At 45.2% G+C, this 60,948-nt stretch overlaps 1 protein-coding gene across 1 annotated transcript; it reads right to left on the reverse strand.

The window, feature by feature from the left end:
• Nucleotides 1–14,431: 14,431 nt before the first annotated feature.
• Rap2a (RAP2A, member of RAS oncogene family) lies at nt 14,432–45,515 on the reverse strand. The gene is made up of 2 exons (XM_052190632.1): nt 44,876–45,515; nt 14,432–18,055 (listed from the first exon to the last, which is right to left on the reverse strand). Exons 1-2 carry the CDS (start codon nt 45,187–45,189, stop codon nt 17,818–17,820), a joined length of 552 nt encoding a protein of 183 aa, XP_052046592.1. The 5' UTR covers nt 45,190–45,515; the 3' UTR covers nt 14,432–17,817.
• Nucleotides 45,516–60,948: the final 15,433 nt, after the last annotated feature.

Raw genomic sequence — 60,948 nt, forward strand, 5'->3', positions numbered from 1 at the left:
CCTAATTTCTTTTTCAGCCCTTTAATCATTTGTATAAAGGAAGGCTACTGATTTGTTTGAGTTAATTTTATATGCAGCCACTTTGCTGAAGTTGTTTATCAGCTGTAGGAGATCTGGTAGAATTTTGGGGTCACTTACGTATACTATCACATCATCTGCAAACAGTGATACCTTGACTTCTTTGTCAATTTGAATCCCCTTGATCTCCCTAAGTTGTCTTATTGATCTGGCTAAAACTTTAAGAAGTATATTGAAGAGATAAAGAGAATAAACAGTTTTGTCCCTGGTTTTAGTTGAATTGCTTTATGTTTCTCTCCATTTAATTTGATTTTGGCTAGTGGCTTGCTGCATACTGCCTCTATTGTGTTTTGGTATGTGCCTTGAATCTCTGATCTCTTCAAGACTTTTAACATGAAGAAGATTTTTTCAAAGGATTGTAGGGCATCTAAGGAGATGATCATGCGGTTGCTGTTTCAGTTTGTTTACATAGTGGATTATGTTGATGGATTTTCATATATTCAACCACCCTCCCCCATCCCTGGGATGAAGCTGACTTTATCATGGTAGATGAGGTCTTTGATGTGTACTGGATCCAGTTAGTGAGTTGTGGTTTGTTTTGTTTGTTTTGTTTTTTGAGTATAATTGCATCAGTGTTCACAAGGGAAAATGGTCTGAAATTCTTTCTTTGTTGAGTCTTTGTGTGGTTTTATGTATCAGGGTGACTGTGGCCTTATAGAATGGATTTGGCAATGTTCCTTCTGTTTCTATTTTGTGGAATAGTTTGAGATGTATTGGCAATAGCTCTTTGAAAGTCTGGCAGAATTCTGTGTTAAGACCACCTGGCCCTGGGCATTTTCATTTTCGAGACATTTAATGGCTGTTTCTATTTCCTTAGGGGTTAGATTGTTTATCTGATCTTGATTTAATTTTGGTAAGTGGGATCTATCACAGTATGTGCATGTGAGTAGTAGCAATGATGATGTCTTTAGGATCAGCCTGAATACAGAAGGAAAGGGTAGCATGTAGGGAAACTTAGTGTCAAAGTCTAAAGCATGGATGAGGAAGAAAGCCTCAGCTTCATGTGGAAACAATAGTGAAGAGAACCTGGGCCTTACAGCTGTTAAAGCGAAGGAGGCACAACTTCTAAGTTGAAAGATCATAAGATAAAATAGTCAAAAATAATAATCACTTTTAATAAAAAGTAGTCTCTCTGTCTCTGTCTGTCTGTCTGTCTGTCTGTCTCTGCCTCTCCTTTCATAGAGAAAAAAAAAAGAATAACTTGAAAGAGAATACTAACATGGTAGGAAATATGTCTCAATTATTAGGAGTCACATCAAGGAAAGGAAAAATGAACCCCAGACTTTGCTTCCAGCAAAGATGGAATAACAAAAAATAAGCTTATGCTCTCACCTTAAGCCATCAAAAAATGGGGGAAAGATGTGAAACAATTTGTTAAGATGCTGGAAACCAGTCAACAAAAAAACAGCGAGTGGTCTTTGAAAGACTGTATGATGACAAACGAGCTACAACACTCTATCAAAAAAACGTGTCACGGGGACACGACTTTCAGGCATGGGCAGGGAAGTCAGCTCTTCCCTGAGGACAGGAGATGCACATGAGGGTATAAACAGACTAGGTGGATAAGAACTTCCGGTATAGAGGGCTAGAGAGAAAAGATGTGCAAGAGAAAGGACCCTGGGGATCTCCAGAGTCAACTTGGTTGGATCTCTGTGAGTTTGAGGTCAGCCTAGTCTATGTAGTGAGTTCCAGGCCATCTGGAGCGTCATAGTGAGACTCTAGCTAAATTAATAACATGAACTGCTCTTGCAAAGGACCTGGGCTCAGCAGATCCAAGAGAGCATAGAGTGGGTCTCACAACTACCTGTAACTCATGATCCAGGGATCTGATACCATCTTCTGGTCTCTGAGGGCACCAGGTACCCACAAAATGCACATACATGCATGCACACACTCACATGTAAACATAAAACAAAACTAAGCAAATCTTTAAAACAAAACAAACAAACAAAAAAACCTGCGGGACTGCCAAGCTCAGCCGGATGGCAATGGGCTTCGGGTTTTCATGTGTTTGCTTTTCCATACCTTCCTCTATTCTTCAAAGCGACATGTAACATTTCAACAGAAGTGAGTTCAACTTGGCTTATCTTTTGGCAAATAATTCTTGGCATATTTGCCTAGCATGTTGCAAAATCAAGGCTGGAAGCTTTTCACTTTTAATCCTTGTGACCGCAATGTTTTTAAAAAGTCCTCTTAGCTGCTCTTCTGTCAAGATGACCCCAGTGCCCAGGACTAACAGGTCAGAAATCTCAGTGCCAACCTGCACTTTGCACATGGATTTCCTTTTCTATATCCATCTCTCTGCACATTTCTGAACATTTTATGTATATGACTTGTTTTGCTTCATTTACTCTCCCTGAAGAGCCCAAGGACCACAGATGTGCACACGAAGATGCTCTGCTGTGGCCCCAGATACTCCCAGGCCCTACGGAGTTCTGATTTTTCAAACAATCTGCTCTGTGTGCATCTTCGCACAAAGACCCTCAGGTCAACATGCTTATATACTTGATACTTATTTTTAATATCAAGTATAATGTTGCAAACAAAATATTTTATATATTTAACTTTTTATTCAAGAATCCCAAAATAAACAATTATATTTTATTTATGACATATATGGGTATCTATAGCATTTAATTTACAAAAGTTGGGTTATTGAGTAGAAACATTCATTTTACTGGGTCAATCATAATTCTTTTTTAATAAGATTCATTTATTTTGTGTGTACATGAGTGTTGGAGGTATGTGTGCCTATACATGTGCTAAAGTGCACACGTGGAGGTTCTCAGACAATGTCGTGAGAGAGAGTTCTTTCCTTCAGTCTTGTGAGTTCCAGGGATTGAACTCAGGTGGTCAGGCTTGGTGGCAGGTGTCTTTAAATGTTGATCCATTTGTCATCCTCTCTTTGCATAAGCATCTATAGCCTGATGTATTCTCCAGTTCCTACACGGAGTTTTGCTTAATAGTTTTCCTGCCCAACACCTGAGCTGTTATAGATGATACAGCAACTAATGGACTTATTCCTATCTACACTCTTTTCTTGAGTTACATCCGTAGACATAAGATTACCCCATTAAAGGTGGGAACACATCGAGGCTCTTGACAGAAGATGCTGTACCCTTCAATACTTCTCATCTTCGGGACCATTAAGATATACCACACTCAGAAGTAGGCGTCTGCAGAATACATAAATCAATAGGACTTCACTGTAAGTTATTTGCTTCATTGGCTCTGAAATATGATCCTTTTTGGGTTCTCGTTTTTTCCCCCTAAGGTTTTACTTCTAATAGAACAATAAATAAAAAAAAAAACCCATAGCAGCCATTATGCAGAGATGAAACGATCTCCTCAGTCCTCACTGTGTGCCACTGTCACTTGCCAGCTGAAGAGACTGTGTTTAGGAAGCTTGAGCACTTGCCTGTGACTCGGGCAGAGCTAGTGCAGCATCGACAGGCTTGATTCTCTGCAATAGTATATTCAGTTTTCACTTCAATTATTTTTGGTTTCATAGCAACCATTTTGAAACCAAGACCCAACACCTTTTTGTATGTTGTTAAATTTTTCTGATACTCCCTTTTAACTTATGTTCAAAACTATACCATCGTTTTATCAATACCCCCAAAATGACATTTTGTTTCATGTTGGGGATAGGAGTGGAATGAGTTTTCACAGTTATCAATTAACTGAGCACATGCGGTACCAATTTCAGTAGTCTTACTTTGTTACTTTTAGTTAAATTGCTCTTCTAACAATTAACAAATTTCCCAAATAGATTTGCACCTATAATATTTTTCTTTAATTTCTACTATTTCTTATTTGTATCATATCTTTTTCTTGTTTTATTGAATTTGGTAAGATTTCTTGAATAATGTTAAATAGAAATGACAGAGGAACCACAGGGCAGAGAAATCATGGGGCAGAGGAATCATGGGGCAGAGGCATCATGGGGCAGAGGAATCATGGGGCAGAGGAATCATGGGGCAGAGGCATCATGGGGCAGAGGAATCATGGGGCAGAGGAATCATGGGGCAGAGAAATCATGGGGCAGAAGAATCATGGGGCAGAGGAATCATGGGGCAGAGAAATCATGGGGCAGAGGAATCAGTGGGGCAGAGGGATCATGGGGCAGAGGCATCATGGGGCAGAGGCATCACTGGGCAGAAGAATCACGAGGCACATTCCTTCACCATGTTAGGATTGTCTCTAGTATTTTTCCTTTAAAAGTGTGTGTGTGTGTGTGTGTGTGTGTGTGTGTGTGTGTGACTCATGTACATGTATGTGATCACGCCATCGTTGCCGGGAGCATCTGAGTGTGGCTCCCACTTTGATTCTACATTCTTTCAGGCTTTACTTTCCAGCGATGTCGCGTGCAGTTTAACCAGGCATTAGAAGCAAGCTTCTGCTCCCCGAAAGGTGCAGCGAGCTATTGTAGCTTTGCAATCAGACATACAAATCTGAATAAATGCTGCAATAACCCACTGCCTAATTCAACTTTAAAATACATTTCCCTAAGCATGCTGGTCTTCTGAGGTAAGATTACAACTGGTTTTTTCCTCATTAGATTTATCCCTCACTCCATTATTTTCCATCGCACAAGCTAGTTCTACCTCTTATTGCAACCATAATATCCTAGAGCAGGACTCAGTAAAGTCACTCCTGGAGTTGGTAAGCAGCAGCCTCCCAAGCTGAGAACATGAACACACCACCAACTCCACTCTTGGCTGGGGCCTGAGAGAACTGAGAGGCCACTAAACTCTGAAGCCCGCACTTGAGCCCCTCACAGGCCCTTACCACACTGCTATTATCACTGGGCCGGTATCAGAAGAAACCAACCACATCTGTCTTCTTCCTGGAATACCCTAAGTCAAATTTTTCAAAGTTTGACCCTTACCGAAGAATAAGAAGCCATCTTCTGAACAGTAATATCAACGAGAATAGTTGTATGCACAAGCAGATGGCAAGGATCGGACCATTAACCAGGGACAGCCATCCTGTAGGATGATAGGGTCTTAGCCTGCGTTATACAGAGTGCCTTTCAGAGGACCCAAGGAAGCACCTGCCACAAACATCCACAGTCGGCTATTTTTATCACACTTCAATGTTATAGTCTTGCTTTCCTCTTCTCCTTGGCTGCCAGGGAACTCAGTGAGTAGGAGGACTTTGTTTTAAAAAAAATCGAGACTATTTGGTATGCATTGTGACTAATAAGTTACTTTCCTTTGTCTCTAGTCAATAGGTGATGTGTGCAGTTTGCAAATTCTCCTTCATCACACGACACTGAAACTTGAGAATATGTTTTATAGGACAGCATGAGCATCTCTGGCTCTCCAATTTAAGATTAATTGATTATCATTATTGTTGTTATTTGTGTCTCTGTGTGTGCATGTCTCTGTGTGTTCTCTCTCTCTCTCTCTCTCTCTCTCTCTCTCTCTCTCTCTCTCTCTCTGTGTGTGTGTGTGTGTGTTGTGCAAGTGTAGGCAAATGCCATGGCGCAGGTGGAGGTTAGTGGTCAGCTTTTAGAGCTGGCTTTCTCCTTCCACTGCGAGTTCAGGGGACCTCAGGTGCTCAGTCATTATGCACAGCATTGCTTACTTTCTGTTGCGTGATAAACACCTTGACCAAACCCACCTTATAAAACCTAAAGTTTAGCTCTTACTCTCCTACTCCTGTTTGCCACTTGCTTCTCTCTCCCTCCCCCCACATGGTCATGGCGGCCTCTACTTTTCTACTCTCTCCTTCTCTCTGCCTTTCTCTGTCTCTACCACCCTCTTAACTCCCCTCCCCATACCCTAAAGAAACTCTACGCTATGCTAATGAAACAAAAAACAAAACAAACAAATGAACAAAAAAACCCCTAAAGTTTTGGCTTACAGTTCCAGAAAGAGCTCATGATGCCAGGGAGGCAGGGCAGCAGATGGTGACAACAGGAAGCGCAGAGCGTGCATCCTCAACCGCAAACACAAAGCATAACGGGGCCTGGGAATAGGAGAGTCTATGAACCTTCGAAGTCTGTCCCTAGTGCCGTGTTTCCCCAGCCAGGGCGACGCACATACCCAAGGATTGCTGTCAACTGAGGACCAGGGGTTCAGATCCCTGAACCTTGGGGGACTCAGCCAAGAGGCCAGAAGCTTCCAGCATTTCCTTCTTTGCTGGTCCTGCCTTTGTAATTTGTATTGATACACTGTGGGCCTTCTGCCATTGGATACAGACCTAGGTCACGCAGAATCAGGGAATACAACATCAATGTAAATGTTAGTTCAACTCAAACATAACTAAAAGTGACCCATCATGCAATTAAATCCCAAGGTACCTGAAAATGACCTCGATATTCACCATATTGTTGTTTCTAACGCTACTACTGCATTAGAAACAACATTTTTCTGTGAACTTGAAATTAGTATGGTTTGGAAAAAATATGGGAGGACCATTTGGTCTGGAAGACCTTTCTCTTCTCAGGACAGTGGATGAATCTCAGCAGACTGAGACTGGAGTGGTTGCTATTTTGCTTTGTGATGGTGGATATCATGGCGAGTAACCAGTGAAGTTCCTCATAACACCCTGGCTGCTTTTGGTTTTAATGTGTCTGTTGTTAGTGCTGGGTTAGCCTTAGCTAGCTAACTTTTACCAGATGGCAAAAGCTGGTGTATGTGCCACCATGTTTTAGTCAGGGTCTTTTAACAACGTTTAATTACCAAATAAAATGCCTCATGCTTATGGTGTGTGGACACAAGAGGAAAGGAACAAATAGGTGAAGAAGAAAAAGGTTTAAAGGTGGAGCTGTAGAGATGGCTCAGCGGTTAAGAGCACCAAGTGCTCTTCCAGAGGTCCGGAGTTCAATTCCCAGCAACCACATGGTGGCTCACAACCATCTGTAATAGGATCTGATGATCTCTTCTTGTGTGTCTGAAGAGAGCAATAGTGTACTCATATAAATAAAAAATAAATACATCTTTTAAACAAAAAGATTAAAGGTGGAAGCAAGGCACTGGCACCCCTGCCTGAGGGGAAGGAAGCGCGCCCGGGTAGAGCAGCAGCCATGTCATCGAACACCAGCCAGAGAGCCTGCAGTCCTCCCCGGGCTGGAGGTTCCAGAAATGGTTCGAAGCATTTCCTATTGCCGAGAGTAAGTGTTAAAAGCTGAATTCCCCCTCAAAGGGTCTCTGTTGATCTGGCCCAAAGGATTCTGGGAACTTGGATATTTTCTAGAGTGTCAACTGTCTGTCCTGACTATCTCAATAGAGAGGAGGCTGCAAGTTCACCCTTCTCTGTGCAGGACTGCCTACATCATTTGCAAAGTCCAGTGTGCATGCTCAAGACCCCCACATTAAGAATCAAGGTGGCGGACTGGGCTACATCAGGAGCACAGGGACCTGAGTTTGAGCCCCAGAGGCCACCTAAGAAGTGCTGGTATGGTGGGTGCTATAGTGGCTGGTGCTGGGCAGGCAGAGAGAGGGAGCTCTCTGGGGTTCACTCAACAGTCACTTTGTAGTTCAGGACAAGAAGACCTCTGTAAAGGTTAGAAGGTTAATGGCTTCGTAAGGATGACCTGGGTAGAGGTACAAGCATTTTTACAAAAACAACAACAACAACAACAACACACACACACACACACACCACAGATTTTTAAAAAGAGTCTCAAGATTACAACAGTATTAAATAGAGCATCAGCCTTTCTATGAGTTTGTGAACATTTATCACCACGCAGGAGCACACTCACACTGAATGCTGTAGATGTGTGCATTTATGACCATGCAGGAGCACACTCACACTGAATCTGTAGATGTGAGCATTTATGAGCACGCAGGAGCACACTCACACTGAGTGCTGTAGATGTGAGCATTTATGAGCATGCAGGAGCACACTCACACTGAATGCTGTAGATGTGAGCATTTATGAGCACGCAGGAGCACACTCACACTGAATGCTGTAGATGTGTGCATTTATGACCATGCAGGAGCACACTCACACTGAATCTGTAGATGTGAGCATTTATGAGCACGCAGGAGCACACTCACACTGAATCTGTAGATGTGAGCATTTATGAGCACGCAGGAGCACACTCACACTGAATCTGTAGATGTGAGCATTTATGAGCACGCAGGAGCACACTCACACTGAATCTGTAGATGTGAGCATTTATGAGCACGCAGGAGCACACTCACACTGAATCTGTAGATGTGTGGATTTATGAGCACGCAGGAGCACACTCACACTGAATGCTGTAGATGTGAGCATTTATGAGCACGCAGGAGCACACTCACACTGAATGCTGTAGATGTGAGCATTTATGAGCACGCAGGAGCACACTCACACTGAATGCTGTAGATGTGAGCATTTATGAGCACGCAGGAGCACACTCACACTGAATCTGTAGATGTGAGCATTTATGACCACGCAGGAGCACACTCACACTGAATTCTGTAGATGTGTGCATTTATGAGCACGCAGGAGCACACTCACACTGAATGCTGTAGATGTGAGCATTTATGAGCACGTAGGAGCACACTCACACTGAATGCTGTAGATGTGAGCATTTATGAGCACGCAGGAGCACACTCACACTGAATCTGTAGATGTGAGCATTTATGACCACGCAGGAGCACACTCACACTGAATGCTGTAGATGTGAGCATTTATGAGCACGCAGGAGCACACACACTGAATCTGTAGATGCGAGCATTTATGAGCACGCAGGAGCACACTCACACTGAATCTGTAGATGTGTGCATTTATGAGCACGCAGGAGCACACTCACACTGAATGCTGTAGATGTGTGCATTTATGAGCACGCAGGAGCACACTCACACTGAATGCTGTAGATGTGAGCATTTATGAGCACGCAGGAGCACACTCACACTGAGTGCTGTAGATGTGAGCATTTATGAGCATGCAGGAGCACACTCACACTGAATCTGTAGATGTGTGCATTTATGAGCACGCAGGAGTACACTCACACTGAATGCTGTAGATGTGTGCATTTATGAGCACGCAGGAGCACACTCACACTGAATGCTGTAGATGTGAGCATTTATGAGCACGCAGGAGCACACTCACACTGAGTGCTGTAGATGTGAGCATTTATGAGCATGCAGGAGCACACTCACACTGAATCTGTAGATGTGAGCATTTATGAGCACGCAGGAGCACACTCACACTGAATGCTGTAGATGTGAGCATTTATGAGCACGCAGGAGCACACTCACACTGAATCTGTAGATGTGTGCATTTATGAGCACGCAGGAGCACACTCACACTGAATGCTGTAGATGTGAGCATTTATGAGCACGCAGGAGCACACTCACACTGAATGCTGTAGATGTGAGCATTTATGAGCACGCAGGAGCACACTCACACTGAATGCTGTAGATGTGAGCATTTATGAGCACACTCACACTGAATGCTGTAGATGTGAGCATTTAGGAGCACGCAGGAGCACACTCACACTGAATCTGTAGATGTGAGCATTTATGAGCACGCAGGAGCACACTCACACTGAATGCTGTAGATGTGAGCATTTATGAGCACGCAGGAGCACACTCACACTGAATCTGTAGATGTGAGCATTTATGAGCACACAGGAGCACACTCACACTGAATCTGTAGATGTGTGCATTTATGAGCACGCAGGAGCACACTCACACTGAATGCTGTAGATGTGAGCATTTATGAGCATGCAGGAGCACACTCACACTGAATCTGTAGATGTGTGCATTTATGAGCACACAGGATCACACTCACACTGAATTCTGTAGATGTGTGCATTTATGAGCACGCAGGAGCACACTCACACTGAATGCTGTAGATGTGAGCATTTATGAGCACGCAGGAGCACACTCACACTGAATGCTGTAGATGTGTGCATTTATGAGCACGCAGGAGCACACTCACACTGAATCTGTAGATGTGAGCATTTATGAGCACGCAGGAGCACACTCACACTGAATCTGTAGATGTGAGCATTTATGAGCACGCAGGAGCACACTCACACTGAATCTGTAGATGTGTGCATTTATGAGCACGCAGGAGCACACTCACACTGAATCTGTAGATGTGAGCATTTATGACCACGCAGGAGCACACTCACACTGAATGCTGTAGATGTGTGCATTTATGAGCACGCAGGAGCACACTCACACTGAATCTGTAGATGTGAGCATTTATGAGCACGCAGGAGCACACTCACACTGAATCTGTAGATGTGAGCATTTATGAGCACGCAGGAGCACACTCACACTGAATCTGTAGATGTGAGCATTTATGAGCATGCAGGAGCACACTCACACTGAATCTGTAGATGTGAGCATTTATGACCATGCAGGAGCACACTCACACTGAATCTGTAGATGTGTGCTTAGTCTGTCTCTGGACATACAAAACTTGATGGCTTGTATTAGAATCTACTTATTGGAATTCCTGTGGTGATGGACACACACAGCATTCATGTAGCTTGTGTGAATTGTGGTTTGGCTAGTGCTAAGAACAAATCGTTTCTTCAATTCAATAGCTATACATTTAAATCAATTCCATGTGAGGTGGTGTAGTCATTGCTGTCATATTGGACATCGACTGTGTCAGGTAAACTAATGCCAATAAAGAAGACGGTTCCATCTAAAAAGAATTCATGGAGTGAACACTTCACCTTCCCCGGAGCAGAGAGGGCAGCTGGGCCTGCAGGCCGGCCACATTCTAAGTGCAGTGGAGCGTCTGAACTCACCAATGGAACACCAAGGTTCTCTAAGGTTCAGAACTGTGAATCTTGGAGGAGAACCCTATCTTCAAAACCTCCCAAGGCAGTTTCCATGGCAACAGAGAAAGCATCCAATCGTCATTAGCAAAGAGGGACTAGGGTGGCTATGTTGTTCGATTCCCGCATAGGCCAAGGGTGTGCTACCATGTAAGACAGTATTTGTTCAGGAGGGAGACCTGCAGTCACTGTGAGACGTGATTGCTTACAGGAGCATTAGGGGTTGGAGGGATGATGGCTCAACGGCTAACGGCTCCTGTTGTCAACCCCGGCAATGTGAGTTAGATCCTCTGAACCCATGGGGTAGAAGAAGAGAGTTTACTTCCAGAAGCTGTCCTCTGACTGGCACACACACACACACACACACACACACGCCACATATACATGCACACACACAAATAAATGTAATATATATATATTATTTTTACAATTAGACGGACATTAGGAACTTCACATTTAAAATGAGATGTATTCTTTGCTGCTATTCGAAATTCCTCTGAAAACATGAACCATTCCATTAGTTTCCCTTTAGGATCACATTTCCTCAGTGAAGGTTACTGCCAGGCCCGGTTTAAAGATATCTGCCTAGGGCTTTCCCAAGAAGTCTCTGTCCTGGCTCCCCGGCGTGGTTTCAGCGGCCCAGCCATTTCTGTTTGCTCTTTCCCCTCTGACCACACACTCAAGGCTGCAGCAACGCAGCTCTGAGAGGTGGACACTAAGGGTAACCACCTTACTGTTTCAAGTTCATGATGAGACTGTTTAGTTGCCTGCAGTGTTTATGAAGAAACAAAACAGTCATCTGTAACAATTACACAATGCATCCCGCTGTGTGAGTGAATAGGCTTTGTTTTATATTTTCTTATTTCATTTCCTTTTAGTCACAAGTCATGATCTGAGGCCTCACATACATGTGCATGGAAGGCACATGCCATTTCTTCCCAGGAGGCTCATCTGTATCTTGCCTTTTAACAAAATGGCGGGCAGATGGGACTCGGACATTTACAGTATTTGGGATGCTACGTATGTGCCTGTCTCCGTGTCCTGCACAGGGCTGAGTGACAGAGTAACCCTTGAAATGTAGGGCTTATGCGGCAGCAGGGAGCATGAGAAGTACCAGAGGGGGAAGGGTCGTTTAAAAGCTCTGATCAGTCAGAAGCAATGGGTCACACCTGCACCCCTGGCATGGAGAAGGCTGGGGTGGAGGAAGCGGTAAATCTGAGGCCAACCTGGGCTGCAGTGTGAGACCCCAAGGAACAGAAAAGCTTGGCTCTGCACCTCAGTTCTGTGTGAAGGGCACATGCTGTGTGCCGTTCAGACTGAACAGAAACACTTTTCCTCTAAGAAGCCACAGGCTGTGTCCCGTGTGCTACAGCCGCCTGACACCTGACAGGACAGTGCACAGCAGAGGCGGTCGTTTCCGGGCTTGGGCTGACTCCCTCTTCCTGCTTTCACTAGAACCTGGGCTCCTGCAAGTTAGAGCAAGTCGGACACAAAGCATAGTCACCGTTCAGTTGTAGATACAAGTACAAAGGGATCTTGGATACCTTCTGCATCTCTGAATTCGTAAGATCTAGTACTAGAATGAAGTCAAGCAAATCAGGTGTGACCTGAAGTTTCCAGAAAAAAAGCCTCACTGCTGTGAAGGATTCTCTGCTTGTGCAGGGCTAGAATGGGACAGATACAGAACCAACTTATTCTGGGCTATCCTTAGCCCCCATCTCTCTGTGTGAGCTAACATCTGCCCCTGTGACATCAGGCAAACACCATGTACCAAGAGACCAATAGCATCCACTCGCCCGAAGGCTGAGGATTGCCATCCGCCTCTGAGACCCACGGCAGTGAATTCCCAACTGCCGTAACCCACCACGCGTTTGTGGAACAAGCCTTGATCTAGTCATGAATTTGTGCCACTTTGAAAAACTGTATTCGGGGTAACCTGAATCTGTGTTCCCAGGCCATAGGCACCCATAGTTGGCTCCAGAAGGGTGAGGGGTGCTTTTGTACCCCGTGTTTCTTTCTCTTAATGCACAACTGCTGAACAAGTGCTTTTGTATTTAATCTCCTGAGCTGTCTGCCCTCTACCTTTTTGTGGGTTAACAAGTCTTTGAAGGCATTCTGAGGCGGTAACATGAAGATCATGTTTTAGGGAAATATGTGAAGAATATAATAATCTATCCAAGCACCTAAGAGACATGCAATTCTCTTAAAACCTAATATTTATTGAGCTGGAGGAGGTGTACCACCAATAGCTGTTCATATATCACAAAATCTAAGCAAAATAATAATAACAACAAACAAAGGGCCAGTGTGCGTACACAGCCATATAGCTGCTTTAAAACATCCGTCGCCTCTCCTGGGACTCTCTGACACCTTCGGGCCCACAGGTCCTGCAGGCCGGCAGGGACTGTCCCTGGTTGGCTTATAACTCCTTCAGCCATGTATGTATCGTTAAGACACAGTGAATGTAAACCTGATGGAGTTTCAGAGTATTTCTTCTTGGTCCCAGCTAGTCCAGCAGCTAAAGTAAGAACTTGCTAAGTACACCTTCTAAACACGTCAAATGGACTGGGACGCCAGTCAGCAGATACTGATTATTAAAATATAGGCATTTTTCCTTGAAATATCTGACATTCTGCGTACAGTGCCTCTGTTATGCTCATTCAAATCGTTCCTATACTCTAAGACAATGGCGCTCCTCAGCTGCTGGAAGGCTGCCAGGAGACTGAAGAGCACACGGCCAAAGGCAGCCTTTAACCGGGCAGAGGATGAATAGGCGCCTTATCAGAACAGCGGAGGCCACATCCAAAAGCAGCATCTGTCAGTGTTCACGGAGCCCCATATAGACGTCAGTCCCACAGCACAGCAGGACCCCACGGAGGCCACACAAGCCCCACAGCACAGCAGGACCCCACAGAGGCCATACCAGCCCCACAGCACAGCAGGACCCCACAGAGGCCATACCAGCCCCACAGCACAGTGGGACCCCACAGAGGCCACACAAGCCCCACAGCACAGCAGGACCCCACAGAGGCCACACAAGCCCCACAGCACAGCTGGACCCCACAGAGGCCACACCAGCCCCACAGAGGCCACACCAGCCCCACAGCACAGCGGGACCCCACAGAGGCCACACCAGCCCCACAGAGGCCACACCAGCCCCACAGCACAGCGGGACCCCATATAGACCACGCCGGCCCCACAGCCCAGCAGCCTTTAGCTTCTGGTACCTTCACATGATCTGAAGACAAAAAGTCCACCTCAATCCAGTGCTGGGCAGACACTGAGAATTCCAGCGCTGCTGGCTGGACCATAAGGCCAATGCTAACGAATGTGAACTACCTAGAATCCCCAAATGAACCAACTGGGATTAAGATAAGGAAAAGAAAATACTTACCAAGATGGTGTTTATGCTGATTTACAAACCTTCCTCGTGCTATTTTAAAGACCAAGAAAACGACCAATCACCCTCCCTTGCTATGGAATGAGCCTGTGGTTAGTTTGGTTTCAGGGGTTCTTTATGAAGAGTGCCTGGTGCATTATCTGGCAATGCCCTGTTTCTGTGTGTTGTGAATACACTGCACAGGTTTAAGCAACAAACACAAGCCAGACTTTCATTAAATAAATTTATTTGTTAAAATAATTTAACTCCAAATACAACTGTTGAATTTGCATTGAGTTATAATGACAATCCATGTTTCAATTGAAAGGTCAGGGCTTGCCCGACACTGTTACAAAACAATAAGCTGTTGTTCACTTCTAAATGGTCAGTTGTATTAGAGTTCAACAATTAACTGTGAACTGAATCTCTGGGAAACCCCAAATCGATAATGGTAAGTCTGTTTTCAAAATCTACTGCAGCCATTCTAGAAACCCTGATCGAGGTTTAACAGACACACGAGGACAAGTTAAACAAGAGGACCCCCACGGTCTTTAATATCTGATTGGCTGAGGAGAGTTAAAGCTGAGCCAGTGCTAACGGGTGGGGGCGGGGCGTGGGGTTGGGGCGGGGCGTGGGGTTGGGGCGGGGCGGGGGGTTGGGGCGGGGCTACTGATGGAGAAACTGAGCCACTGAGCAACCGGACAGCAGTGGAGGGCAAGGCCCCTTCACATTCACCACCAGCAGCAACACTCGCACTGGACCGCACGTGGCAGCGTAGCGGGCGACCCAGAGAGCAAGCAAGCATCAGTAGTTTTGTCACATCACGGCAGAGAGTGAGGACAACTGGAGTGCCCTGTCAGGCCCCAATTCTACAAAGCAGAGGGTGGGAGCTTCTAAGCGCCTCTCAGTGTACAGAAACACCTGGAAGGCTTCCCAGGAGACGCTGGCTTGTCTTGTGGAAACTGAGGAAGGCGTTGAGTTGGTCACCGTCACTGCCATAGCTTAAAAGAACCCGCAAGTTACACCTTAAAATAAACCTAAAACAAAACAAAGCAAACACCTGGCTCTGTGTGAAAAATAAAAAACAAAGGGAAAAAAACCCTAAATAATAGCTAAAGAAATAGTGGGTCTTTGGGTCAAACCATACTTTTAAGGCATGTTAGAACAAACTTTCATATATCTAGTTGCTAGGCGGATCAGGCTTTAAAGAAACATTGATGGGCTGGCTCACCTCTGCGCCCTGCCGTTTCATGTGCTGACAAGTGTCATTTTCCTGTCCTTGGGTTTTTATCCCCATCTTGGCAAACATCATGCACAACCGTCAGTCAGACTTGCAGCAGAGGAACAGGGAGAGGGCGTGGCACAGTCTGGCCTAGGGAAGCGATGTCTGGGTACTATGAAGAACTGGTGTAATCGCGGGGCTCTAGGAAGTCGCCCAGATGCCTAGTAAACGCCCCCACTTCACACCTTGCCCGTTTCTCCTGCCTCACACCCTTTCTGTGTTTGCAGGGCCATCCAGGATGTGAAGCTGTGGAATCTGTGCATGCAGCTGCTTCTAATACGCAATATCATAAACTGCTGTTTGTTATGGGATTCTAAAAATTAGAATTAGTTGGACAAGTTAGAGACCTCAGAGGTCTCACACTAGTATATCTACTTCAGCAGATGAAACATACTTCTTCAGTTCAATTTTTCAATATGTCTGAGTCAAAATCAACTTTTACGTAATAAACTTTAATTCAAGAAAACTGTTAGGACTTTTTGTCCTATAAAATGTGGTACTGCCTAAGTGAGGAAAATGGCGCTGAAGACAGTGAATTATCAAAGACTCTCTAACACCCACAACCTGGTTTTACCCACATTATTTATTTTTTTCTCACATGTGATAAACACCATTAACCTCTTCCCCCATCTTGTAAACTTAAAGCCAGCTACTAAATACCTGGGGTGGGGGAGATTCCAATGGCTTGTAAGAGACTAATAATTAAAAAGAATGCTTGCTTATACATTGTGTTCTGTGGTATAGATTCTAAGTCGAGGCGATGGCCTCTGAATTGTGCCAAATTCTTAGGAACGATAAACACACATGCACACACAAACACACTCTTCTCTCTGGTACACACGAGACAAAGTGGTTACTTGCAGGAGACTGTGGAGCTGAGAAGGCGTAGGCCCTAAGTGCATCCAGGCTTGGCGACACTGCGGTTCTGAAGGCCAGACTGATCTTCAGAGGGCAGGCTCAAGACATCCACCAGCACTGACGCCTCTACGGGAGGTGAGGACCCTTCCATGCTCGATTGGGAAACTCACACATACAATTTTTTCTCCTGTGCCATTACTCATGCAAATAATAAACACTTCACGGCCATGAGGACCAAAAATGCTGGAGCGTAAGCACCCCTCGAAACCGAAGCCTCGCTTGCTCAGGCAGAGTGAGTGCAGTGGCCACTTCAGCCTTCAGGGTGGGCAAGGACATGACAAGCTTCTGTGAGGCTCCAGGAAAGGGAAGAGAAGAGGTTTAGTGTCCCTTCCTTCCCTCCCTAAAATAATTTATACTCTGCTTTTAAGCCTAAATTATTTCACAGGTTATTCAATCTGTTTTTTTTTTTTTAAATGCCCACAATAAAGCTGTGATACAGCAAACTGGATTTCCAAAGCAGGTGAGCCAAGGGTCCCATCGCAACCATGGCCCATAAAGACTGCTTTCATGAACACACACACACACACACACACACACACACACACACAGCCACGATGTCTGTACTGTCCTGTGGGGTGTCTGCAGACGGGAGCGTGGGTGTAACATGGCTTCACTTTCCTTCTGCGATGGTGAATCGGCTACGAGGCTCGTTAGTAAGGCTGGGTTCTTCATCTCAGTCGATTCTTTTTTGTTCAGTAAATAGAGACCATCCCTGGTCCGTTAGCACAGGGTGGGTGTGCGATTCAATTCTCATAAACCCCCAAGAGACTATTTTCTGTGGCAGAGCAGGTGATTCAACAAATTCTAAAGCCAGATTGGGTTTTCACACAGCCTTGTTCTGACTTTTACTCTGTTGAGGATTGATATGTGAGTGAATTTCATGTCACGAATTAGGATAATATCTACGATTAGGCATCAATTTGAAAACTAGAAACATGTCAGCTGAGCAGAGTCTCTCTGCTTTGCTGTTTTACTGGATGGAATACAGGGGCTAGAAGCTCCACCCATTCCTGACTCTTGTAGGAAAATATTTCTCCTTTATTTTTTTTTAAGACAACAAAATATTTTAATTGTTAGTGACCATAGGAATTCTTCTGGTTTCTCTCTCATGATTATTTTTAGTTTACACAACAGTGGCTTCTGTCACTGTCAATGGCAATGCCATCATCACGTCAAATCAGGTCACCCTGTAGCTTGGCGGTGGTGCCTTCAGGTTGCAGATGTATGGAGGACAGAGGCAGAAGCTGTAGTCACGGAACCCACAGGCACTCAGAGGTGTCAGGGGCCATCCGGCCTGAAGGTCATGGTGCACCGTGGACTCACACCCCACCCATCCTACAGGCTGTGATACAGCAGACCAGGTTCCTGTTGCCTCCAAGACTGTAGGACTCCTGTCGGGGCAGCCATGCTCCAATGCTATTGTATGTTACAGGCAGAACAGCACGGGTCGTCTTTGTCAGGCTGAGCGGCATAGTTCATCTGCCTCACAATTTCAGCAAAGAGCTCATCCACCATTGTCTTACTCTTAGCAGAAGTCTCCATAAAGGGGCAGCCCCACTCCTCCGCCAAGGCGCGGCCTTCGCTGGCGGACACCTCACGCTCACTCTCCAGGTCCACTTTGTTCCCGACCAGGATGACTGGCACCTTCTCATACCTGAAAGAACGCACAAGGATTGCAGCAGTTAGTAAGCAGGCCAAACAGAGTTTCTCTCTTTTTTTTTTTCTCTAGTATGGTATAAATTATCTCTTTGGCCACATGAAAAGTTACTTGTACCAGTTAGCTTGCTGTCTACCTAGAGCATTCTGAAACTGCTCTCAGAAGGGATCATAAATGGGCTTTTCAAATGATGTTTTCAATTAATCAATTATGGATCCTTTAAAAATCAATTATATATCCTTTCCAGATGTACTCGGGGAATTACTCTCAGCATCTCAGACTGACTTCTCTTAATCTAAATGTCGTCTGTTCCATGAGATATGCACTCAAAATCTTAGCCAGTCCTGTGATCGTTAGCTTCACTGGTGACATAATTGTTACCAGTAACAATTTTATTATATTCTATAAGAATACAACTCATGTTCTAAATAGCTCCTAAATACATCACCACCACTACCACCACCACCACCACCACCACCACCACCACCACCACCACCACCACAACAACAACAACAAAGCTGAAACTGTAGTGGGATTCATCAAGATGAAAAGCGCCAAACAGAAGCCTACGCACAAATGTGTATGTATAAAAAGTGTAAGGATAAAGAGTGGGACTCAATCAGGGCGAGTCTAGAACACGTTCCTTGTGGGAACCAGAGGCACCTAGGTGTCCCTGAGGCCACTGCACATGATGCATACCTTTCATCTGGGACTCTACTGCACACGCTCCCTGGCCTCTGGGAGCACAGGAGGGAACCGCAATGGAGCTGCGGTACACAGACCCATCACCAGTTCCCTACCCCCATACCAGCTCGTACCTGTGGAACTGAGAGGCCTGGCACTGAGCTGACATTGGCCCACGTCAGCATCAGTTTCTAATCTGTTCTACACTCAGGGACATAGCTGCTTTCCCCTTTCCTTCTGGGGACACACACGCCCACTGAGCACAAGGCGGCATGTCGTGCTTGTTAATGAAGCAATTTACAAATGGCGACAAGTAATATTTATCGAGTTCAAGTTAAGACCCAACTTCAGTCAGTTAACTATACTCACTGAGAATGTTCAGTGCTGAGACATTGCTTTCTGAAGCTGGGTCTGGTGGTGGCACACACCTGTAACCCAAACATTTAGGAGATGGAGGCAGGAAGACAGATCAGGAGTTCAAGGTCACCCTCAGACAGAGTGAACTGGTGGCCAGCCTGAGCTAATTCTCAAACAAACAAATCACTTTCTATTATTAGGTAAAAGAAAAGTATCTTAAAGAATATTCTTAAGTTTAAATACAATTGTGTATCAGTATTTTATATTTAAGAGAGACATACTTTTAGTTGAAAAGCACAGGGTGTATTAGAATAGGAGGACTTTTCAAAATTTGCAAAAATATCAAGTTCTTAGCAGTTAGCTGATGTGTGTGCTCTTAAGTCTGGAGGTTAAAGTTCCAACAGATGGTGGCCAACCTACAATCATCAGGTCTCCTCCACCAGGTTGACAGCTGAGGCCTTGGCACTGTTCTACCACAAACACAGGTCCAATGACTGTTAGCAACATAGTGATGGGGTAAAAATACAGTCAGTATCAGAGAACCTGTCTACCTCTACTAACTGAACGGACAGTGGTCTTTTGGCCACCATGGTATTAAGGATGCTAGAAAAATGCAGATTAATAACCTGATCAAGAAACCTGACAAACAGATCAAAATCTTGAGATCAAAATAAAACAAAATCACCACCACCAGCAGCCCTACACATTCCCAAACATCAGATGGTGAGAAACTTTGTCTCTTTGTTAACACTAGAGTTTGGGACAGCGGAAAATACTATAAACTATGGTGTGGATGGAGGCTTGGCTCTCACCCCTGCCCAGGAGAGGCTGCAGGGCTGAGCACAGCATTTCCTGATATCTGTGTCTCACCTCAGCTGGTAAAATGGAGCTTGGGTACCTGCTCTCACTTAATGCACAAAGATGCTGTCGAAGCCAGAGGAGACAATACAGGAGTCCAGATCAGACAGCACAGGACGGGGCCGGGTCCACCCCCTCCTGCCACGGCACTTATGTAAGGCCACAGCTTGCCAAAAGACAGAGGGTTAGGAAATCAGAAATCATCAAGAGATGGAGAGATCTGCTGAAGAGAAACAAGTCGTGCCTGCCAAGGGACCAGGGCTGTGAGGTGGAACTAGGAGAGAGAGGGAGCCAAAGCAAAAGCGGGAAGCAGCCCCGCACTGCCTGACAGGACAAGCAGAGAGGCCATCTCAGGACCCTGGCCTTACAGAAGAGGCTAACACCCGCGGGAGTGGCTGGGATGACTGAAAGAGTCCCACCCGGGAAGGTAAGACCTGGAGGAACCTGGATCTCTCAGGACTCGGACGAGAAGACAGGGAAGCCCTGTGCTGAGAGCACACAGCACGCGGCTCTGTGTACTGCCGTGGCAACACAACTCCCAAACCAGCCTCAGAAACAACTTAGCTAGTGTCGGGGACTAATATGCTACAGTCTTTCAAGTGCCTGTTTGTTGGATTACATCTAAAGCACTCTGAAACCTGCTTAAAAATCATGTCAGGCATGGTGGTCCAACCCACAATCAATACCTAATGTCTGAGTGTTTGGCACCACTGTAAGAACATACAGCGGGCTGATCTTTAGGAGAGATCTCAGAGTGCACACGAGCGGGAGTCAATCCTGAGGGACCAGAGTGTGCAGCAGCTACTGCCAGTGCATTCTGACTCGCCGCAGTAGGAAGGATGCACCAGGAGCTGAGGAGCAGTACTTCTGCACACAGCGTGTGGGATGCTTTCACTCGGTTGGTCCCGTGGGCTGTGCAGAGCAAAGGCCCACGGTGTGGTACTGGCAGAAGAGTGGGAGGTAGGCAATAGAACTTTAGATCACAGACTTTGTCGTCCATCGACATATTTATTTTCTGAGTGCCTACTACATCCTACATACTGCTATGCCCACTTAGGATGCACAAGAAACAACAAAGACATCCGCCCTCATGCTGACTATAGCCCAGCAGAGGAAATGGGCATTAGTAATAAAGGTAAGTTAAGGTTTATTAGAGACAGAAGAGGCAGGCCAGACAGCATGCTGGGGGCACAGGTGCCATCCTAGGAAGGATGTCACAGGCTTCACTGGGGAGGTTCCATACAACGTTAGAGGAAGGGGTAACTCCTGAGCAAGATACTAACTAGGTGTCAAGAGCTTGAAGGAAGTACCTGCCGGGGTCACTGAATAGCAAGTGGCTTGCGGGATCCACCTGTGCAACCCCTCCCATCCCTGCTCAGCCTCACAATGCAGGTCACACACTTCACTGAGGAACAGAACTGGGGCGGGGCGGGGTGCCGGGAGTTACTCATCAGACACGGCACCTACAGCAGCTGGTGTTGTTTAGGAGGGCTGAACACTGTGAATAGGGGACAGCAAATACTCTCACGTTTGATTCTCATCACAGCCCCGTGGATTTTCCTCAGTTCTTTTTCAAAGGACACCGTTCGGGAAGAAGATGAGAATGCCAAATTCCAAAACTACTCTACTTAGGAACTGCGGTTAAGCTGTGTCGTGAAGGGGACACAATAGACGGGATCAGAAGGTGGCTGGTTAGTTTGTAGACTGTGGGAGTCATTTGTCTTACTAACATCAAGTTAGATGCTTTTGTTATATTCATGAGCATGGTTATATAACATATGTATGTATATAATGTATATATTATATAATGTATAACTAAAGCTAGTGCTTTGAAGCAGCTGTGCTTAGTGGATTGCACAACGCATCCGAGCGCAGATGGGCTTCTCCATACAGTCGCTCTGTGAGTATCAATGGCTTGGAAGCACTGACTGCTCATCAATAGGCTGTTGTTGCTTCACAGGTGTCCCAAAAGGTGTGTTTATGTACACTTTATTCTAGGAAATGTCTAAGCTTGGCTGGTCGTTAAAACAACTTGAGAGTGTAGGTACTGGCTCCTGGGCCCTGCTCCAGAGCTACTGAGTCTGAATCTGTGGGATCCCATGTAGCTATACATACATAATACATGGACTCTGAGCTTCAGACATATGAGGAACCAGCAGCTGGCTCATCAGTGACGCTGATTCCACATGGCGGCACCGCAGGCCTCCGCCTACCATCTATGGCTTCACGTGTAGCAGGCTGAAGTCAAGGCTCCCTTGTCTTCATGCACTCATCAGGGTGAAGAGTAGCACGGTCTGGGCAATTAGTCCCACTAATCTCCTTTTGAGGGTATTATCCTGTAGCACTTTGAGAGGAGGCATGTCTCACCGAGGTTTTTGTCAGGCACTTCTTGTCCGTAAGCTGGTTGGAATAAAATTCTCTGAGTTGTAAGAGAACCAGGAAGGCTTTCTTAGTTCCCTTGCTCAGCTTTCTCCCAGTGTTAAAATCTCCTCTCCTAAGAGAGCCTGTGGCAAATAGCAAGTACTCAAACGTGTCAACCACTCTGTGGCCACCCTTGCCAGATGTTTCTACAGTGTCCTGAACACGTCCCATGACACAGAACTCACACTACTGGCAGCTGGCTACGTCCTTTTGTCGGCTGGTTAAATATCAGTGCTAAGAGTTCAGAGTTTAAAAGTTTGCTATGTGCAGACCTGTGATGTCTGCATTTGTCCTTCACAGGTCTTAACTCCTGTCTTGAGGGGAAGGAGCCTTTCTTTTTTAAAAAATGGAAACAGATTTTCTTCCTCAATTCTTTGCTCAAATCAAACAATGCATCAATATTTAAACAAACAAAAACCAAAATAATTCCCACCAAAACTTAAATAGGAAGAAGGGAGGGACCGGGAGGGAGGGGGAGTGGGGAGAGGGAGAGAAGTGGGGAAAGAAGGAGAGAAGGAGGGGGAGAAGAAAAGAGGAAGAGGGGAGAGGGAGTAAAGGGGAAGGGGGACAGGGAGAAAAGAGGAGGGGGAGGGGGAGGGAGAAAAGAGGAGGGGGAGAGGGAGGAAAGGGAAGGGGGAGGGGGAGAGAGAGAAGAAAGGGGAAGGGGAGGGGAAGAGGGAGAGGGAGAGGGAGAGGGACTGAGACTCTAATCTCACTTGTGAGAATGAGCACCGTAACTATTTTGGTATATAAAATTTCAGTCTTCTACTCACATATATTGACAGAAGCATGCATTTTCATACAAAGAGATCAAACCATTTAGTAGTTTGCTTTTGCTTAATATTATGGAATTATCTATTTCAACAAATGACAACATATGATGGCCAAACAGTGTTACATTTTACAGGCTGATGCATAGTTATGATATGCACATATCCACATATATCACATGTATGTATGTACCTCCTACACTCGATCTTAGCCAAAAGGCTGAGAAGCGATGTAAGTACCTCCTAAAACTGTATCATAATTTACTCTTATTATCATTAGTGCCACTTTTTGGCAAATATAACCAGCAATCTGATGAATGCCTTTATAAGTGTGACTTCTGTACCAAAAGGTATATAAAATGTATATTTAAAAAACTCTTATGTATGTTTTCTTTTCTTCTCTTCTCTTCTTTTCTTAAAGCCTTTGAACTAGCAAAACCCATTGATTAGATTTGTTCATCAAACTGCTGTGTGGCAGCACACACAATTTCCAGTGGCCGGCAGGAATTTATACCAGCACTCATCTTGCTGAGTGTTAAGAACAAGGCCATGGCCAGGCCTGGCACTTCCAGCATTGTGCTAGGGGAGGGCGGGGCTAAGCAACTGTTGGGGGGAGTGGAGGGCGGGGCTAAGCAAGGCTGCACACTCCTCTAAGCTCATTTGTTCTCAGCTGCCTAGGTCATGCCCATCACTCTAATGGCTTTCTCTCTGTCACTCTTTCCGCCTTGGCTCTCTCCAGGGCCTGAGTGCTCACTGAACTTGTACGGTAAGAAGTGTAATGAAACATAAACAAGATGGCACCAAGAGTATGTTTAGAGCTGTCGGAGGCTCCATGCAACCTATGTAAACATCAGCTTTGCTCACAGAAATTCCAAGGGTTGACATGGTACACTCCCGGAAACTCACAGGCATTCTCAATGCATTAAAAAGCCACCCCAGCACATGTGCAAGGCCAAGGTAACAAAAGCCCAGGAAAAGTGCAACAAGATACAGGAAACAAATACTCCACTGTTTTTCTAACTAAAAGAATCAGGAAGGGGGCCAAAGGGAGTGGGAGGTTTCCAGTTCTTCCCGTCTTTTATCTAGTCATTCTGTGAGAACCCTGCACAGGGTAGAAAGCTAAAACTGAGAGAAACACCCTGCTTCTGGCCAGGAGAACAGGCTCTGTGGTCTGCAGGGTGTGGAAGGAATCTCTGTGGTATGCATGTAAGTTCACAGGAACCCAGAGACGCTGAGTGCCAATACCTCAGCCTAAGGGTCCATGAAGAGAGAAGGGCGGGATCTCAGCATGCAGGAGGACTGTGAACCCCCTACTTATCTTAGAGCTAAGGAGGAAAGTCACACCTCAGTAAAAAATGGAAAAGGAAATTGGTAAAATAATTAAACAAGTCCTCATTCAAACAGGATAACAGAGCAAACTTCAGAACATACTAAGGACACACGGATATGGGGAATCATGTTCCAATAATGTAACATGCACAATTAGGTTGATTAGTCGGTCTATTACTTAGCTGAATCCTGCCAATCAATGTTAAATTCCACTGCTAGGCCAGTGAATCTCTATCCTCTACTAAGGAAGGCCAACATTAGAGAACAGCATGACCCTGGACATAAAAATGACAACAGTTCTGAAAGTTTCCTTCACAATCACATCTACAAACTGCACCACAAATCTTTAGGAGACCCAAGATTTTGCAGTACTTCAAAATGTACATTAAAGGGGGAAATGTAAACTGGGTGGTGGTGGTTCATACCTTTAATCCCAGCACTTGGAAGGCAGAGGCAGGCAGAGTTCGAGGCCAACCTGGTCTACAAAGTGAGTTCTAGGACATTCAGGGCTACACAGAGAAACCCTGTCTCACCAAAAAAAAAAAAAAAAAAAAAAAAAAAAAAAAAAATTATAAAATGTAGCTATGATTGCATTCAATCTAGCCCTTTATCATTAGAAATGAAGATAAGTCATGCCAGGAATGTGTATCTGTGAGGAGATATTTTCAAGTACAAGCCTTGTCATCAGAACTGAGTGCAAAATGGAACCAAACTTGTTGACTCTGCTAAAAGCAACACACACACACACAACACAGACCCACATACACACCATACACACATATAAACTCAGACACACACAGATGTACCACACACACATATAAAGACACACCACTCAGACACACACACACACACACACCATACACACATGCATACTCTGACATAGACACACAGATTTACCACACACACACACACATATACAAACACACCACTCAGACACAGACACACATAGACACACACACAGAGTCACAATGAGGTAGGACACAGCAGTTGGCCAGAGTCAGACTTGGAGCTGAAATATAACACACTCATTTCCCTTTAGTGAGCGTTGGATTTGAGGTCTATGGTTAAACGCAGGCCAACTATCGCTGGCCAGACTGAGCCAGCTGCTGGAATGGGGACCGTGGGCAGCTGCCTCGTTATACCTGAGCGGATGTCTTCTCAGCACCCTGGGTCGGAAATACAGAATTTTCTTAGTGTTGCCCCTAAATGAAGTGGGTTTAAAGATGCTTGAAACCGTAAAGAGCTAAAGCATTGGGAATTATGAGCAAAGGGGCGTTTACCTGGAGAACACTTTAATTCTCATGAAAAGACTTCAATATATCAGTAGACACCCTCCCCCACCACCACCAAGAAAAATTTAAAGCAAAACAGCTACAAGATGTGGCAGCTCGTGCTTTTAACCTTAGCCCTGGGGAGGATGAGGTAAGAGGACCAGCACGAGTTCAAAGTCAGCCTGGGCTAGAGCAAGAACTTACCTCAAAAACACCCAGAAATCAAACAAGCAGAAATGCCAGATTTCAACTGTTCCCATTTCTATAAAACAAAGGTTACGACAGAAATGGAAACAGTCATACACACTACACTAGGCAGGCGGGTCCGCTCTCATGAGACTGACTGCTCAGGTTAGGAAAACAGAACTTTAGATCTGAAGCAGCAAAAGTAACGGTGAACAATGAGAAAAAAGAAAACAGCAAGTGAAGGGGGGAGGGGCTGGCTCTTCCACACTGCTGGGGTGGGGCCCTTTATACCTGACGGTGTGGAGCCAACACCTACATGAAAACCATACTCAGGGAGTTGCTAGGGACCAGTCCTGGGCATGGCGGGGTGGGAGGTCTCGACCCTCACGGGGACAGGAGAAGAGGGTCTGTAACAGCAGGCTGAGAGGGCATGGCGGGGTGGGAGGTCTCGACCCTCATGGGGACAGGAGAAGAGGGTCTGTAACAGCAGGCTGAGAGGGCATGGCGGGGTGGGAGGTCTCGACCCTCACGGGGACAGGAGAAGAGGGTCTGTAACAGCAGGCTGAGAGGAGCAGCGGTTATGGGGGCAGCCTGAGCAGGGATTGCTCGCTGGGAGAAAATGCACTCTGCTATTTTCGTATGCTCAAACCCCTTCGTCTCTAATACTCCTGAGCTCCAGTCTCTACCTGGCCTCATCTATGTCTTACCTCCTCTTCCATCATTTACGCCAATTCCATGGTAACTAAAAGTCTGCTTCTATGGTCCACTCCCCATCCTGACTGTCCTACAACAATGCCTGGCGGCTCCATGGAGCCTGGATTAAAAAGGCTAACAGTCAAGGTCGGCCATGGGCTAGAACCAGAGGGCACAAGGCAGGGACGTGGGTTTGGATTCAGAGGACCAACCGCAAAGGTTGTTTGTTCCCTTGGATATGCTGCCTGCCTGCCCTTCTGGAGCCAGGGCGGCTCTCAGCCTGTGAAACAGAAATGTTAACACATAATAATGTCGACGGTTAGGAGCGCGACAGCGTTACTAACAACTAGCATCTGCAGAGAACTTGGTTTACGCCAGACTCTGTCCTCAACAATGCACACAAATGATCCACTCAAGTATGGATGCTGTAAAATACTACAGGGATGCTAGATCTTCCTCTTTAGGTCCCTTCAAACCATCTTTTGGCAAGCCAGTTCTAGAATCTTAACTGGAGTGACAGCTATGAAAACATATCCACCCTGTTGCTAAGTCTCTTCTCTCCTCTCTCTGGATTACTCTGCCTGGCCCAAGTATGACCAAATCTAGTTATTTAGTCTAAAAGTCATCAATTGCCATGAAAAGGAGTTATGAAAGCTGACAGTCTAGCATCTTCTACAAACAAGTGTTTTCCCTTATCAACGCTTCTCTTCCTCACCACACACTGCTGTCACAGGGAATGAACCCTGTCTCTGATGCCATGGTAAGACCATCGGGACACAAAGAAGAGAAGCAACTCCCCAGCTCTGCGCAGCGTTAGCAGTCATTAAAGTCACAACCCGACATGAACCAGCGGTCACTGTGCGAGAGCCACGGCCAGTGGCACCGTCTGAACTGCAGCTCTGCCTGGCACCGCCGCCGCTGGAACGCCACCGGATGCTTATGGGTACATGATGACGTGACGGATCTCACGTCGGAGTTTCCTCATGAGGTCCATGCTGCTTCAAGGGACAGACATGTCACTGGGACAATGTAAGGATACAGTCTTTCTGGGTGTGCACCCCTAGAATGCTGCATGCTTTATTGTGCTGTGCAGTGACTGCTTAATTGATTTGGGGGATGGTCAAAATGCAGCATGTGATGACCCAAAGGGACTTTTTATATTCATACATTCAACTAACTTTTGCTGGTTGTTTTTTACACACACACACACACACACACACACACACACACACACACACACACACACAGTTTTCCCTCCTATTTTCCAAGGTGCTAGATGTCAGGGGTGGGACCAGAATGACAGCAAATACATAGAAGAAGCTCTCTTGTTAACGTAAGTTAATGGTGGATACCAGATGTGTTCATGGACAGCAGACACAAGAGGTACACTGGATGGCAAGAAAGCCAACGTGATGATTTACACACACACACACACACACACACACACACACACACAGATGTTCCTTCCGATACTCAGCTTTAATGTGCTCTATGTCCCTTTTAAAAAAATTAAAAATATGTTTTATTCACATTGGTAATCTGCTTCCATGTCAGATCCCCTGGACTGGAATTAGTTGCAAACTGCCACCTGGGTGCTGGGACTTGAACCCGGGTCCTTTGGAAGAGCAGCCAGTGCCTATGTGGAGGTTATGCACATGTGAACACAGGTACACAGAGAGGCCAGAAAACAGTTCAGTTTCAGATCTCTTGGATCTGGATTTAAGGCAGTTGTGGGCTGCCTAATGTGAGTGCTGGGAACTGAACTTAGGTCCCCTGTAAAAGCAGTAACTGCCCCCATCTCTCCACTCTTTAAAATGTTATAATCTTAGTAAGAATAAATATAATCTTCAAATTATCGTCCTGCCTGGGCAACCAAATAATACTAGGTAAATTCCCAGAACAGATGGCAGGGGGTGGGGCCATCTTTAAAGAGTTCAGATCTGTTCATTCATTCCTGTATCACTTATTCATCTTCAGTCAACATTTCTAAAGGGATCATTGTTTTTAAATTAATGTTACATTAACATTTAAATATGTTTTTAAACATTTAAAAAGGAAAACAAATAAGCAGAGCCAAAAGCCAAATCCTGCCCTAAACTTCATGGTTTCACATAACCAATTTACTAGATTTCACATTGTTGATCATGATTTGGGTTTCTTGTCTGACATAACATTAAACAGGATCGTTCAGAGGTGTTCAGCTAGGGTGGGTGGGACAGTCACACTGGTAAGAACTGTGGAAGCAGAGCCCCCTTCCATGTCGCTGCAGGGTCTCCACAGTAGTTCCCAGAAGAAACAATGGGTTCCCTACATGGCTTAAATGTAGCTCAGAGGGTCAAGGAGCCAAGGTGAAGTGGTTAGACCGTTTATAGTAGGTCCCTAACTGGCTGAGCATCACATCTGTATACTCTAATGCTCAGCCCAGACTCAAAAGAAAAAGAATAAATATTCTTTCTCAGTGGAAATCCTATCAGTGAGGCTGTAGCCATCTTTAATCTAGTCCACTTGATCTGGTCAAAACCAAAACGTCCTTCTGAAACTGAACAAATCTCTAGCTCATGAGGATTAGTGAACATACACAGTGAGGAGGCTGGCCGCGTCTACTTAACATGGCAAGCGCACGGGCCTGAACCCATGCAGATGCTCAGAGCAGAGCCTGAGGTCAGCTGGGGAGCAGCCATATAATCTATCACCAGACTGGGACGCTCCTGAGATGGAGAGGAAGAAGGTGCAGCACAGTAGGCATAAGCCTCAAGGATGCGGGAAACAGAGATGTGGCCGCCTGTGGGGAAGGGAAGAGGTCCACGCAGTTGTGCTATTCAAAGGGTCTGTTGGAAGCCGTGGCCTGTGAAGGAAGGATGTCCTGCCTCAGTCATGCCTTTCACCAGATGGTGAGCTTGGGTAGCCTCAGAAATAAACAGTCAGCCTGTCACTACTGAGGTACTCATCCATCAGACAGAGGTGGGGACACCAACACCCTGGCTGCTGTTGCTAGTGGATAGCACGGCACCACACCCTGCCCAGGCCAGGAGTCCTGCTGCAGGCTCCCCTAGCACAGCCCTCCAGCAGGAGCTCAGCGCTGCATCCCCCCCCCCCCCAAAAGAACGCCAACTCTGGTCAGTGCCAGACTACCAGAACTACACCTTCCATATCAACGCTACTATGCAAAGGCTGAATCAAAGTCACTGAGAATTCTCAGTCCTTGCTCCTAAAAACAAAGCAAAACTACAAACATGAAGTCTCAGTCTCTTCCTAGCTAACTTTCATGCATGTACGTCCTTTGCCAGTTAATGTTCTATGAGTTCTCATGTATATATACATGTGACTCTAGCTAGCCTTCAGGTATGCATATATGTAACTAAGGTCTTAACAACCAGGCTTACTGCTGGCTTAAGCTGGCTTAGACTGTAGGTTCCCAAAGCCGGAAAAGTGGATGGTGAGAGAACAGGAGTCACTAGGAGGAGGAGGACATTTTATCTTGGTTAGGGAGATAAAAGCATAGCTTCAAATGTTGAGCCTAACTTCACACACACACACACACACACACACACACACACACACACACACACCGCTGTGAGAATGAAGGAGTGAGGGGCATCGTGGGTGTGGCTGTCCCCAGGAGAGGCGATGTTAGCAACATTAGAGAAGGCTTGAGGCACATTCAATTTTTCTGTTCCAGTTTCATAAAGATGTGTCAAGAGGAGGCATCAATAACAGGCCCTCACCAGACACTGAATCTTCTGGCACCTTGGTTTTTGATTTTCTAGCCTCCAGAAGTGTGGGCAACATATTTCTATTATTTATAAGTCACCCAGGCTGGGATATTTTGTTATAGCAGCTCCTATGGACTAAAGCATTTACCAATGTAAATGTATAATTATCACTTCTACAGACATTTGTTTTGACCTTTAATAAGTTAGAATGAGCAAAAAAATTCACCAAGAAAGGTAGCCTGATAAAAGCAGTGTTTCTGACAGAAGATATTTTGAAACTTAAAAATCAAGTGTTTTAATGGCTGTACTTCTGTATGAGTTAGAACTGTCAAATATATATTCACTGACAGTACATTTTGGCACATCAGCTAAAGATAGTGCCCTGTATTTATTCTGCATAATGCCCAGGGCAATGCTATGCAAATGAGCTGGCTTAAGCCATTATTTGATGTTGACAGTGATGGTTTTTATACAAAGTCAGATAAAACTTTTTTCTGGAATTGGTTTATTAAGAAAAATCTGTCAACGCTTTACTATATATAGCCAGCTATGAAGTGTTAAAGTTATCTTTACCCACACAGAGCTTTTGGCATTCATGAAAAGATCTACTATCATCTCCAATTTCTCAAGGAGAAAAATGTTATTTAGCAAATACTGATATTCTATGCTAGCTATTTTTAAATATCGCTTTTATAATTAAAACCCACCTAGTGAAGACCACCACAATTTCTTCTCAGGTAAGAAGTCCTTGTCAGCAGACAAGGTTTGCAGGGGGCAGGCAAAGACCCAGAACTCGAAGCACGGAAGGCCTACAGTGGAAGTCCCATTACCAGCCTGAGAGACTGCGGCAGGGCTCAGGCCGTGGCGCTGTGGATATCCATCAGCTCCACGGTGCGCCCAGACAGTTCCCCAGACACTGAGGTCTAGGGCTCATCCTCCTTTCTGTGATGTTCTTTGAAACTTTTTATTGGTATTTTGGGGTTATGTAAAGAATCATTTCATATTCATTATTTCCTTAGTTATTTATCATACCCATGTTGCAGATGTGGAAAATAAAATGCAAAGAAAGCTCAATTGTCTGTAAGAGCTGAAATTCAGTGTTTTAACCACAGCAACCTTACTATCACAGAGATGAAAAGGTGCAGTCACTGTACACAATAAAATATCAGACTTCAGAATTATATAGGATATCTGAGGCATTCATTGAACACTGGAAGATGGGCATATTTAGATCTATAATAAAAATACATGACCAATTATAGAGGAAGACACTAATATTTCACTTAACGACATCAGGTAAAGAACAAAATATTGATATGTGTCAAATAATATGATACAGAATTTTCACTCTGAATTATTAACTTCTGAGGTGACAAAAAGTATGGGAAGCAACTCTGTCACAGTAAATGTGCCAAGCAGGAGCTAGCAGTGCTCCTCCTGGGTGGCTTCACTAAGTGATTTGATGGCATCACCAACCGCGGCCTTTCTGTCTGTCTTCACCTGTTTCCCGAACCAGCACAGCTGACCCTCTCATGTCCCAGCCACTAGGTGTAGGACATCTAGCGTGGACAGACAGTTCCAGTTCCGACATCACACGATTAGATCTGAGCACCGACTACAGGCTGGGTACCTCTTATTTGAAACATGCCGAGCAGACACACTCCGGATTGTAGATTTGGGGAGGGTTGCAGTGTCTGGGAGATGTAACCCGTGTCTGGACATGAGATCCCTTAGATGTCGTGCACATCTTGGTCATACTGCCCCACGACCGATGTATGCAGCACCTGTAGCGCACCTGTGGTGACTGAGCACGGGTGGTCACGTGAAGCAGGTGTGGGACTTTTGCACTGAGCCATGAGGCTGGGGTGCAGGAAGCTGTAGGTGAGGAGTACTTCTAGTTTCAGGTGAAACTTTAGGTGCAGATGCTCATCCCGCACAATATCCCTCGCTCTGCTTAGGTTTGGAACAGGCAGGGAGCATCTTTCCTCACTGGATGGACAAGACTGCAAGACTAAGCACCAACTCTCCTTCTAACCATGGTGCCAACTCTCTCACTCTTAAGTAAGGTATCATGATAGAAAACCAGGAAAAGAAAAGAGAGAACTGTCCCAAAGCATTAGACAGTTCCAGATAGTGTTCCTGGGGTCAAGTTATCCAAGACAGCAGTCTCCAAATCCTGTGTGATGAGAGCACTTTGCTGATGAATGAGCAAGAGAATGAAACTGAAAAGGGGCAATAGCCACACAGCAAGATTGAATACACACGGGATCAGCCCTGTGTGTCTGTCCTGCTCGGAGGAGTTTAAATACACACGGGATCAGTCCTGTGTGTCTGTCCTGCTCGGAGGAGTTTAAATACACACAGGATCAGTCCTGTGTGTCTGTCCTGCTCAGAGGAGTTTAAATACACACGGGATCAGCCCTGTGTGTCTGTCCTGCTCGGAGGAGTTTAAATACACACGGGATCAGCCCTGTGTGTCTGTCCTGCTTGGAGGAATTTAAATGCACAGTGGTTCAGCCCTGTGTGTCTGTCCTGCACAGAGGAGTTTAAATACACACAGGATTAGCCCTGTGTGTCTGTCCTGCTCAGAGGATTTTAAATACACACAGGATCAGCCCTGTGTGTCTGTCCTGCTCAGAGGAGACAGTGGATGAGAAAACATGAAGGTGATTCGTGAACTAAGAGAAGGAAACAGATGGTATTTTCATTACCTCCAGAGTCTTAAACATAGAAAAGTTATTAAATCATTGCATTTCTCCCCAAAATATCATTTTGGCATGTCTTTACATCATAAATGTATCCTAAAAATAATAATAATAAAAAGCACACAAGCCAAAGCCCACAGTCTACCTCTGCAGTCCAGTGAATACTTCAGCATTATGAGTAAGAACGCACAACTCAAGTGTGCTTGCTTACCCAGCCACAGTCTACTTCAAACCGTGTATTCAGTAACATGTGAGCTGGGGTTCAATCCCAACATTCAGTATTTAGCTGCATCAAATCTCCAGTGCTAACATGTGACGGGATTTCCCAAACCATGACCTTAATAAAATATGCCCATAACCCCACTCTAACTCACATACTTCAAAACATCCTCTTTCACTATTAGCCTACTATTTAAATGGAAGATCATTAAAAACTAGACTGGTTTATGGGGTTACCGTGCCACTGGACACCAGAGGCTAACGAAAAGCCCAAGGCAGGGTGAGAGTTCCGCCTTTTAGACGTGGGCTAGTGAAGTCTCACAGACCAGGAAACATTAAGATACTGCCACTGTTCTTGTTTATCTCTAGAACTGGGCTGTAAGACCCTACAGCTGAGACACAGCATCCTTGAGCTACAGAGCATGGTAAAATCAAGCTGGCGTGGCCTGGAAGCTTCGTTCCCATTGGCCACTTTTCATGATGCTGGAAGGTGATATGCAGACTACCAGAAGAGAACCGTGTGAGCTGCAGCAGTGACTGCCTAACAAGCCACACCCGCTCCTGCAAAACTAGCAGACACTGAGATGTTTAGGATTGTATTTAAGTCCCACTCCACGAGCTAGAGCCAATACCTAGCACCATTACCAGGCAGAGAATCCACAGAGAGACAGGTCATAGACCTACAGGACCTACAGGAGAATCTGCTGCTATGCTGCTAAATGGATATAAGATTAAACCTACTCCTAATGACTTAGTATAGTGCCCACAGATCAATGCACTTCCCAATGCTCATCTGGGAAGCTGTGTAGTAGATGGTGCGCAGAGACTCACAACTGGCCAAGGTGCTATGAATAAGATACTGCAGAACTGTCAGCCTTAAAGCGAATAAATATTCCGCTCCCACCATATGCCCCAACCCCTGTCAAGGCTCAGGGATCATTGTAGGAAAGGTGTGAGGGCCAGAGGTGGTGGAAGACTATAGTGGGACAGTGCTTATCCTCTGGACACTGTGGAGTGGCTGCACCCCTGAACTCACACACGTTAGGTCAGCTTGCACAGGACCTGTGCAAACCTAAGGCAGAGCAAATCCCAAACACAGGCAAGGAGGTTGACCCAAAGTCCCACTCCTAGCCATGAACTCCTGCTGACTGTTAGCTGCCAGGAGACGGAGAGAAAGTTTCCTCTAAGTTAACTATGCTCCAATGGAAAACCACATATCCCAGAACATTCGGGCAGCACAGACTGGTTTCGAAAGGTTGTTTTTTTTTTTTTTTTAAAGGACACAAAGTTGAGTGTGTAGGAATGGGGCACACATGGGAAGGGTGAGGGGAGGAGCATATGTAGGATTGATGAAATTAATTCCAAACATTCAGGCTGTTAGCTACACATTAGAGTGGCTGCACCTCTTTAATAAAGGCGACACTGTTGGAATATTAAGCCGTCCATTTCCACAGAGGTTTCCATCTTTTAAAAGTGCAAAGTTAAAAAAAGACAGTGTACAAAACTAAGCAATTTAGGATCCACCACCTACCAATACAAAATTATAGTGACTGGTCTCAGATATTTTCAATTGCTTTAAATTTTACAAATATGTTTGTGTTTTATTTATATACTTTAATATTATATATTTCTGTATGCTATAAAAATGCCATTAAAAGGTGGGGCGTGGTGGCACACACCTTTATTCTCAGCACTTGGGAGGAAGAGGAAGGTGAATTTCTGTGAGCTCCAGGACAGCAGGGCTATGTAGAAAAAGCCTGCGGAAATACTTAGATCTGATTCTGGGTGCCTATGTGACTCAGATGCTATTACTCCTGACTGTGGAGATAATGAACGTACGGACTCAGCTGGGTTAGCTGTGAGGAAGTCCCAGTGACCCATCTGTCTCTGCCTGGATGACAAGTGTGTGCACCACACCCGGCTTTCCAGTGGGTGCTGGGACTGGGTGTGGCCTGTATACCAAGCATCTGCCTGTATTTCCTCCCCAGACGTTACCTTTATAGCTCCCCTATCTGTAAGTTTTAAGTCTTGTTGTAAAGTCTGGTGTTCTTACAGTCAAACTCCGATAGTTTCCCTAACAGATTAAAAAGCATTTATAACTGTTTATACCACTAGCCTGGAAAACAACATACACACAGAAGAAAGCTGACAAGACTAGAGAGCCACAGTCACAGAGGGGTCGTGACCCCGCTGTGAACCCTAGAAGGACTTACACTTCCTTCCCTAGGGCGCAGGATCTGCGTTGACTGCAGAAAAGCTGTGAATAATAATAATAATAATAATAATAATAATCTCAAAGATCAAATAAATGTGCATGGTTTTGTGCAACAGTCCTTGCTTAGAAATACGTATAAATGTGAGCTATCCTTCACTTTAATATGCCGTATGTAATCTCCTAGAGGCTCCTATAGCCATTAAATCACCCAAGTGTCAGCACCACTAATAAATGTCAGCAAGTAAGACTGCCACACTGCCAGCTCCCCTGTCCGCTGGGCTATTTTCAAACATTTTTACCAGTTCCTCTGATCTTCCTTAATGTTAATTAGGTTTAAAGATTCCAATCCTAGGAGAGCTGAGAAATATTGTATCATAATAGTGATATTATGTTATTTTACAATTCAAGTTTCCCCCTCAAGAAGAAAGAGAAAACCAACCAACCAACAAACCACCCACCTTTGGAACACAGACAGCAAAAGTCATCTTAAACCAACATTTATGATGCAATGCATTGAGTCCTACAGAGGGAATACAGCATCTCTACTTAACAAATGTGTCAGACACTTAAAGGTCTGCTAAGGAAATACACCTTAAGTATTTGGAACATGCAAAAACTAATGACTCACAGCCAACCATTGGACTTGGAGGTCCCCAATGGAGGAGTTGGAGAAGGGACTGAAAGAGCTGAAGGGGGTTGCAGCCTCATGGAGGGAGCAGCAGTGTCACTGGCCAGAGTACCCCTTTCCCCCATGCCCCCAGAGCTCCTGGGCACTGGACCACTAACCAAAGAGTACACATGGAGGGGCCCATGGCTCTGACCGCATATGTAGCAGAAGATGGCCTTGTTGGACATCAGTGGGAGGAGAGGCCCTTGGGCCTGAGAGTGTTTGATGCCCCAGTGTAGGGGAACGCCAGGGTGGAAGGAAGGATGGGGGTGGATGGAAGGGGGAGCACCCTCATAGAGGCAGGGGAAGGGGGGATGGAATCAGGGGTTCCAGAAGGGGAGACCTGGAAAGGGGAAAACATTTGAAATATAAATAAAGAAAATATCCAAGAAAAGAAGAAAAATAAAAGATAATGAAGGGAGGAGTTGGATGTCGGAGCATGATGGTCTACCAGTGCATGGGGAACACCAGACAAAAAAGATCAATGAAAACTGAGATTTCAAAGAGCAAGCTGTCCAGAACTGTTTTAAAGTCTATTACATTTGTAACTCCCGAGTTCCTCTAATGAGGGATATGGCCCCAGTGCTCTCTCCTCCTTTCAATCTGTAGCAGCTGCTTTCTCTCATACTGCTGAGGTGTTTAATGCTAATATTCTATTCCCTTACCATTCTTGATCTTGAGTTTTGTATTGAAGCGGATCAACATTTCCCATTAATCTGTTCCTATGTTTAATTCTTCTATGTTTGACTGACAGGATTTAGTCACCAACTTTTCCTGACACAGAGACATTAATTTTAAAAAGTGACTCACAACCATTAGGCTCTTCACCTTTCGATCCTCGCTCACTTTGGCTTCAACGCTGGCTTCTAAGAAGACTTGAACAGCCTGTCCCCGTCTTAGTGGCTTGGTGGCTTGTAGCTCAGCACAATGTGTGCAGTCTTCATTGTCTGCCCTGTGCCTCCTGGGCTCTGCCCTTGACTATCTGTCTTTGTTTCTCAGTTCTATTCTCAGCCACATCTACTCACTTGTGCTCCACACAGCAGGTGTCCACTGGTCTCAGTCTGAGCTCTGCGGATGATGCTGAGTTCTCAGTCATACAGAACCTGACCTTCGAGGCCTTTCCAAATATTCTAATTATCAGATACAGCTATTTGAATGATTATTATCTGAGCTGAAACAGTGCTTCCTGTTACTGCGCTCTAATCTCACTCACCCATCTTCAAACTTTCCCTCTTCCACTGCTTGATGACTCCATTCCTGTCTTTCTCTAGTCAGCATGCTAGGTCAGTCTTTACATATCATACAGATACTAAGTTACACTGCTCAGGACTGACAGCTCACAGTCTTTACATATCATACAGATACTAAGTTACACTGCTCAGGACTGACAGCTCACAGTCTTTACATATCATACAGATACTAAGTTACACTGCTCAGGACTGACAGCTCACAGTCTTTACATATCATACAGATACTAAGTTACACTGCTCAGGATTGACAGCTCACAGTCTTTACATATCATACAGATACTAAGTTACACTGCTCAGGACTGACAGCTCACAGTCTTTACATATCATACAGATACTAAGTTACACTGCTCAGGGCTGACAGCTCACAGTCTTTACATATCATACAGATACTAAGTTACACTGCTCAGGACTGACAGCTCACAGTCTTTACATATCATACAGATACTAAGTTACACTGCTCAGGATTGACAGCTCACAGTCTTTACATATCATACAGATACTAAGTTACACTGCTCAGGATTGACAGCTCACAGTCTTTACATATCATACAGATACTAAGTTACACTGCTCAGGACTGACAGCTCACAGTCTTTACATATCATACAGATACTAAGTTACACTGCTCAGGACTGCCAGCTCACAGTCTTTACATATCATACAGATACTAAGTTACACTGCTCAGGACTGACAGCTCACAGTCTTTACATATCATACAGATACTAAGTTACACTGCTCAGGCTGACAGCTCACAGTCTTTACATATCATACAGATACTAAGTTACACTGCTCAGGGCTGACAGCTCACAGTCTTTACATATCATACAGATACTAAGTTACACTGCTCAGGGCTGACAGCTCACAGTCTTTACATATCATACAGATACTAAGTTACACTGCTCAGGATTGACAGCTCACAGTCTTTACATATCATACAGACACTAAGTTACACTGCTCAGGACTGCCAGCTCACAGTCTTTACATATCATACAGATACTAAGTTACACTGCTCAGGACTGACAGCTCACAGTCTTTACATATCATACAGATACTAAGTTACACTGCTCAGGATTGACAGCTCACAGTCTTTACATATCATACAGATACTAAGTTACACTGCTCAGGACTGACAGCTCACAGTCTTTACATATCATACAGATACTAAGTTACACTGCTCAGGACTGCCAGCTCACAGTCTTTACATATCATACAGATACTAAGTTACACTGCTCAGGACTGACAGCTCACAGTCTTTACATATCATACAGATACTAAGTTACACTGCTCAGGCTGACAGCTCACAGTCTTTACATATCATACAGATACTAAGTTACACTGCTCAGGGCTGACAGCTCACAGTCTTTACATATCATACAGATACTAAGTTACACTGCTCAGGGCTGACAGCTCACAGTCTTTACATATCATACAGATACTAAGTTACACTGCTCAGGATTGACAGCTCACAGTCTTTACATATCATACAGACACTAAGTTACACTGCTCAGGACTGCCAGCTCACAGTCTTTACATATCATACAGATACTAAGTTACACTGCTCAGGACTGACAGCTCACAGTCTTTACATATCATACAGATACTAAGTTACACTGCTCAGGACTGCCAGCTCACAGTCTTTACATATCATACAGATACTAAGTTACACTGCTCAGGATTGACAGCTCACAGTCTTTACATATCATACAGATACTAAGTTACACTGCTCAGGACTGACAGCTCACAGTCTTTACATATCATACAGATACTAAGTTACACTGCTCAGGACTGACAGCTCACAGTCTTTACATATCATACAGATACTAAGTTACACTGCTCAGGACTGACAGCTCACAGTCTTTACATATCATACAGATACTAAGTTACACTGCTCAGGGCTGACAGCTCACAGTCTTTACATATCATACAGATACTAAGTTACACTGCTCAGGACTGACAGCTCACAGTCTTTACATATCATACAGATACTAAGTTACACTGCTCAGGATTGACAGCTCACAGTCTTTACATATCATACAGATACTAGGTTACACTGCTCAGGGCTGACAGCTCACAGTCTTTATATATCATACAGATACTAAGTTACACTGCTCAGGACTGACAACTCACAGTCTTTACATATCATACAGATACTAAGTTACACTGCTCAGGGCTGCCTTCCTGTCATAAAAGTCTCCATCACCATTAAGCCATCTCTCATCTCATCTCCGTTGCTATTTCTATAATAGGTCTAACTAACCTTCTGTCTTTAAGTTTTAAAATCTGTTACCTTCCCTCAGCCCCCCAGGTCTCTGCTTAGTCGTGCTGGTCTCTTTAACACTCAGAATTTACCCTGTGCACTCCCCAAGCCATTTCCTCCAGTCAGAGGACATCCTCTCTGACTTTACTGTTCACCTGACCTCTGACCTCTTCCTCACCGGCCTGACTGGAAGCACTCTTGCAGAAAGCATCTCCTCCATCTGCAAAGTCAACTTGAAACAATAAAATGCCTGGGGAAACTGAGGAAGTGCTTTCCTCTCTGAACATTATTACTCTGTTGCTATGTTGTTGTGGTTGTTTCTGTGGGCTGTTGGTCTCAGGCTAGCCACCTGGGCGGAGAGCTCAGTGGGAATTATTGCAAACCATCCCAGCAAAACCTGTGTAACTGCACTACAGCAAGAAGGGGAGGAGCCAGCGCCTGCCTCAGGCAGTTGTGTGGCTCAGTGGGAGCCAGGTGTGAGCTGAGTTAAGGGAATTCGTTCAGTTTGGTAAGAGAAAGGGGGCTTTTCTAAGCTGGGGAACCCTTTCAAGCCGGGGTGAAGGAACAAGTAAAAATTAATTCTACAGAAAGACAACAGGTTCCAAGGCAGGAGAAGCGTGTGTGTGTGTGTGTGTGTGTGTGTGTGTGTGTGTGTGTGTGTGTTAAGTAAAAGAAAGCAGGGATGTTGGTGGGGAAGTGCATCTGTGGCCAGCGGGGAACCCAAGCACACACACACTTAAAGGTCATGCTCAAAGTCGACAAGCTTTATCCTAGAACAGTAGGTTCCAAGATACTTCAGGACCACCACTAACCACCACTTACAGGTAAGAAGGCAAAACTATGAAATCAGTACAAATTCTTATTTTATTAAAATATAAGCGCTTATCATTCTTTTCCTGTGTGATCCAAACTCAAGTAAAGAGAGGAAAAGGAAGAGAGGAGGAAGAGGAGGAGGAGGAAAAGGAAGCAGAGGAGGAAGAGGGGGAGGAAGAGGAGGAGGAAAAGAAGAAAGTGGCATACAAAGGACATTTTGAGATTGTCACTTGACTTTGAAGTCTTGTGTTTGTGTATGCATGAATGTGTATGAGAGAGAGAGAGAGAGAGAGAGAGAGAGAGAGAGAGAGAGAGGGAGGGAGAGGAAAAGGGAGAGGGAGAGAGAAGGAGAGGAAGAGGGAGGCAGGGGGAGGAGTGGAGACGTACTTGCCACCTATGCATCACGACCTGAGCTCAGAACCTAGAGCCTAAGTAAAGGGCGCAGCAGCACACACCTGGAAACCAGGCTCTGAGAAGGCAGAAATGGGAGGCTTCCCTCCCCGGGGCTGGCTGTCCCACCAAGTCATCAAGATCCAGGTTCGGTAAGAGACTATCTCAAAAGGTAGCAGGCTCGGCTCGAAAGGGGTCAGCAGTTAAGAGCACTTACAGAAGAACTGGGTTTGGGTCCCAGCACCAACCTGGCAACGTACTGTGATGTGACTACAGTTCCCTGGAGGCCTCTTACCCTCTTCTCACCTCCATGGTATGTGTGTGCGGTACACATGTATATTTGGAGGCAAACATTCACACACATAAAACAAAAATAAATCCATCTTTTTAACAAAGAGGTAGATGGTGTGGTGGTTTGAAGGGCTCTATAGGCTCACAGATTTGAATGTTTAGTCACCAGGGAGTGGCTCTGTTGGAAAGGATCAGAAGGATTAGGAGGTGTGGCCTTGTTGGAGGAAGTGTGTCACAGGGCTTTGAGCTTTTCAAAGCCCATGCCAGGTCCCGGCTGCCTCTCTCTGCCTGTGGAGAAGGCTGTAGCTCGCCTCTTCTCTAGTGCCTGCCTGTCACCATGCTCCCCACTGTGAGGATAATGGGTAAGTGTCTGAAGCAGTAAGCTAGTCCCCAGTTAAATGCTTTCTTTTATAGCTGCCTCTGTCTTGGTGTCTCTTCACAAGAGACTGGTGACTAAGGCAATGGCTCGGTGGGCACAGGTGCCTGCCACAGAAGTCTGCCTGCCGGAACCCAAAACAGGGTGGGGTCGGTCAAACTGCCCTCTGACCTTCACAGTACATGTGTCATGGCCTCCACACACAGACATAATAATGAAAATGCTCTTAAAATATGAGGCTCAGAGCAAATGAGTAAGATATGCCAACCTTTGGCCTCTGCATGAATGCACACACAAGTACACATGTATGTACACATACCTAACTCAAAAAGAGATAAGGGTCCATTTTAATATTTTTAAAAATGGAGCATTCTAGGCCATATCAATCCAGTGAAAAGCTCCATTCCTGTTGCCACGCGTGTTACATGTTCCTCTCCATGCCTCCCCTGTAAGATCTCGCCATAAGGGAAGTTATTTGACAAAACCAACAAACTATTTTCCTAGGACTAATTCACACTGTTCTTCCATATCACTGTTGGTAACAGGCAAGGAATTTCAAACCGCGATTACAAATACGGATTATTTCCTCTAAAGCTGCAACGGAGGTCAGAGGGGCACACCTGGAGTGGCAGAAAGGATTTCTGCCGTCTCTGCGCATCAAGGACCACATGGGCACCATAGCACACATGGCCGCGTGTTGCCCTCAAGACACGGGGAATTTCCCTGTGAAAGGTTGCTATTTTCCCTTTCACAAAAAAGGAAACTCAGGCCTATAAAATAAGCAAGAATTTCCCTAAACCACATACATGTAAAAGCTATGAAGTCTACTATGGTACCCATGGCACCAAGCACTTGTGTAATGTTTAGTCGTACCAGACTTTGAAGATATAGCACAGCAAAGTGAAGTATCTGAATACGTTTAATACTGAGTGGCATATTAAAATGATAATACTTGATAGTTAGTTGGTAGAAGAAATGTATTATTAGTTGAAAGGTAGACCTATGTAGAAGAGGCTATATGGATTCAGAGATCTTAAAAATCCTCTTTATCAGTAATTGGTCATGGGTGAGTTATCAAGCCATAGCATTTCAGTTATGCTAACTGCACTGTGGCACTTTAAATACCGCCCCCCCCCAAAACTCTTCTATGTCATATGTAAAGCAGATAACTGGCATACAGTGAGCAGAAGATGGAATTACTGAATACTTCCTATAGCAACTGGCTAGTTAAGGAACTGGTCTCCCAAAGAGTAGAAATGCTCTAATGTAAAAACCATGCTTTATCTTAAGTGAGAGGAGTTAAGTGCTCCCCACTTCAGGTTTGAGTACACCTTATACACTGTTGTATAATGTGAATAACCTATAGCTCACCCTCTCTCTGCTTAGACCTGAGCTGATAAGATGCTATGGATCTGGAGGGCAAATGATGAAGTTGGTTAGGGGGAGGTACAAAAAACAGGACATAGAAGTAGGAACCCAAGCTGGACACGGACCCTTTAATCTCAGCACCCCATGGGCAGAGGCAGGAGAATCTCTGTGGATTTGAGGTCAGCTGGAATGAATGATGAGTTCCAGGACAGTCAGGTCAACATAGAGAACCTATCTCCAAAAAAAAAAAAAAAAAAAAAAAAAAAAAACCAAAAACAAAAACAAAACAAAAACAAAAAGGAAGTGGGGCTGGAGAGCCTCTTATGACACAACAGTTCCCACCGGAAAACGCTGCTCAGCTCCGCTCAGCTGGGCACTGCTGCTTGTGTAACATCAAGAGCTGCGACCAGAGAGTCTGGGCGCGCAGAGTCTCAGGCTGCTGGCCCGGTGAGGTGCCAACCAACTGCTCTAGTAAATAAGCTAACCCACTATATGACTGAGAAACGTGAGCTACACCTAATCAACAGAAACTACAGCAAGATGCGTCCCGTGCCATCAGGATCTTAGCATGCTGGCTCCTGCTCAGACGTGTGGGTGTGAACTAGGTGTGAAGGCGGGACAGCTGGAGCACTAACATTGTTATCTGTAAACAGCTTTGAGACAAACGGATTAATGCACCCACACGTGTGTACCACGCAAGGAAACACATTTCTAACAAATAAGACTAGAGAAGTTAAAGCTACCGTCGTCACCAACTTTGGGAAGAGATTATAAACATATCCACTGCTCTGGGATTTGGAATTTAACACAGGAATACAGAAATTTCTAGTCTGGCTGTTAACATTGCAAACTCAAGTAGCTGGGAACAGGCAAGGAGAAGAGGGCACTTCCTGTGACCTCTATCCAGGGTTAAAAACCCACCACTTGTAAGGAATTTTTGAGTATTCTCTGAATACAAATAACTTGTTCTGAAGTGCGTAAACCCCAAATGACTGATAAATGTGGTTGTTTCTATTTAAACCTTCAGTGGTAACTTCGAATGTAGCTACAGGTAGAATAATCCTGGAAGACTGTCAGTAGCATTAGTTTATAAGGACCAGAAAAGAACATTATCCATAAAGAAGAAGGAGAAAATGTTGCCAAAACTCTGTAATCACGTTAGACTTTCAATATTTAAAAGGTTAATAGGAAAATACATGGTATGAACTTAAGAGGAAACAAACACTAAATGCATCCAGGTTACCAGCCACGTGCAAAATGCATTCTTTGAAGAGTTGACATCAGAAAAAAGCTTGTTTGCTTCAATTTGGTTTTGCATTGACTTTAAATTAGCTGATACACAAGCCACAGCTCACACTATTTGGTTTCCAAGAATAGCCTCCTTCCTTTTTGGGGGTGGGGGTGGGGAGGCTAGCTTTTAGAAGAGAAAGAGAACTGATGCTGCACAATTTCAATGTAAATATCACAAGCGTGCTTCTCTATGCCAAACCTACTGAATGTTGTGTGGTCTTCAAATTATTTGCCAATGTGTCTTTAAAGTTTGCACTAATCCATTTCTGCCACCCTACTGCCAACATTTAATCTTTTCCGCGCGACGAGAAAGGTCCTCTTAACTAGTATTGACACAGTCACAAGATATGTATGTGCAAATTTTGGCTGTCAACCCTCTTAAGGGTGGATTTGAGTGCGCGCTCACTCCGCACAGGCGTGCCTACACTTAGACAGCTCCCCTTTCCCTAGCGCCCACCTACTCATCCCTTCTCTCCTTACAAGTTTGAAACTTTGTTTTCTCTGGGGTCCAGAAGGAGCGCTACCAATGTCCTAGAGACAAAGGGCTGAGCTGGGGGGTTACGGGGATGGCCAATTTTACTTGTGAAACAAAGCCCGCAAATCTGAGCCCCTGGGGGAGGTGGTGCAGCCCGGGCGAGCCAGGGACCAGGCTTCAGCCACCGAGCCCCGTGCGCCCCGTGCGCCCCGTTCTGCTCACCGCTTCACGCGGATGATCTGGTCCCGCATGGGCTTGATGTCCTGGAAGCTCTGTTGGTTGACCAGGCTGTAGACCAGGATGAAGCCCTGGCCGTTCTTGATGTACAGGTCCCGCATGGACGCGAACTGCTCGGTGCCCGCCGTGTCCAGGATCTCCAGCACCGAAGGCGACGAGTCCACCTCGATCTCCTTGCGGTAGAAATCCTCGATGGTGGGGTCGTATTTTTCAATGAAGGTGCCGGTCACGAACTGCACGGTCAGGGCGGATTTGCCTACCCCGCCCGAGCCCAGCACCACCACTTTGTACTCGCGCATCGTCCCTGCGCGGCCGCCGCCGCCGCCGCCGCCCGCGACATAGACCTGCGCCCGCGCGCCGCGCCCCGACCCCGCGGCCCCGCCGCCCTTACGGACTCGTCGGCTCACGGCCGCGGCAGCGCCCCGGGCGCCGGCAGCAGGGCTGCAACTGAGCGAGCCGCGCGCGGCCCTGTGAACCGGCCAAGCCGGAGGACGATGCAGCCCTAAGGGCGCCGGCAGCAACAGAGCTCGACCCCGAGCAGGAGCCGCCCGAACCGCGGGCCCGCAATGCCGCCCGCCCCGCCCCTCGCGCCTCCACGCCCAGCTCCTGCCTCCGCTGCTGCCGCCGCCGCCGCTTCCCCAGCGCTGGAGCGCGCGCCCGAGCTCAGCCGCAGCGCTGCCCGGGGCGGAGCCAGCCTGGTGGGTGGGGTATATATGAAGGCCCGCCTCTCGCGCCGTCGCCTAGCGACCCTCCGCGCGCTCTAGCGAGGACCGGCTTCCGCTACACTCGGCAACACCCAGCCCTACAGGCTTCCGTACTGCGTCTGCGCGCTCTCCTCCGCCCAAAGGCGGGCAACGTCAGACTCCCACGCTCCGGGTTTGCGGGAGGTGACAGTAGAGGGGCCGTGGGCAGAAGATGCCGTGTGCACCGTGCTTGGGGACCTCACGACGGTCCGGCCTGTGGCCGACATCACTCAGCCTGTCAGCCTTCGGTCAGTTTTGGCTTTATCTCGTTAGATGTAACGACGTGATTCTTAAGGGCCGCTGCCCTAAGTTACACAAGCAGATCGAAGCTTGGCTAGTCGGCGGCGCCCAGCCTATACGCAAACCGGTCTGTGCCCGATGACGTCACCGGCCCTCCTCTAGCCACGCCCCCTTAGAGTTAGAAGCCGAGCTCCTCCCCCGTGCTGGTAGACAGCCACGGGCGCCAGGAAAACCAGGAATGCGGATCCGTCAGCCACTGTCAGGAGACCCCAGAACACCTCAGCAACAGCCTGAGGGGGTGTCTGTGCGGAAGCTCGGATTCACTGTAGCCAATCAGATCGCGAGTCTGGACACTAGACTACCACTCTTGACCAATGACAAGGCGTCTCATCTTGCTAACCAATCGGTGTAAGACCCAGTGGTAGACTGAGCCAACTCCCCGGCTGGCGGGCTCTGATAACCAATCGTAAGCCATCTGAGGAGTGACGTAGGGCTAGACGGAGCCAATCAAACCTCTCCCGGTGCTCTGCCCTGTCGGGCTAAGAAGACAGTGCAGGGCTGTTGGAGAATTGGGAGGGGCGGGGTTGGAGCGCCCGACTCCCGGTGTTCTGGCGCGGGAGTGGGTTGCGTTGGCAGACGAGAGGGATGAGTTCTGTTCCGATGTCGCCTCCGCGGCATTCTGCCTGGAGATGGGCATGGAAGTGGTGGCCGAGGATGCGGGCTGAATCGTAGGCTGAATCGAGAAAACCGGGACTTTTGTCTTAAGGGTGAGAAATTTTCCAGTCCCTCAGGAGACATCCATCCGGCAGCAGTTGCTGTGGCCCTCCGTTCCTGCTTCCTAAAATGTATATTTTTTTACCCCGTGGTAAACCAGCGTATCTTTGTCCCCCGAATCTTCCTCATACACTCCCAGCCATAGCAAATACATGAAAAGTTACAGTCTCCAACCTTCAATAACTGGTCGTTGCATTTATCTTCATTAAACCATGTTCTTGAAATGACGACTCTGGCCATAACTACCTCACACTTTTCAGAAGGCTGTATTTTTTCAGTTCTGTCAGAGTTTGGTGTACCCCTCACTGTTCTGATTTCCTACAAGGTCATTATAGAGTAGATTTTGGTCTGGTTTCCTCTTAACAGCAGGACATTCCTTTGCCATTTTTTCTGTCACCTGTCAAAGTACAAAAATGTATTCTGATACAGGAGTCCCCAACTGCCTATTGTTTCTGAATATTTAGGAATCCCATATGCGAGGCTGGTGAGATGGCTCAGTGGTTAAGAGCACTGTCTGCTCTCCCTAAGGTCCTGAGTTCAAATCCCAGCACCCACAAGGTGGCTCACAACCATCCATAAAGAGATCTGACACCCTTTTCTGTTGTGTCTGAAGACAACTACAGTGTACTTACATATAATAAATAAATAAATCTACTACTCAGCAATTAGAAACAATGAATTCACAAAATTTTTAGGCAAATGGTTTGATCTGGAAAATATCATCCTAAGTGAGGTAACCCAAACACAAAAGAATACACATGGAATGCAATCTCTGATTAAGTGGATATTAATTAGCCAAGAAGCTCTGAATACCCAAGGCACAAATCGCATAACAAATGACTCCCATGAAGAAGTATGGAGAGGGTCCTGATCCTGGAAAGGATTCATCTAGCATTGGATGGGAATATAAGGACAGAGAAAAAGGAGGGAGGTGATTGGAGAATTAATGGAGAGAAGAAGGTTTATGGGACATATGGGGAGGGGGATCTGGGAAAGGGGAAATCATTTGGAATGTAAACAAAGAATATAGAAAATAAAAATATTAAAAATAAATAAATAAATCTTAAAAAAAGAATCCCATATGCTTGAATTACTTAGCTACAAAGTAACTGCAAGTTTTTATTTAAAACAATTTAGAGCAAGTGTCTTGTCAAATTGAAAATGTCAATTACCGTCTCTCTTTACTTCATATCCATGGATGCTTGGTTCCAGGTCATCTCCAGAGCCAAAAACCTGCAAATGCTTAAGTCCTGTAAATGAAGTGGCATATTTGGATTTAGCCTATACACTCTCTTGTATGTTTCAGTTCTTTCTAGATTCCTTGTAATGCCTAATACACTGCCATTGTTATGATACAGTCTTTGGGGGGAATGAGCCAGAACAAACCCACATGCTCAGGACAGTACTCCATCCCCCAGGACTTTCGAATTCCTGCTGTTTGGATGCATGGATATAGATGACTGCTGATATAGCTCAGGTCGGTCGTTACTTCTCCAGTGTGTGCTATGGAGGTTTGAGAACTAAAATTGGGGGAGTTTTCCTGTGTGCTTCATGTCTGAATGGCTTTGACATCAGTCATGTTTCAAAAGGCTGGTACAAGTAGTCAGTAGCTGGATTTTAGAAGTCTAGTTTTCTGTAAGACTAATAGGATTGATTGGCTGTGATTACTTTTGCTCTGTAGCAGCTAAAGTTTCCCGAGGAAAAGCAGAATGCTCCTGGTACAATTCAAACTGTGTATGAATGATAACGTTTTCAGGTGGATGGGGATTAAACACAGCCTGGAAGCATCACATGTTCTTTGTGGCTATGACAACATGCATTGGTTGCTTTTCTCACTGCTGTCCCAAGTTCTTGACAAAAGCAACGTAGAGGAGGAAAAGCTCGTTTCCAGCCATGCCTCACAGGATGGAGTTCACGGTGGTTGGAATGGATTGGCAGTAGGCGGCTAGCTTCCTGTGGCCAGAGTGGGAGACTGCTGACTCATATCTCTGACACTCTGGAAGAAGGGACTTCTGATTCTCAGTTCTCCTCTTTCCCTTTTTATCAGTTCGGGACCCTAGCAGGTGGGGTGGGTGGAAATGCTTTCAGGGTTGTTCTTGCCTGCCCTCAGCCAGTCCTACGGAAAATCCCTCACAGACATGCCCTAGAGTGCCCCACTGTGCCCTGGGTGCTTTTTAATATTGTCCAGTGGGCAACTGAAAGTAACTATTGTATGGTCTATCTATCTGTGCCCTGTCTACTACGTGGTCTCTCTATCTATGCACTGTCTAGGACATAGTCTATCTGTGCTCTCTCTACTACATAGTCTATCTGTGCACTGCTAGTACATAGTCTATCTGTGCTCTCTCTAGTACATAGTCTATCTGTGCACTGTCTACTACATAGTCTATCTGTGCACTGTCTAGGACATAGTCTATCTGTCCACTTTCTAGGACATAGTCTATCTGTACACTGTCTAGGACATAGTCTATCTGTCCACTGTCTAGTACATAGTCTATCTGTGCACTGTCTAGGAGATAGTCTATCTGTGCACTGTCTAATATATAGTCTATCTGTGCACTGTCTAGGACATAGTCTATCTGTGCACTTCTAGTACATAGTCTATCTGTGCACTGTCTAGTACATAGTCTATCTGTGCACTGTTAGTACATAGTCTATCTATGCACTGTCTAGTACATAGTCTATCTGTGCACTGCTAGTACATAGTCTATCTGTGCACTGTTAGTACATAGTCTATCTATGCACTGTCTAGTACATAGTCTATCTGTGCACTGCTAGTACATAGTCTATCTGTGCACAGCTAGTACATAGTCTATCTGTGCACTGTCTAGTACATAGTCTATCTGTGCACAGCTAGTACATAGTCTGTCTGTGCACTGTCTAGTACATAGTCTATCTGTGCACTGTCTAGTACATAGTCTATCTGTGCACTGTCTAGTACATAGTCTATCTGTGCACTGTCTAGTACATAGTCTATCTGTCCACTGTCTAGTACATAGTCTATCTGTGCACTGTCTAGGACATAGTCTATCTGTGCACTGTCTAGGACATAGTCTATCTGTGCACTGTCTAGTACATAGTCTATCTGTACACTGTCTAGGACATAGTCTATCTGTACACTGTCTAGGACATAGTCTATCTGTGCTCTCTCTAGTACATAGTCTATCTGTGCACTGTCTAGTACATAGTCTATCTGTGCACTGTTAGTACATAGTCTATCTGTACACTGTCTAGTACATAGTCTATCTGTGCACTGTCTAGGACATAGTCTATCTGTGCTCTCTCTAGTACATAGTCTATCTGTGCACTGTCTAGGACATAGTCTATCTGTGCTCTCTCTAGTACATAGTCTATCTGTGCACTGTTAGTACATAGTCTATCTGTGCACTGTCTAGGACATAGTCTATCTGTGCACTGTTAGTACATAGTCTATCTGTGCACTGTCTAGTACATAGTCTATCTGTGCACTGTCTAGGACATAGTCTATCTGTGCACTGTCTAGTACATAGTCTATCTGTGCCCTGTCTAGGACATAGTCTATCTGTGCTCTCTCTAGTACATAGTCTATCTGTGCACTGTTAGTACATAGTCTATCTGTGCACTGTCTAGGACATAGTCTATCTGTGCACTGTTAGTACATAGTCTATCTGTACACTGTCTAGGACATAGTCTATCTGTGCACTGTCTAGGACATAGTCTATCTGTGCACTGTCTAGTACATAGTCTATCTGTGCCCTGTCTAGTACATAGTCTATCTGTGCACTGTCTAGGACATAGTCTATCTGTGCACTGTCTAGGACATAGTCTATCTGTGCACTGTCTAGGACATAGTCTATCTGTGCACTGTCTAGGACATAGTCTATCTGTGCACTGTCTAGGAGATAGTCTATCTGTGCCCTGTCTAGTACATAGTCTATCTGTGCCCTGTCTAGTACATAGTCTATCTGTGCCCTGTCTAGTACATAGTCTATCTGTGCACTGTCTAGGACATAGTCTATCTGTGCACTGTCTAGGACATAGTCTATCTGTGCACTGTCTAGGACATAGTCTATCTGTGCACTGTCTAGGAGATAGTCTATCTGTGCACTGTCTAGGACATAGTCTATCTGTGCACTGTCTAGTACATAGTCTATCTGTGCACTGTCTAGGACATAGTCTATCTGTCCACTGCTAGGACATAGTCTATCTGTGCACTGTCTAGGACATAGTCTATCTGTGCACTGTCTAGTACATAGTCTATCTGTGTACTGTCTAGGACATAGTCTATCTGTGCACTGTCTAGGACATAGTCTATCTGTCCACTGTCTAGGACATAGTCTATCTGTGCACTGTCTAGGACATATTCTATCTGTGCACTGTCTAGGAGATAGTCTATCTGTGCACTGTCTAATATATAGTCTATCTGTGCACTGTCTAGGACATAGTCTATCTGTGCCCTGTCTAGGACATAGTCTATCTGTCCACTGTCTAGGACATAGTCTATCTGTGCACTGTCTAGGACATAGTCTATCTGTGCCCTGTCTAGGACATAGTCTATCTGTACACTTTCTAGGACATAGTCTATCTGTACACTGTCTACTACATAGTCTATCTGTGCACTGTCTAATATATAGTCTATCTGTACACTGTCTAATATATAGTCTATCTGTGCACTGTCTAGGACATAGTCTATCTGTACACTGTCTACTACATAGTCTATCTGTGCACTGTCTAATATATAGTCTATCTGTGCACTGTCTAGGACATAGTCTATCTGTGCCCTGTCTAGTAGTACATAGTCTATCTGTGCCCTGCTAGGACATAGTCTGTCTGTGCCCTGCTAGGACATAGTCTATCTGTGCCCTGTCTAGGGCATAGTCTATCTGTGTACTGTCTAGGACATAGTCTATCTGTGCACTGTCTAGGACATAGTCTATCTGTGCACTGTCTAGTACATAGTCTATCTATCTAGTACTACATGAGTTTGAACATCTAGATAAGGCAGTGATTTGTGGTGTGGGTTTGTCTTAGGATTTTGGATCCAAGAGCTCAACAAGTCTTTTTGTGATTCCTAGTACCTCCAGAGTTGGGAGACTGACAAAGAACACATAATAAAAATTGTCATGAAGTTGTGGGTGGATTGATAGTCACATCACCTAACGTTTCGTCAGGCTTTCTACATTTTCATGAGGTGTAAAGATTGCAGCCTATGGTGTGGTATCTGTAGTTCATCTGTTTCCCATTCTAACAGGCCTCAGTTTTTCATCTTATGAAAGTAGTTCATAAAAAGTTATGAAAGTATGTTTTGTTTGTTTTTTTGCAATTTTTTGCTACCAACATACAAAACAAAAACTATGAGCAGGAATATATTTTCTTACCTGTTACGGCTTGGATGAGGATACAGTCCTAGTTTGTGGTCGCATGTATAATATTGCTTGAAAGGTGAGTTGCTATGATTAGAAGGATGTGAGGGTAAAATGTAGTGGTGTATAGCTTTAGTCCCAGTTACCAAGATTTCTAAGCACAAAATTGTTCAAAATTCAAGCCCGCCTAGGCTTCATGGAGTTCAAGGCCAGGCTGGGAAACTTAGGGAGGCCTGATTGTAAACTAAGATCCGAAAGGTTTGAAGACAGGGCTTTTTTGTGGGACATCTGCCTAGCGTGCAGTGTAAAGGGCTGAGGGTCAATTCCCAGTACAAGAATAAAATAAAATTGAAGATTTGGGTGAAACATTAGTCTCTATATCCTGATCTTACTTATGTTCATGCCGATGTCTGTATAAGCCCTGTTCCAACTGTGATTCTAAAAGCTTAAGTCTTCAATTGTGTTTGTGGGAAAGGTAAAAGAAAAATGTGATGAGAAATTCAGTTTTGCCTCAGACGTGTGAACCTGCGTGACAGTGGAGACCGAGCACTGAACACTGTCACCGCAGGGTCCCTTTGGCTTTAGAAGTGTGTTGCTGGGAGAGAAGGAAAAAAATGAAAACTTAATTTCTCTTCTCTCCACTGGATCTAAAGGGAGATCTCTCACCTATATCCAGACACCCTCAACTGTCACACTTGTGTTACCATGGAAACCCAGCCAGTTTCTTTCTTTCTGTAAAAAATGTTGAAAAGGGTGGAATGAAATGAAAATGTATTGTATTTTCTGACTTTGTGAGTCCAGTCAGAAGCACAAAACCACAGAATTTAATCCAGACAAACCTAATGGACACTGTGCCCGACCAATGTCTCCTGCTCTTTAAACCTTGGCTCTGACCCGTGACTCCCTCCCCACTGAAGCCTGGTGTCTCCTGGATCCTAAAGGAAAGCCACCAAGCTGTGGGATGGGCGCGCTGCTGATTATGAAGGGGAACTGTCTAGGCCTCTGAGGTTTCACACACCTGAGGTAAATCTGTAGACACGAAGCATAGAAATCGAAGGGGCAAGATAAACACTTTTCTTTCGAGAAAAAGGAAAAACTAGAAGGCAGACACAGTGTGTGAGGGACCTGAGAAAGAAATCTGTTGCATGAAAGAGTAACTATTTCAATGGCAGCTTAAGGAGGCCATTTCTGACCGAGAAGGCTTGATGGTTAAGGGAGAAGAGAAAAGGCTTGGAGGATCTTAAAAGCTGGGGGTTCTGAGGGAACACAGCAGGGGTCGGTGGTCAGCGCTGCGGGCAATCCCACTCTTCCCTCTCTCACTGCCAGAGAAGCTGGGCTGAATCACACTGCCAAGAGCAGCAATTTTTGCCTCTGCCATGGGTAGCCAGAACTAGATCACGTGGCCCTCTTCTCATGCAGATGGCGTCTGGGATTCAGGTCCTAGTACAAGTACACAGACGCCTCGCATTGGAGCCCGCAGAATGCTGCTTGGAGCGTAGCAAGTGTCTGCAGGCATTTTTATCCTGCAAACATGCTCAGTACCGCGCAAAGCAATGCATTCATTGGAAATCTGCTCCATGCTCTCCATTCAAGAGATCCTCAAGATAAACGGTTGACCCAAAGAGCTTTCTTCTAGCCAGAGAGATAAATGTTATACTATCAATTACCTCTGGAGTAGCATTAATTAATGCAGATAAGACAGCATCAGATTTAAAAGGGTGTGTAATACAATATAAGCAACGAAATATTATACAATATATAAAGATTTAAAATACAGAAATAGTTTCCAGGGCCTGATAACATTATATATAATTCATACAAGAATTTATAGAGGCCAAGAAAAATGGAGACTCAGGAAAGGGTTAGTCAGAGGTTATCTAAGGTGAGTTAGTATAGAGCCCCCATTCTGAAGGAAGTGGCCAGAGGACTACTTTGATGGATAGAAGCAGAAGAGAAAGGGGGAGAAATCTAATTATTTTTCTTTATCAATAAGTAAAACACACTAAAGTGATTTCTCCTTAAACTTGTAGATTCACCCCAGATTGTATGATTGGGGGCAGTTTCCTGTGTGCTTCCCTCTGCCATGTCCTGTGTCTCATCCTAGGATTTCTAATGCAAAAACAGTCAAAATGTCAGGCTTACCTAGTGTGTCACTGGGGTTGGGCTTTGAGGTTCAAATACACAAGCCAGACCCAGTGTCTCCTCTCTCTCTCTCTCTCTCTCTCTCCCTCCTGCCTGCAGATCCAGATCCAGAGCGCTCATCTGCCTCTCCAGCACAGTGTCTGCTTGCACGCTGCCATGGCCTAACCCTCTGAACTGTAAGCCAGCCCCAGTTAAATGCTCTCTTTTATAGGAGTTACCGTGGTCATAGTGTCTCTTCACAGCAATGGAAACTCTAAGATATGTTTAATCTCCAGTACAATAATAAAGTAAAATAAAATAAAACAGAATATTTAGGTGAGATGTTGATGTTTATATCCTGATCTTAATCACACTCACGCCTATGTGTATATAGGCCCTATTCCAACAATGATTCCAAAAGCTTAAGTTTCTTTCATGTGTTTGTGGGAAAGACAAAAGAAAACGTGGTAAGAAATTCAGTTTTGCCTCAGACGCATAAACCTGCATGACAGTGGAGACCTAGCACTGAACACTGCCACCACCAGCACCATTTGCTTCAGAAATGTGTTCCTGGGAGAAAAGGGGGGGAAGGAAAAGCTCTCTTCTTCCCATTGGATCTGAAGGGAGATCTCTCACCAATATCCATATATCTTCCTGTCACACCTGTTGCTTTAAGAAGTTGGAGGAATATGTAGTCATAGACCCAAAGCCCAGCTTCACCCCCAGGGATTTTTTTATGGGTCTTACCTAGTTCTTTGGTTGAATGTAGAAATTACCTTCTTCAGATGCTCCCTAGGGAAAAGTCAGAGGCTAGATGTCTCAAAGCAAGATTGAAAAATATATAGAACACATACAGGAAAAATATATACAAAAAAGGACTGCGGATGCAGCTCATTCAGTAAAGTGCTTCTATAAGGTCCAGACTTTGATTCCTAGAATCCATGCAAAAGTCCCAGGTGCGCTGGTACACACTCATGAGCCAAGTTCTGGGGAGACAGAACTCCCTAGCCTCATAGCCTGTAGCGCTTGGATGACTTCCAGTGTAGGAATCAGTTCTGCCAGCAGAAATAGGTGAGGGGGAAGGTTAAACTGGCTGAAGAGCATCTTACAATGTTGTCCTGTGGCCTCCACAGGCTGTGTGTTCGCATGTGCATGTGAACTCTCAGACACGTGCGCCCACACACAAACATGCGCATGCAAGCACAAACATGTAGATGCAAATCAGAGACCAAGACTGAGTTTGAGATGAAGTTACTACTCAAGAGTAGTGATTTATGCTGTGAGTGTCATAAAAGAATTCTCACAATGAAGTCTGGGCCATTGAAAAGAGAGGACTCACACTTTCACAAAATAGAAAATGGAAGGGCAGGCTACGTGGTGACAGGCAAGGAAAGTTTCTTATGCAGTTATTATTCCTGGTAGTGTCCCGACATGCATTATGTAAAATGAAAAGCATTTGATTGAAAAGAAGCATTTCAATAAACTAGTAAATATAAAGATCTTTTTGCATAATAATGTCATTTAAAATGATTCCTTTTGAATGCCTTCTGGTACTGTGTTATAGAAAAAAATCTCTTCAACAGCAATAAAACAAAACTGTAAGGAAGAACACATTATAAATAAATGAATTGTTTTATGAGAAAGAAGCTGATATATTCGTAAAGGAAGTTCAATCAAACCGTGTAATAAGCACCATGGGTTTGTTCCCATTGTGTATTGTCTGTTAAACATGGTTGTGATAACTTTTCTAATGTTTTTTTCTACACCCAACAAGAATACTTTAAAATCTAAGCTACAGTAGGCATATGAGCACATCCTTTATTATCAAGGTACAATTTACTGCTCACCTTTTGTGACCCCAAGTGTAACTGTGAAGTGGCTGGCTCTTTGCAGCAATAGCACGTGGGAACCATGTATGCACCAGGCTCTATTCCATTTGTTACATCTATATCAACATTCATTGCCCAAGACATTGTGGAAATTCAGAAAATGTTTGTCAATAAATGAATGATTTAATGGACTATAATTTTGCCCTTAAAATCTAGGGCTTTTGTAGAAAGAAAGAAAGAAAGAAAGAAAGAAAGAAAGAGAGAGAGAGAGAGAGAGAGAGAGAGAGAGAGAGAGAGAGAGAGAGAGAGAGAGAGAAAGAAAGAAAGAAAGGAAGGAAGGAAGAAAGGAAGAAAGAAAATGAAAAGGAAGGAAAAGGAATGGTGATTTGTTTCCAAATCGAGGTGACAGAGAGATAAATGCCCGGTAAAGCTGACCGACTCAAGAGTCAATTCCGGGACTGCACCGACAGTGCAACAGTGCGGCCGCCTGCCAATAATGGCCGCCTGATATGGGCGGCTCCTCCTTTTGCTAGGAAGCACGGGTCCTCACTGAGGCCCTCTGGGTAACTGAAGTGGGATGAAGTTCGGCTTTGTCTGCCTGCGTTTGTATCGGTCTCCTTAACTTCAGCATCTGCCGTTAATCACTTACAAGGTTGTCTGTCCACTTGACCCCTCTTCTCCATTCGTGGTCGAAAGCGGAGGGAAGCCGTGTGGTAAACCAGTCGTCATTGCTGACTTCCTGGGACACTGAGCTCCGTTTAGGGCTTTGGATTGTGGGGCAGAGTTTTTGAACAGACATATAAAATGGGTCTATAACTCAAACACTTATTGATAATAAATCATAAAGAAATTTAAAATTATTGTTTGGTGCACACATTTTTACCATTTAGCAAGGATGAGTAAACGTGTATTAACAGGAAGGGTTGCTTATTTATTTTTACAGAGAAATGTTGCTGTAGGTTACAGACCATCTTTGATGGTTTTCAGTTACTGATATTTTGATTTTCTGTCACTGTTGAGAACATCAAATAAATGCATAGTTCAAAATGGTAAAAGCATATGTAGGGACATTTCAGAACCTTGTGGAAATTCTGTCTAATCCTTAGCCATAATTCACTGATTTAATTTTCATATGACTTTCGAGTGAGTAATTCAAACAGCAATTTTAACAATGAAAAATGTGAACAGAATCCAATTCAAGTTATAATAATTTGACACATACTGAAGAGTAATAATAGGAAAATATTAAAAAGTCTTTATTTTTCCCAATTAAACAATTATGTTGCTATGAGACTTAAGATGACAGGCACTATTCTTTAAAAAAAAAAATCACACCAACTTCTGTTCCAATTGAATGCATGAGATTGTTCTGATTAGGTAAAAGCAAACCAACAGTAACAAAAGATTATCAAGGCAAATTTGAGTTTTTAAAATGAACCATCAAGAACAAAAACAATAGGAGAATTTGCAATAATAACAGTAGGACAATTTGTAAAAATCTTAAGCACACCCTTGATAGTTTTAGTCCCTTGACCATTTCATGAGCTTTTCCTTTTCATTGTTGCTGTTGCTTAGAAATCAAGGATGTCTGGATTCCAGGACTTGGGCAGGTGGCTAAGGAAGTGTGTCTGTCCTTCTTCTCTCGGGGCAGCTGAGTGCTGGTAAAGGCAGGACAGGACAGCTTGGAGCATGGAAGCTAGGCCACAAGGGAACTCCAGCAGCAGGGAGAGCCTGATGGAGCCAGCAGCCAGGGGGAGGCAGCAGCCAGGGGGAGGCAGCAGCCAGGGGGAGGCAGCAGCCAGGGGGAGGCAGCAGCCAGGGGGAGGCAGCAGCCAGGGGGAGCCAGCAGCCAGGGGGAGCCAGCAGCCAGGGGGAGACAGCAGCCAGGGGGAGACAGCAGCCAGGGGGAGACAGCAGCCGAGGATGCAGTGAGTCCACAGCGCTGCCTGGTTGGGGCCCTGGCAGGATGCTCATAGATTACACAACATGATCTGCTTCAGTCCAGGAGTTTTTAGAGGCACGGTCGAACATGCTAAAATGCCATTTCTACCTACTCAGTCATGACGCTTCTGTGTGCCCATATGCTCAACTTATTTTCAAATGTATTTGGGGGAAAAAATAGAAAAAAAGATTCTTGGTACTGGAGCCCGGGAATAAATGCGCACGATCATTCATATCTCTTTCAGGCACCCATGGATATATTCTTTAAATTGGCTTCAGGGAAGCCATGTTGGTAACTCATGTGTTCCTTGGTACAGAGAATGTCATGGCGCACCTTGGCAAGCTCATGGGACAGCCTGGTATATCTGCTTTTAGCAGCTTAGAACTGGAACCCGGAGGACCTGGTATGTGAAATAAACCCTTAGGGATGACGACCTAGAGAAATGGCAGAGGCAGCAGCTCTCAGCGCGTCCGAGCAAAGCAGCGGTGGCTCACCTAGCCATGGAGGTCGCATCTTTCTTCTAGAGAGCTTTCCTCATGAGGGGGTCCCTCCCCCAGGCCAGTCATATACTAGATGTCAATACCAGAGGCTCCTGTGTCGTCTGACAAAGACAGATACTCTACTGCCACACCTCCTGTGGCAATCACATTAGAAATAAACCACTCTCTACTGTTATTTGGTCAGCACTAATTATATATTAAGGCCCAACTATTACTCAGAGTCTAATTGCGTCTGACGACAATGGCTTTTGGCGCCTTCACAAGTCAGTGTTCAAGGTCCTGCAAGATGCCAGAGAGAGCGAGTGTGCCAACTCTGGGATAATGGAATACACTCTCACTTGCAGTCCAATAATCAAGCTTGGTACAGCAGCTGCAGGCGATGGCTGGGTCGTGCACAGTGAGGCCCGGCTGGGGCTTTTCTCTGAGCTCAGCCTGGCGGGAGCCCTCCAGGAGAATCTGAGTATTTCCTGCAGCTATTCCACAAAGACAGAAGGAGCAACTTGCATTTGCTGCTATTCCTATGCAGCAGTCATTTCCCAGCTGTCTTCTAGATTAACCGAAAAGCGAAATGAAGCCATCTGGTCCCACCTCCAGACAGTATCTAACTTGCCTGGAAAACAGGTGGCCTTCACCCGTGAATATGGGGAGTTCTATGGACTTCATACTTCCATACCTGCAAAGAAGGGGCTTGGGGATTTCCAAATGGGAACCTATGTCACATTAGCAGACTTGTCTCCAAAATGGCTTTAGATTTAATCAGTTTGAAAATAAAACTCTCAAGCCATATAATTAATTACCCCAAATTGGACCGTTCTGAGGGCAAACCATGATGCTATTAAGTCAGCCTGTGACAGCGGTCACAGGAGCAGACTTGGGCCAGCTGCAATCCTACTGCTGGGTTCAGATATGAGTAGTTTTATGCACCTTGACTGAGCAGCCCAGTGTGGCTTCAGGCATGGCCTTGGAATTACACTGGGGTTCCATGGCCCGGAGAACAGCCTCAACTCCAGTTCCTTCTTTGTAGTCTAGGTCTGAATTTCTTCTGTTTCTATATGCAAGTAGGTTTTTTTTCTTCTAGCTTCCATTCTTGCCCCTAATTTATCTTATCTATCTATCTATCTATCTATCTATCTATCTATCTATCTATCTATCTATCTATTTACGGGTGTGCCTGCGTGCATGGGTGAGCGCTCGAGTGTGTGCATGTGGCCCTGCCACAGTGATAGAAAACCACTTGAGAGAGTCAGTTCTCCCTTCCCACCATGCGGTTCTTGAGACTCAAGCACGCTTGGCAGCAAGCTTCTGAGCCATCTTGCCAGCCCTGACTTTGATTATAATTATATTTGATATAACTAACATTTATAAGTGTTTGGAATGGGAACAAGGGTTTTTCCTAAGTTTAGACTTCAGAATTCAGCAAAATAAAGACTTAGCTTTTGTTGGATCCTGTGACCCAGTGTCTCATGTCTGTCAGGAGCAGGACTGACACAAAGGTAACGAGAGCCAGTACTAAAGCTCTGGGCATGCAGAGGTTCGTCTGGGACAATAGACCAGCAGTCTTGCTCTGAAATATTTATATCCCGGATTAAGTCTGAGGCTATGATGATTGTGAGACCTTTAAGCTCAGGGAAGGAACTGGAGTTATTATTTTACCGTATCAGTTAGCCTTCTGTTACTGTGCAAAATACCGGAGGCAGCTAAATGAAAAAAGAAGAAACGCCTGCCTTAGTTCACAGCCACCATCAGCTGGCCCTGCTCTGTCCATGCTGAGGCACAGCAGAGCATCACGCTGGAGGACTCATGGTGGCACAGGGCTGCTCTCTCACGCTGGACAGGAAGCAGTGGGGGCGGGACACCCTCCCCCAGCCACATCCCTCTCAAGTATACGCCCCTATGACCTAACTTCCTTCCAATAGGCTCCACCTCCTGAAGACACTATCCCTTCCTGTAGAGTCACAGAACGCAGACCAAGCCTTGAGCTTATGGCCTTTGGGATCATTTAAGAGTCAAGTCACAATACTGGAACTATTCACAGAGGTGGACTGTTGTTTGTGCTCTCTCTCTCTCTCTCTCTCTCTCTCTCTCTCTCTGGAAGTCCAGCTGAATCAACTGGACCTTCCTGCATCATAGAACATGTCAGAACGCACTGTTCCCAAACCCCGAGACTCCACAGTCTCATCATCTCAGGGAAGGACTTGGTGTCCTAACCATGTCTTCCCACCACAGTTGCTTACAGGGTTCGGGTTTTTATTTGCTTACAGGTTCGGTTTGCTGGTTATCTGAGGCTCAGTGACAGCCCCTCGCAGTCCACACAGGCTACACTCTGACAGGGACTGGTGAGGCCTGGGGACCAGAGATGCACACAGACTCCCAATGTTACTTTCTCTTTCTCCTTGCTATTTTAAAATAGCAGATTACATTGTGGATAAATCCATGCTGGACGGTTATTGAATTTCCTAGGTACCAGCTGCCAGCCTTGTAGAACGCCTGTCTCTGGTGTTGAAAAGGAAAAGGAGCTGCAGGCATTCCACATGCCAAGACTTGGACACAAGGACCAAGGTATCCAT

Source organism: Apodemus sylvaticus, chromosome 8 (assembly GCF_947179515.1).
Source record: "Apodemus sylvaticus chromosome 8, mApoSyl1.1, whole genome shotgun sequence".
Taxonomy (NCBI): Eukaryota; Metazoa; Chordata; class Mammalia; order Rodentia; family Muridae; genus Apodemus; species Apodemus sylvaticus.

What these genes read in the sequence shown, in the direction of transcription:
- Rap2a (XM_052190632.1), bottom strand. Translation starts at nt 45,189, where the DNA reads ATGCGCGAGTACAAAGTGGTGGTGCTGGGCTCGGGCGGGGTAGGCAAA. An exon ending in CAGATCATCCGCGTGAAGCG is followed by an intron (nt 18,056 to 44,875) that starts GTGAGCAGAACG and finishes GCGTTCTTTCAG; the next exon opens with GTATGAGAAGGTGCCAGTCA.